Source organism: Beta vulgaris, chromosome 3, assembly GCF_026745355.1.
Source record: "Beta vulgaris subsp. vulgaris cultivar EL10 chromosome 3, EL10.2, whole genome shotgun sequence".
Classification (NCBI taxonomy): Eukaryota; Viridiplantae; Streptophyta; class Magnoliopsida; order Caryophyllales; family Amaranthaceae; genus Beta; species Beta vulgaris.
Genome location: NC_079204.1, coordinates 5268445 through 5329392, shown reverse-complemented (window position 1 = coordinate 5329392; position 60948 = coordinate 5268445). Strand labels below are relative to the sequence as shown.

The window sequence follows — 60948 nt, the reverse complement described above, 5'->3', positions numbered from 1 at the left end:
AATTATTGTATAAATGAAATTGCAAAAGGAATGACAAAACATTTGTATGCACAATGTAGAGTACGTTGAAGAATCACGAAAATTTTGGATAGCTTAGTTGATAAGCTAAGTCTTCTTAGTTCATCCATTCATGGTCTCATGATCAAGCCTCGTTGCTAATTTTTTTTCATGTATGTAACTTTACAGTCTTACACTAGTCTATAAGTGGATGTTGTAGAGGATGATACAAATAAACTTAATTCATAGCATGAGCAAGGTGCCATATGGCAGATATTTTGACATAAGAGATGGAAATGGATTGGGTTCGGGGAGATGGAATTTCACCCACATGACATCCATCCATTACCCGCATAAGCCATCACCCGCATCCATCCATCCATCATCCACCGGGTGAACGAATGGGTAGGGTGGTTAGCGTTACGAAAAATATGCCATAAGATATATATTTATTAAAATTTTCAACTAATTTTTTTAATAAAGCAAGTAAATAAACATGTCTAATTGATAATATGGCTGATGGGTGAGTGTTAAGCGGGTGACGGATGATAAAATAACACCTGCATCCGATCCGCATCCATCACCCGTTTTCACCCGCTGTCTGCTTTTCATCCGTTTATTTTGGGTTTTCACCCGCTTAATAAATCAGGATGAAGCGGATGATGGATATGAATATATGATCCATCGTCCATTTCCATCCCTATCATAAAGTCTATTGATATGTACGTACGTGTAGATCCTAATCTTTGTTTTCTCATGAGATCTGTAGCAAAAGTGCAACACTAGATGAAGTTTTTGTTGAAAAGATCAAATCTTTAGGCCTTGTTATTTTAGACTTATTTCAAGTTAAATTCAATTTCTCCCAATTCAAAAGAATGTGGCCTTACATAAACATGCACATTTGCAAAATCTTCCAAGGTGAAGCTTTCAGCCTTGAAAGAGTTGTGTGCGTTAGACCATCTACATTGACGTGCAAGTCCATTATTTCTCTCTTCTCTCATCCGTCCTCCACCTTACTTTCCACTAATTTTACCCTTACCTCTCCCCCAATATATTTTTACTACCAAATACCCACATTGTAAGGCTCACCCAACAAAATTATCCTACCTTTTTCCTCTATCTCACCATTTTGTCTACCATATAGCCATGTGGCAACCTCTCATTGATTGCTCTTTCGTGGAAGAGCCAAACTTTTAGAGATCTCTATATTTGAGCACCCTATCCAATTTTCGTAAATTCACTCAAATAGAGGCGAGATAATGAATTAAATAGAGGTGTCAGCGTCTCATCAATGTTGATGCTCTTATATTAGAACCTTTTATTAAAACTATACATTATTACAAAAACATACAAACCTATATAAAATTAACCTCAAGCTAAGTTCCTAAATATAAGATAGGAACAAAGGTATTAGTCACTTTATTACTTTTTTTTCCCAAACCCTCCAAAACACACCATATTAATTATTGAGTCTCATTCTCCCTAGACCAATAAAAAGGCTTAAAGATATAGATTATGCAAACAAAATTCCCATAACAAAAGACAATGACTATAGGATGGGGAAAAAATGGAAAACCAGGCTGCTCACATGACATCCATATTAACAAATCAAAATCATGAAAAGACTTTGAAATAAATAACAGAAATTTAGCTGTAAGACCAAAGAATGGTAGTTAATGCAATGCTGATGATGTTGAAGCAAGCAATAAATAGCAATGCAATGAATTCCAATTTCCTTAGTTGTCTCATTTTTGTCCCCACATGCTTCTTCCTCTTCCTACGCACATATCTTTCACATTATTTTAACTAATCATAATTGTAGTTTTATGAACTTACTCAACCAAACGGAAAAAACTTGGTCTATCCACCGGTAGACTACCCACCATTAATAAAAATTTATTAAGGGTCGTGGTAATGAAATACAATTCTACATAATAATTATATTTTGGGTTATGCTATATGTAGGCTGCAGTCATTACGGTTGCATGTAAGACATAAATACACTACTTAAAATGAAAATAAGTTGTAAATTTATGGAATTTTTTTGCATCAACCGATGTAATAAATGATCGATTAATGCAACTTATTTCCATTTTTAGCTTCTTATGGACAGCTCTTAGCGCTGCATGCCTGCATATATTTTTTCCCTTATTTTTCTAATGCTCTATTACTTATTAGTAGTGGATTGTCTACCCAGTGGGTAGGTGTAGCAATATACGAACCAAACCCATATTATTAAACTTATTATAAGAATAAATATGTCATCACATTTAATTAATTACTTTCATAAGTCTTCTTTAAATGATCATCATCAAATTAAGTGTTTTTTTTTTCAATCTTCTCTCTCTATTCATGACTACCCCATTTTGCAAGCAATAAACAAAATTTCTCTTTCATATGCTCTTCTTCCCATCATTCATTTCATTTTTCACTCTCTTTACTTTCTCTCTCTTCTCTGTTTTTTTTTTCTGTTGATGAATTTCAGAGAATTAAGATAGAATCATTGTTGCTGTTGAAATTCTGGTAAATACCCACTTTCTGAAATTGTCAAAAGTTTCAAACTTTGTTGTTTAATTTAATTTTCCTCACTCAAATTTTCACCTACTTTTTAGAGAGAGAAAATGGATGTTCTGTGTTATCAGCCATGTTATCTGACCATCTTCAAGAAGTAAGTTCTTAACTTTCTCTCTCCTTTTTGTATTCTCTGTTTGTTTCCCGGGAAAATTGGAACTTTTTAAGCACTATTTTGTGTAAAAAGATTGGATTTTTTTCTGGATAAAAGCTCTAGTTTCCTGGGAAACCAAACACACCACCTAACTTGTTGATAAAACAAAAAAAAAAAAGTTGGGCAAGAAAAAATGTACTAGAAGTAGTAGTAATTCCGTAACTGAATTTGCTAATATTGCTCTTACATTACACTTGCTGTCAAAAATGACCGTTGAACTTATTACCAATAACGTTATACTATTAAATGCATTGAATACAATTAATAAGTGTTATGTTCTTTTGATGTTTTTCTACTTATATCCTAAATTTTCTTGTCATTTGTAGATTATGACCCAGATTGTCAGAAATCAGTTATAAGTATAGCAAATCTGTTTTTGTGGATTACACAATTGAGAAGAGAGAAGTAAGAATAAATGGGCAATTTTGGAATTACATTTACATCAATTAGTATCTTTTTTGGGTTGTGTTTGGTTCATGTTTATGGTGAGCCATGGCAAGACAAACAAGCCTTGCTTGATTTCATTCAAAATACATCACATTCAAGGTTTCTGAATTGGGATCCAAACAGTCCCTTATGCACTAACTGGACTGGTGTCACTTGTAATGATCGACAAACAAGGGTTATTGCTCTCCGGTTGCCGGGAATCGGAATTCGAGGCTCGATTCCATTAAACACACTTAGCCGTCTTACTGCCCTTCAAATAATTAGTCTTAGGAATAATGGGATTTCAGGTGTTTTTCCATCTGAATTTTCTAAGTTGAGTAATTTGACTTCCCTTTATCTTCAATCCAATAGATTTTTTGGTCCTTTACCTTTGGATTACTCTGTTTGGCCAAACCTTGTAGTACTGAATTTATCCAATAACAATTTCAATGGAAGTATTCCAACTTCACTGTCCAATTTAACCCAACTTACAACACTTGATCTTTCAAGAAACTCACTTTCTGGTGAAATTCCTGACTTGGGTATCACAAGTTTGAGGATTTTGAACTTTTCAAACAATCATTTGAATGGGAGTATTCCTAATTCTCTTATGAGGTTTCCAAGTTCATCCTTTTCCGGCAATAACGTTTCCTCGAGGGAGGTTTCTATTCCTCCAATACCATCATCACTTCCGCCTGACAACTCAACTCATAAGCACAGGAAGATCAGCGAGACTGCGTTGTTGGGGATAATAATCGGTGGTGCTGCTGTTGTGTTTGTTATGATCGTGGTTTGCATGGTTCTTTTGTGGTCGAACAAAAAGAGTAAGGACCAAAGCAATGAAATGGAGGCACAAACGAAGGAGAAGTTCTCTGCCAAGAAGAAAAGAAGGCCTTCAGAAAGCCGAGAAGAGAAGGATTCGAGGATCACTTTTTTTGAGGGCTCTAACATGGCATTTGACTTGGAGGATCTTCTAAGGGCCTCAGCAGAGGTTCTTGGTAAGGGCATGTTTGGTACAACATATAAGGCCGCCCTAGAGGATTCTAGCACGCCTGTAGTGGTGAAGAGGCTCAAGGAAGTTAGTGTAGGAAAACGTGATTTCGAGCAGCAAATGGAGATTGTTGGTAATATTAAGCATGAGAATGTTGCTGCTCTCAGGGCATATTATTATTCCAAAGATGAGAAGCTCATGGTTTATGACTATTTCAGGCAGGGCAGCTTATCAACTATACTACATGGTATGAATTTTGTATTCTGTATTGTTATCTTTGTTTATAAATGGATTGTTTCATTAAGGAAGTTCTTTGTTATGTCATTTTGCAGGAAAAAGAGAAAATCGATCTCCATTGGATTGGGAAACCCGGCTAAGAATCGCCATGGGTGCAGGAAGAGGCCTTGCTCACATTCATTCTCAAAATGGTGGGAAATTAGTCCATGGAAATATTAAATCCTCTAACATTTTCCTCAACCAAGATAACTACGGTTGTGTATCCGACCTTGGTTTAGCAACCATAGTTACACCCTCGGTCCCACCAATCCAACGAATACTAGGGCACCGGGCTCCAGAAGTCTCGGACTCTCGGAAAGCAACACAAGCTTCTGATGTTTATAGCTTCGGAGTGGTATTACTCGAGCTTCTCACAGGGAAATCTCCTCTTGAGGAAGGTAAACCCCTAGTAAAATGGGTGTCTTCTGTTGTTAGAGAAGAGTGGACAGCTGAAGTATTTGATGTAGAGCTCTTAAAATACACTAACATAGAGGAAGAAATGGTGGCAATGCTACAACTAGGAATGACTTGCACCGAGCATGTCCCAGAGAAAAGGCCAAAGATGTCGGAGGTGATCAGAGTGGTGGAGGAACTCCGAGGAGGAAACTCCGGCACTCGCCCATCATCAGAAGTTTCAACTCCAACACCAGCAAGCCTTTCACATACAGTTGAAATAGGATCATCTACCTATGTTACCCCACAAGAATAAGGTTGCTTGTCTTAGTAGTTTAATTTAGTTGTAACAAATATTGTTTGAATTTTCTATTTTTACCCAGAGGCTGGAATGATTTTGCTTATAAAATGAGGCACATGGTTTAGAATTATTTTAGTATTTCTTAGCAGAAAGTAGGATGAAAGTAGTTTACCAACCATAGCCAGCTAATGTCAAGAAATAGTTAGCTAAGAGAGCATTCTTTCCCTCCAAGATTGCCAGCAAATATAACCTGCTTTAGTCAATTTGCCCTCTTTTTACTTGGTGTAAACTCTAAACCTTTTTGCAGCTTCAAGTTTAAGTTTTTGATGTCTAAAGAAAAAGAATAAACGATTCAAAAGTCAAACAAAACCTATTTTTGCAAAGTCAACTAAATTTTTATTTTTCAAGTCTAGTGGGAATATTATCGTAACTTTCACTATATGTACAATACTAATAAACCAGTCAGACCTTTTGTTCTCTATATTTTTCATGGTATCTCTTCATATCTCACACATGGGAGATCAAGGTTCAAATCTTGGTGAAAGCAGAAATTTCAATGTGATGGGGAGGGGGGGGGGGGGTTGAGTGTTTGTTGGATCTTTGAGTGAATGTCATATGCAAGGGCAGCCTAGAGGAAAATTCTTCCTACCATGTAGTTCCCGAAAGGGGGCCGAAAAAATCTTCCACGAACATACACAAGAGACGTATAGTAACTCCGTCAGATTGAACTCAGAAATTTATAGTAGAAACAATTTCCTATACATGAAATTCATCAAATTCGAAAAAAAAAAAAAGTATGTACATCTCATAACCAAATAGGAGTATATGTCATTCATATCTGTTTTCGGTGGCAAAATTCCAAATGCTATGGATCAAGAATGATCATTGATGGTTTTCTGCACTGTTTAAGTAAGCATGTGAGCTGCATTATTATATACGCTCGCAACCCAAAACCAGATCAAATAGTGGGCTAGTAGCATTAAAGTACACAACCGAAGGACAATCTCTTGAATACTGGAAACTTACATAGAATTCTGATGAATTTTGGACTACATCTACACACATTTGGATCATCTAAATTTTTCGCAGAAAAAACAAAAGATTTAAAGAAATTAAAGCTGAAAAAACATCAGAGAAATGCAAAGATTAATGTACATGATTACAAGTTATGTACTATTAAGGTTTCCGTATAGAAGACCTGGATGGTTCATGCAGGACTTGGCATAATACCCGAGAAAAGTTATCATACACGGATACACCAATATATCAGGAACACTGAAAACAGGTCTTACTACGCCAAACTTAATCCTCTTCAGGCTTGCGTAAAATCCGCGTCTTTACACCACCTGGAAAGAATTGAACAGACACAGGAAAACATTCGATATACATGAGCCATATACTAAACACGAGAGTTGACACACCATTACTGTTACAGGCATATGGTTGGCATATTTACAACGATACTGAAAATGATTTCTAATATAATTCTATAAGAAAAGTTTCATGGTAATATCTATGGTAAAAAAATTTCATCTGAAACAGGTATTTTTCTTCTTAAGTTCCCAATAATGATACGACCTTTGAAATTCCAAAGTGGTTTTACTTCCTCCGTTTCATATTACTCGCTACACTTCTCAATTCATGGAATCCTAGGCAATTTTAGGAGAAAAAAGAGGTAGAGAGTAAAAAAAAAAGGGACCCATGTGAGAGGAGAGAGATAGAGAGAGTTTATTGCCCAAAAGGAAGTGTAGCAAGTAATGTGAAACTTCCCACAATGGAAAGTGTAGCGAGTATTATGAAACGGAGGAAGTAACTTTTTTAAAAAAATTATATAAAGAAAAGACATGATTGTTAGGTGGACAAGCACTACTATGGATATGAGCATGGAACTTTTCTTACAAGATCACACTAAGTTTCATCACTATTACCGTCAATTAAAATTGTCTACCAAAGAGGATGTAAGTGCAACCTCAAAGGCAAAACTGATACGAACCTTCAACTTCCTCAAAATGAACCTCCTTCACGAAATCAGCAGCTGGATTATACTCAAACCTAAAGCAGGAAACACAGCAAAAATAAGCATATGAAGGATATCGGATGTGACACATTGATAGAACTAAACCATATGCAATAAGATGAACTGACAAGACACTAGACAATGCCCAAATAAATTGACATAACCCCATCATCTGAGAAAGATGATAGAGGTGTTTGGTTGAGAGTGTGTTGCGGTAAAAAGAGACATTTGAGATGAATAGAGAGGTTTGACTAGTCCAAAAAACTAATTTTGAAAAAGCTACTAGTAGGAGCTTTTTGGAAGAGGGGTTTATGAATTTAGTAATAAGTAATATATCCTAAAGTTGATCAAATTTACTACCCTTTACCAAAAAAAAAAAAACACCAATAAATTATTTCAATAGCCTTATTGGTAATTTCATCCAACAAATTACCAATCAGCTAACAACCATCTAACAAAAGACTAATAGTCTAATACAAACAGCTAATACCATCAGCTAATACAACCAGCTAAAACAGCTAACCTCTAATTGCCAAACACGGCCAATGACAATAAGAAATTAGAAAGATGGACATATGCACGCTAGTGAATAAGCAAGAATTAGTTTTCATCAGCAACATCATGTAACAAAAATATCAATGAATCAACAACTCGGTTCAGCCGAGTTCAGTACAAATCAATAGTAATGTTCCTTGCCATCTTTTGCTCTTTCTAACAGCATCTTGAATCAAATATTCGTGCAACTTATCCCTTATAGAGACATAATAAAAATGGTCAACACTCTTAAAAATTCAGGCATTAAGCCGTTATCATCCAGGCCAAAACGAGACAGATATTTAGTGAGATATAAGAGCTTTAAAGGCTATTGGCAAATGGAAACTGGGAAGTGCTAAGGAAACAGCTATATGTACCAAAACAATTAAATAAGGGACATATTTGACTGATCATCAATATATGCATTTTCACTAAAAATCCCAAAGCTTACAGGAAAAATACAAGGTAAAGCTCAAAGGAATCAAAGGTCAGATTAAGATGGATGTAAAGCACCCCAATTAAGAATATAGGAGGATCAAATAAACATAGTCAATTGACAAATTGAAATCAATCTAAGCATATGCAAAATATCAGTCTAATAAGAGTTTTCACACAGTACATGCTTCAAATTAACCAAATGGGAACCGGAGAGAAACTTTTGGGCCATCAAAAGATTAAAGGCTTACCTGTTCTTGAAAATCACATCAATCTCAAAGTTAGAAGTACTCTTTGAAGCATCCACCAAGATAGTAACAATTTCATTCTTTCTAGTGCTTGCCATCAGGATATCATACTCTGTTGGAATGATGATGGCAAGGAAATTATCACATAATTTGCTCAGATATAGCTTCTCCACTGCTGCAAGGGCTATTCGCCTTTTAAGGGCATAAGTATCAGGATCGATCACATAAAGAGCGAAGTCTGTCACTATCAATATGCGCCTCTTCATCTTTCCAGTACTAGTGAACTTTAAAACTTTATCAGCAAAGAGAACTTGCCTGTCACCTATAAAACATAGAGGTAAATCAATTTTTCAAAAACACAATCAACTGACAGATATGATAGGTCCTCAAAGCTACCACAAAGAGAACAATCACGAAAGTATGCAGCACGTAAGGTTACAAGATGACACACCATTATTGTATCCATTCCCAAGTAGGACCAATTTTTAGCATATATTCTTCAAAAGATTTTTCCTTCCTGCTCAAATTTAGGATGGCAATAACATTCCAAAGGTTTCAGAACCTAACTACTTAAGTATCCACCATAATAAACTAAATGTATTCCAGCCTACTGCATTTTAATTTCTCTAATGTACACCTTTCCATTTCTCAAAAGAGATATCATGAGAAAATTAGAATTAGACTTTGTGTGTAATGTTTTGCTCAGAAATCCATCGTGATACTAAAACCCGTTTGGTTAGTGGTCATAAATAGTGGTAATGGTAATGAAATTTAGTGTAAATTTGTAAAGAAGTTCTCATGTCAATGACCATGGGAATGAAACTTTATCACAAAATATGGTTTCCCTTTATAAATTTCCATTACCATCGAATACCACCTTTTTAAGTGGTAATGGATAGTAATGAGATTTTAGGAAGAAAATTGATATTTCGGGATGAAGTAGCATTACCATAGGTAATGACATTGGATTTCTAGTATAATTTTACACTATAATGCATTACCATTCCCAACATCTATGGCCTCTTACAAACGAGCCGTAAATGCTTCTAAAAACTCCTGATTGCAACCTAAATTCTTAGAAGAGCGAAACCCTTTCAATTGCGGAAAACCAATAACTAGAATAGCATGCACAATTGCGCACTTCTTGTATATACTAGGGAACATATATCACAATTGCAGAAGTCAGCAGAAGAATAAATCCGATCAATAGTTCAATACATCTGATACAATCGAAAATATGGAATGACAACTAAATTTACATGCGAGTTTAGCAGCTGATCAAAATGCATCCTCTAGATTCTTGTAATTATTCAAATGTTCGGAAAAGGCTTCCAAAATAAGTCAAAAGACTAAAGCCAAATTTCTTCCAACTACATAGAAGAACTAGGCCAGCACGCCCATGAAAACCTAGTTATACATCAACTGTTTAACAAAAACAGTCATGTTACTAGTCTGATAAAGTAAAGTACGTTAGTGAGACAGCTACGAGCAGCAGCAACAACAACACGACAATACCAGAAAGTTAATCCTAAAAGATGTGATCAATTGCATGGACCCAAAAATTACATCATTTACTTGTCCTCATAGATCCCCTTCCTCTATTCTTTTCTATCTAGTGCTATATGCTCCCACAAACCTGTATTTTACATATCATTTATAATTCCTTTCATCTAAGTCAAAGTTCTGACCTCCCTTTGTTTAGACAAAATTCCAATGAAAACTCAAGTCTCTATTTTCCTTACTGGCTGCATCTAGACAATGTCTCACGTATACAAACTAAAGCGGTCGGTCTTCCCTCATCTAATCATCACTACGTGCAACTTCAACTTTACTCCGAATATCTTCATCCTGAATTCTATCCTTAAGGGGTTCCCACAGACCGACTTAACATAGGCATTTCTACTACTACACCATATTTTAAAAGAAAAAAAAAATTCCTAGATGCCTAACATTTCAACCTATATAATAGGGTTCTAACAACTCCTCCTATAGTATATTCTCTTTGACCTTAGACTCTTAGAGACACAATATGGTCATATACCAATCGGCAATCGTTGCTTTCATTTAAGCCACCCAGGGACTTAATCATGAGAGCCACATCTTATTTAATATTTCCATACCTCTGAAAGATCGACCCAAGTTACTTAAAATACACTCCACGATACCTTTTTTTATTTAATCTCAATACATTCTCATTTGACTTCTTGTTAGTACCAAATTGACACTTCCATGTACTAAACCTATGACATTTTAACTTTTGTCTCCATAACTCCGACTTGGCATCAACCACAACTCTAGAGTCTAGCCTCGTCCACCAATACAAAATAGTCTGCAAACATAATACATTACAACATCTCATCCTCGGTCTACCGTGTTAATTCATCTATTATTGTTTCAAAGAGAAAAGGACATGATAAAAAAAAATTAGAGTCGTCTGATCATGAAAGGAAAATCCTTTGTTTCTCCATCACATATCATGACATAAGTTTCCACTTCGTCAATGTCATTCGACTTTCCCCCACATGTCCATAGATCTCCATAGACGATTAGTTTCTCTAAAGAGAGATACTTTGTACCATCTCATCATAGCATATAGAGATATTCAACCCAATACCAATAGAGTGGCTGAAAAGCTACCAGAAACACCAAAATCAACCTATACCCTTATAAGTATTTTAGTAGTCTAGACGTCTAGTCTAGCAGATATCGAAGGAGTTATAGGAACCTCAGTTGCTTCACATATTTAATCCAACATGTAACAATTTCTCCCATGCAACAATATATCTACTTCAAATTCGTTCGAATAATCCTGTTATCCTATGAGTTGTTCATAATATCACGTGGAGTTTATCTCCACCTATAATACGGCAACAACATCATAACCAAATAACTTAGACGGACTAGTTCGTGATGTCTGATCAAACTTCAAGCTTTCTTCTAGTACTTTTTTTATTCTATCTCAAATTCTCCACCAATAAAAACATAAAATAGAAAATTAAAAAATTAACTACCAAACCTTCTATCAATATAGATTAAAACTCACAATAAATCTATCACATCTTTAAACTCAAACACTACACTTTATCTGTCGAAAGTTGTGTACACTTTGACCTCCCTGGAAGCCAACCACGCCCATTCACTTCCACAAACGATCCCGTACAAAGTGTAGTACACCCACCAACACCCAATCCAACCAATAACTCACTCCAGAATTTTCATTTTCAAGTGTAAACCCATTGAATTATATATACTAGGGCTTCTTACCCTTCTAATCCAATTCAAACACTATAATTGGTATAATCCTGTAAGAACAACACATTATCATTCCAATACCATCCAGCATTTTATTGAACAAGCAACACAGAAGACACAAAACCCATCTGCTTGCATTTTAGTTCAAACTCGCCTTTCGCTATCTCACACCCACCAGCTCTTGAATCAAATCAACCTCCAACTTATCAAATCCAACCCTCAAAAATTTCACTTATGCTACTTTGCAGCATCCAAATACATCCTAATGAAATTCTTTTTATTATACATAACACAATTCCAATATCACATTAAAACTACTGAGCTACACAATTCCAACCTAGGTTACCTGGACTCGTATACCCATGTCTGACAGGTTCGTGTCCAAGTGTCTGAATCGGCTATTCTAGGAAACATTTCAATGATTTTGGCCCAAAATGAAGTTTTCAAGTGTCCGTGTCCACCTTCGAGTGCCAATGTAATTAAGATTCCAACACATTTTAATCTAACACACCAACAAAACCCAATAATCTACCATTACTTTAGCTTATTTCCTCCACAAATTGAGACCATAATAAGTATGCAACACAACATAATCAAACAAATTCTAACACAATCAATCAATCAAAATCAAAGGACTATAACTTTTTAATTTTTTCAAACAAATAGGAAAATGGGTATTATATTACCTTGTTTATCGAGAATCTTCAAGAGGTAAGGATTTGAGGAAACATCAAGATAATCACCTCGATAATCTCTGTGAAAGGAAGCTAACCTTCGAACTTTGACCCCCATGAAAGGCTCCAGATTCTGCGACGGATTATCATCGGACGGCTGAGGTTCGCTGTCGATGTGGTCGTCGAATCGAGGCTTTGAATCGTTGAGTTGGACTCGCCGGTTATTGAATCGGTTGCTAAATTTGTCCATTTTCTCCGACGATCCAACTGTTGAAGCGTAAAGACCAAGTGTTGGACTAACAAGAAAAGGTAAAGGAAAAGCGGTTTTGATAATCTCTATTCTCTATTACATAAGGGAAGGGGGAGCAGGAGCAACGGTGTCCTTTTTTGAACCGATTATTTTACACCCTTTCCTTTCTAAATTACAAAATACTTGCTTGATTAGCTTCTACTTGATTAGCTTATATGAGGAAAATTAAAGTTTCCTCTTATTATAACTTTATAGAAATAAAATACTGCTTGATTAGCTTCTACTTTCACTGATCAACAAATATGTTTCATGTTATTATCATTGACGACTACACATACATAGCTTTTTATGCACGCGATGCGTGCGATGACATTTTTAGACCTAATTATTACTTAAGTAGTAAACAAAAAGAAAATGCAAGTTAGTATTTAAGTTCACCTCCATTTGTAGAAATAAGATTCTTTGAACTACAATCAAATAGTATTTAAAAACACTTTAATAAATAGTATAAATAATGAACAAATAACGGTATTTATTTCTATAAAATGCTTTGCAAAAACCATTTCATGCGAAATCAGATTGTGTATGAAAAATTTGAAATTTCATTTCACCTATAATTGAAAATCAAAGTGTTCAAATTTAGAAAAGGAGAAAAATTAAAAATGACCATTTCATGCAAAATCAGATTGTGTATGAAAAACTTAAATTTCCTTTCAAATATAATTGAAACTCAAGTGTGAACATTTAGAAAAGGAGAAAAAATTAAAATGATGAAAATTCTTAAATATCTATTGAAATCAGAATTTAGAAGTTAGACAAGGAAAAAAAACTAAAATTGTATTATACTTTTCGGTTACAATTTTGGGATCATAGAGAAATTACTGAAATCCATATAAAAAACTATTATAAATTACAAAAATGAACAAAACCAAAAAAAAAGAATATGACGATATTTGGTAAAGAACATCATACTGATTATAAAAGAACATGCGCATATAAGACTTGAGAAACAAAAAACTATTCAAAATCACAAAAAAGAATGACAACATAAAAAAACATGGAAGAATCTTATTCACAAAATAGAGGTGAACTTACATACTAACTTGCATTTTCAGTTTGTTTACTACTTAGTATTAGGCCTAAAAATATCATTGCACGCATCGCGTGCACAAAAGACTAGTCTCTAACTAGGGGGAGTAGGGGAGTTAACGAGCCGAATCGAGACTAAACTTGGAGTTGCTCGGCTTTGACTCGTTACACTTTTACTGAACTCGAGTCGAGTCTCGAGTTTTTTTTCGAGCTTCAATTTTCTAGTTCAATTTATCTTAAAAATGAATTTGAGTTAAAAAAATTATATTACATACATTTTATAAATCGATTTAGACTTCTTATTTTGAGTTTTTCATATGTATTGTGCATAATTTAAGTATAACTTTTATTTATTTTGTATAATATGAAAGATAATATATTAAAATATTTTTCAAGCGTGTTTACGAACTTTTTGAATCGAACTTTGCTATGCTCGGCTTTAAAAAAAATTGAGTCGAGCTCAAAAAGTTTGCGCAGGCTCATTAACTCCCATATCTGCAATTGTTATTTGTGAAAAAAACAATAAAAAAATAGTATTTCAAGAATAGTTCTACTAATGGATGTCAACTAGCTTATTTGCTTAAAGTCTGGAAGGTGACGCCTAAAATCTATATCTATACTAATATATTAAAAGGCGTGCGTAAACCATGAACAGTGCCACGTGGCGCTCTCCCTAAGGAGTTTTAATTTAGTTCATGTAATCCATGTACAATAAAAAAATTAGAAATTGCATAGTGATCCCGTGACCTCAAGTTCATGTACTAAAGTTTTAACCACTAGACCAAATTGTATTTAGTGCTATCATATCAATGTACAATATTAATAAATGAAAATTTTCTTACCCGGGGTATAGCCCGGGCCTAATAACTAGTTTGTGATCAAATCCCGTCTACATCGATTATTCGATTGTCCTTATGGCTCTATATAAAATAAAAAACTTCTACTTGACTTGGTAACTTGATTTAAGGGGTCCAAACCAAATTATATGGGATACACATATTATAAAGGGTTCGGGTTCGAATCTTATCAAGTTAGCATGTTTCTTTGCAATACGTTCAGCAACTTAACTATGGGTTTGTTCTCTTCATTTTATCTTGAGCTCTTATAAAAAAAATAGATTAATTAAGTTCCGATAAGATCAAATGAATGCAGATAAGTTGGATAGAACATGTCCTCTAAATAAGGTTGGAGTCATTGTTCATATGTTTATGCAAATAAAGTTGTGACTGAGTATGGTATAAATTACAATCTTCGTGGATCAATGGTGGTCTAGTGGATTTGGTTACTAACCTGCGTGCCCCATGTCGACCCACCCCTACTTGCATCCATCTAACTTGCATCAATATAGCTGGTAATTGTAATATGATTATGTAATTGTTGTACTTGATTAATTTAGATCCACTAGCTAGACCAAAAAGTAATAGTTTTTTTTTTTTTTGGCAACAAGAACATACATTAATAAAAACATTAAATTACAAGTTAGCTCGTTTCCCTACCTTCTAAGGATAGGCTGTGGGCTTCGTTTATTTTGGGACTCGATGAACATAGACTTACAAGACTAAACGACATTAGACTAGAACATGAAACAATACTAACCTCTGATTCACTACTAACATCTGATTGCAAACTAGGACTTGGCACATTACTGATATCTAACTTATTGCTAGCAACATAAGAACTTGAAGCATGCTTTTTCCTCGAGCTTTGGGAGGGATCTGCACCGAAACCAACTTTCCTCTTTATTCCAGCACGTAACCTGCCAATAGAATCAAACTTGGGAAGGAAATAGGGGTTTTTATTGTGACAATTCTTTAGGGTTCTCTTGGAGTTCCCTATTCGTGGTTGGGTTTTGCTACGCTTCTTCCGACCTTTAGTTTCCTTAGAATCTAATGCAATACATCCATTAATTAGAAGTCTAGATGGAACAAATGAACAAATAGGTTTATACATGACATTATTGCTGTCGATATTTTAGTAATTCTAATTATCTTATATGTAAATGACGACATGATGTTATAAATAGAGTTTAGAGTTTGCGGTTAGAGTTTTAACTTTTTGTTTAGTAGATTTGATAACTTTTTTTACTTTTTATAAATGTGTTTAGTAACAATTAACAGATTGCTAAAAACTTATTGCAATTTGTTGAATAAAAGGACATTTATAAATATTTTAATACAATGTGTAGTAGTATTACTAGAGGTAAAAAAGTCATGGAATATATTTGTACCTAATCCTCTAAAGAAAAGGTTCCTATTAAGAGCTTTTTCATTTTGATAGTCTTCATTTCAAAACTCTCTCTAAAACTCTATTTTACCAAACGTTCATTTAAAAGTTTATGACTAGTCAAAACTCAAAAAAATGGTCGAAACTCTCTTTTTGCTCCAAAACTCTAATTTCCAAAACCCCAAAAAACCCGAGGGTAGTATTTGGAGAATATTTATAGTACACCTAGGTGTACCATGTTCATGGTACACCCATGACTATTTTCTCCAAATGAGCAAAATGAGCGAATGAGCAAAATGAATAATGAGTAAATGAGCAAACACTTTTATTACAAAATGAGCAAAATGAACAAATGAGTAAATGAGCAAAATGTCCATATGAGCAAATTTAGTGTCAAATGAGCACTTGAAATTCTAATTTATTACAAAAATACCCTTAGGTGTACCATACTCATGGTACACCCGGATGTACTATGACTCATGAGTGAACTCTAGTATTTGGTAATTGTAACTAACATAGGAGGTTCGTCGAGCCAAGATACTAGTAATTTTATTAATAATTGAGCCAAAAAATTTCAAGTGAAATTTCACATCATGACATCATCATCAACATATAAAAAAGAAAGTAGAGAACCAATAAGCTAATGCCACAACCACAAGTACACAATTGCAAAATTTACGCCTAAAAAAGAAAAGAATCATCCAATTTAAAGTAATCCTCCCTCTCTCATCTACCTTTTCTTTTTCTTCCTTCTTCCGGCGGAAATCGAAAAGAAAACCCTCCTTCCTTTCTTTCCTCCTATCGCAAAAAAAAAGCAAAGCGGTGTTTTCTGCAATTTTGCGCGTTTTTCACTGCGAAAAACTAGAGAGAGAAAGAGAATTTCTTCTCTTCTTCTCTGAGGTACGATCTTCTTCATTCCATGTTTTCTCAATCTTGTTTTAGTTTTGAATTTTGATGTTTTTGAGTTGTTCTAGGGATTTGAACCTTTCATTTTCGATTTTTTTGGTTGTTTTTTGTTGGATCTTGAAGATCTGACCTGATCTGATGTAATTTTGATGTTTTTAGGTTTGTTAGGGGGATGGCGTCTAAGAGGATTCTGAAGGAGCTCAAGGATCTGCAGAAGGATCCTCCAACTTCATGCAGCGCGGGTATGAATAATGAATTTCATGATTTGTGTGTTTGATGTGTGTAGTTGCTGTTTAAATGGTTGCGTAAATGGATTTGGTTGATTGCGTAATTTGATTTTGAGATGATGAAATTTTGCGATTGTATGGTGATTTTATGTGAATTTGTGATGCTCAGAGCAGGATGATCATGTAGGTGATGTAATTTAGTAGCGTTTTTATAATTTTTATGCCAAATGATCTTGGCATAGTTTCCGAATTTATTGTCATGTGTAGGTAGGTGATGTCATTTAGTAGCGTTTTTATAATTTTTGTGCTGAATGATTATCACATAGTTTCTGAATTTCTTGTCATGTGTAGGAATAGAACCACAAGGATTAATAGTAATTTATTTGAAATGAATTTTGTGGCGAAAGATTTTTAGATTTGGTTCTTAAGTACTGCCTTTCAGATAAGTGGTGAAAGGCTTATGACCGAGGGTACAAATTTTAGGACTGTGGTGCCAAAATTGTGCTGAGCGGGGGTAAATATTTATCAAAGGAGTTATTATTGGAAGGAACATGTATCGATTATGAGGAGGGAGAGAATAGAAGTAATCATAGAGCATGCTTGAAAGGGTGGTACATGTTCATCCATTACATTTCTGGCATCTTAACTTGGCTTAGGTCAGTTAGGTCTTAGGTGGCTTTAGTTGGTGTACTTAGATGGTTTTCGGCTATGTTACTCCGACACCTTCATTTACCTCAAAAATCGGGTGTTGTGTCCAACATGACACTTCGTTTAGATACTTTATTTTAAACTATAAACTTGTCTTTTTTCTACAAAATAGCCGAGTTGGACACTTGGACACCCGTATTTGAGTAGACACTCAATCTTTGTCTAATCAACATAGGTTTTCGGTAGGTTTGAGTTTTTTTTTTTTATTAATTCTGAATAAGTTTGAAGAGAATATCTTTTTTCTTCAAAGTCTTTTTAGATTTTCCTAAATGACATATGAACTAACTATTGGGATTTTATGAATTTATACATCGTATATCTGGTGTATACTTTCTTGTCACATATATTTAATGCTGATGTACTCCTTTTCTACTCCAACAGCTAATGCAATCCTGTGTTCTTGGAAGTTGTTGTGTCTTTTGCCTTTTTTGCACTCTTCATTTTCAACAAAGTTGTATTGGTTATGAGCGATATTCCTTTTATAGGATTCCAAATTTGGCTTAATTAAATATTTTTTCAAGGCTTCCTTTACTTATTGCCCGGGAGTTCAATAGCAAGTTCAAGCCCTCTTTTGTAATCAAGGCTATGATGGGAGCAACCCCTTTGCTGGTGTACAAATAAAGGTGTAAAAATCTAACTCTACCTATGTTACTCAGACTCTTTTTCTGACCTCAAGCATCCGTGTCGGATCCTTGACAAGCAGACATGGTTAGGACACTTGGACCCTTCATTTTGGGCCAAATTCATGAAAAAGTTTCACATGGAACTCTACTCTAACGTAGGTGGGACCCTTTTTAGTGGCATTGGGCAACAGTGTAGTATGGACTGTAGTATATTCTTTTGTGGCGCTTCTACTTTATCAGATAGTTGTTCAGTATGTCATATGTACCCTCTTATATGAATTAGTAGCCAGTGAAATTGTTAATGTATTCTCTTTCTCTGCATAATTTCCAGCAATTAATAATGGTATTACTCTGCCTGCATGAAACTAAAGTGTTCTAGGATTTCCTCAGCAACTGTCATATGCTTAGAGTTAAAGTATTCTATGCTCTTTTTTCATATTTACTGAAATTTCAACAGTAGTTAATGCTGGGTTCTTTGACCAGGGGGATCATCAACTGTTTGCTAATCCATTTTTTGCTTCATATCGCGGGTAAAGTCTTGTGCCTCATGGAGGCTTGCTATCTGACTAGAGGTCACTTAGATAATTTTTTCACTTTTCTCTCTTTTGACAACTTTTTTTTGGTCAGAGGGCAGTTTCAAGATTTCACCTTAAAAGTTAGATAGGTTGCATTATTACTATTATCGGAAAGTTTAAAAGTCAACATAGTCGCTTCTTGATAATTTTCACAAGTTATAGGATTCTTTTTCCGTTTTTCCTCTACAATGTTAGTTACACATTGTACTTTTATTTTTAGCGTAATGATTTTCATTAAAGTTCAGAGTTAGTTTTTTTTCTTTTTTCTCTGAAAATTTGGATGAATTTTTAAAAGGCACTCTTAATTTCCTAGCCCTATTCCCTTGGCTATCTAAAAAGCTTGAGTTACTCCTGTTTTCGATTATTTTCACCTCTGGTCTCATGTATATATCCCGTGTCGTTGTCGATTGATCCTTCTATTTTCGAGTTTCCTGAATTCAGCCACAAAGTTATACAATGCTATTGGATATATGATTCTCATATCCTGCATAACACGGGGTATAATTTGATTATTCGTGGCTATTTTTGATCTCAAGACGGCTGAGTTAATGGGTGGCGTATGGCAGAATATCGTGGTTTCAAGTGAATGGTGCTTACTTTTCTCTACACTTGATTCTCTATTGAGGAGATGTACATTTTTAGTTTTGAACTATATTTGAAAGGAAAGGTACACGCATGCTTGGTTCCCTTTGTGAAGATGGAAGCGAAATGTGTATGCTTGTATTCTAAATTATAATGCCATAAAAATTTCTAGTAATGATTCTATGCAAATGCTGTTTATTTTCTATAAAATCCTCAGAATCTCACTAGAATCCACCCTGAGATTTTGCATCATATTCTTTCCTACTATTCCCCAAGCTTTTTTGCTGAATCTCTGTTCTTTTTTAGCCATCAAACATGATAATTTTGGAGTCATTGGTGTTCCATAAGAAAATCATCCAGATGCTATAGAACACACTTTGACTGGCTCCATTTTGTGACAATTGTTCCATGGTGGTACATCTTTGACTGGCTCCATTTTGTGACAATTGGTCTCTGGTTGTAGATATATCCATGTAATTCAAGAGAAGTGTTGTTGTCATTTACTGTTTGCGAGTTACCCAATTGAGTTTTGATTGCAAAATTTGGTGAACTACAAATGTGTATTGCTTTATTTAGTCTTATTTGACCGGCTTCAGCATTCTTTCTGTATGTTAATATTTGGATGCTGGGTTTTGAAAAATTTCCTCCCTCAGGTCCTGTAGGTGAAGATATGTTCCATTGGCAAGCTACCATTATGGGTCCTCCCGATAGTCCTTATGCAGGGGGTGTTTTCCTTGTTACAATTCACTTCCCCCCAGACTATCCATTTAAACCACCCAAGGTATTTAGTATTTGTTTTGTGCTGCTAATCTTTCTGCCCTTGTTGCCTTCATTGTGTGTTAGGCCTTTTTTCGCTTAGTTTCTTTATCATTGTTAGCATCTGATATAATTGTTGAATCTTAAACTTTAATATGGATACTGGCTATGGAGACTGTTGTCTCTAATACTTGCCTAAAATTGATCCTGAACTTCCATCTTTGAAGGCTTCTTGTGCTGGTGCCTTCTTTTTTTACTGGGTGCTGGCATTTAGCCTTTTGGTTACTTGGATCTATCCCCCCTGTTCGAATTTAATATTTTGGTGGGCGATAAGCGCAGGTAGCATTTAGGACAAAGGTTTTTCACCCAAATATTAACAGCAATGGAAGCATATGCCTGGATATCTTGAAGGAACAGTGGAGCCCTGCCTTAACCATCTCAAAGGTCTGTACAAACCATGTGTTGAACTTTATTTTTATTTTTTCCCTTACGGACATGCATTCGACATGCAATACTTGGTAGTCCTGCGATGTATGGTTGCACCTAGAATCTATTTTCATGTTATCAACTAAAGCAGTGGACATAGTCCTTGCTTGAGTGTAGAACTAGACTAGAAAAAACGGTCTTGTGGAAAATCGTTGCTGATGTGTTGAACTGGGTGTGAACATTTCTTGTGAGCAGGTCTTGCTTTCCATTTGCTCGCTCTTGACAGACCCAAATCCCGATGATCCCCTTGTGCCAGAAATTGCTCACATGTACAAGACTGATAGGGCGAAATATGAAAGCACCGCAAGGAGCTGGACTCAGAAATATGCTATGGGCTAAAGACTTAACATGTCAGTTGGAGGGGGCAGGAGGCAGCTTAGTCTTTCAAATACTGTCTTCCAAGCTTATTGTAAGTGGGGTTGTAACCTTTTGATCAGTGTGCTCTGCATCCTAAGCTGGACAAAAGGTGTTGTCCAGTATTTCATTATGTTGAAAGAAAGAGAACTTATATGTTGGCCTTCAATGTTTGTATGAACGAAACTTAATCTTCAAGCTGTGATATATGACTGATTTGGTGCCCGTCGTTAACTCTAAATTTACCGTCTGAAATTACAGTTCCCCTTGATTTCAATTTTGCGTTACTAGTTGCCAATAAACATTGCTTTATTCATGACTTTTGAAGCTGGGAAATGGAATTTGTGGATTTTGGCTATGACAAAGAAAAAAAATGCTCGATCACATTATTTTCTTAATATTAAGTTGAAAAATATATGAAAATCTAATGACTGGACTCTTCTTGAGCATATTGCCTTGAAAATTGAAATAGCTCGTAAAGTGGGTTAGAGGGAGTTGTTAATTATCGGGAAGTTTCAGTAGATGTAGGATCCGTCAACATTCTTGGAACAACTTAAAGTCGTTTTCACTTGGGAGACAAAAATTCTCTTCAAGATCGGCGATCTTACACAGAAGAAAATGTGATTTCACGCTAAAAGAAAATCCGCGCTCCACAGTCCGAGCCTGACGATCTTCCTTCAGAACGGTACGATCCGAGGCGGCTTGTTTGACTGCATGGTCTTGTCTTTGGCTATTAATGGGGGTCAGCAACCTCACACACGGCGGGAAGCAAAAGAAACAACCTCCTTTTTCAAGTCTCTCCTTTTTCATTATGAGAGTAAATCTAAGTTTTTCTTCTCATTGATTCCCTTCGGCGACACCACCATTTCTTGCAGGCACTGTTTGGCAATCAAAAACAAGCTTAACTCACCATTGTCACCTTATCGTCACACCATGGATACCTCATACCCGTTGAGTGTATGTTTTAAGTAGTGCTCTAATTGGTAGAGTGCCACTGCATATCCTCCAACATGCAAGTAGTTAATGACGTCCCGCGGTGAAATGTGTCTATAGTTACCGGATTGTGTATTTCTTAGTTGCAACACTTTCTAATATTTAAGTGTTGTAGTTTAGTTGCAACGTTACTTATTTGAGATTTTTTTTTTCTATCCTCCATAAGTCCTTACATGAATTCCCTTTATTTCTTTTTATTTCTCTCCTTAGCTTGATTCATGTGTCTCCTCACCTGTTGCAACTACAAAAGTATAATAGATGACAAGAGTCGAGAATAATAACTTATACGTATTAGTATAAATTTGAAAATTTTCATATTTTTTGTCAGTTTATTCGAACTATAATAAGATAAAAAATACTTTGTACAAGAGATGGTAACAAATGGAGATTATATTCTTTAGAAGAGACATGGATTGTGGAATTTAAATTCTTATTTACTAGGAGTTTTGAATTAATAAGATAATAGATAATAGTGTCATAAAGATGATATCAACAATATTTTGTGGAAGGTGACCTTTCAAGCAACCGTTGGCCTATTAAAAGAAACTTAAGGAAACACTGGGGGGAACCGAGGGTAAATATTTGGAGCACCCATTGGTCAACCCAAATCTAGCCACCAAAAGGCAAAATCAACTTTACTATCTAGATTCCATTATCCAACTTATAATTGTGAAAGTCAAATTAAAACAAAAAGACCTTATAATTACAAAAGTCAGATGCATGCAGAGTGACCTCAAAAATTTGTGAATATATTCGAGGATTACAAATTATGTGTGTGTGTCCTACAAATTCACACAGTTACACCAGCTTATGCAATCTTGTAGATTTGGGAGTATCGTGTATTTGGTAGGCCCAAATCTATTTTCTGCTTAATTGCTGGTTTGGAACTTTTTATCTTGTTAATCTTGAGTCCTTTGAGTAGGATATGTCCTCCATCTTAATAAATAAAAGTCTCAAAAGAAAATAACTTTGGATATATTTCAATAACTTTTGTAAATAATTATATATCTTTTCATAAGTTAAGATAGGTTCAGGTGAAAATACGCGCCTTAGATAAAAAATATAAGCAAAAAAATATTTTGAATGTATATAATAGCTATCCTCAATAGTTGTGCGCTATATAATAGTCCACTTTATGTTAGGACAAACTTAGATGTTTTTTCTTTCGCCACATTTGGTTAAAATTAACCATCGGTATTGTTCATCACGATTATTGTGCTTAGTAATAAGCACTAAACACGCGCGGGGGTGTGTGCACCATCAAGCACTATATGGGGCCCAACAACACCATGCACCTCGCCAACACGATGCACCACCGAGCACAATTCAATACGAAGAATCAAGCTCCCATACGCCACGTTTCATGTACCACAAGGGCGCGGAGTATCGTAAAGCATTATATGGGGCCAAACCACCCCATGCACCTCGCAAGCGTGGTGCACCATCGAACACCATCCAATACGAAGAATCAAGCTACCATGCGCCACCAATAACCAAATGGCACCCAACCGGTTCATGCACCGCAAGGGTGCGGTGCATCGTAAAAGCAACGTGCAAGCACCAAGCAGCCACGACCCATGGACATGCCTAGAGCATCATCAATTACTACCTCCTAATGAGGCTTAAGGGTGAAAAGGCCTATTTTCCCATTGAACACACACTTTTGACACTAGAAGCACAATGACCTTTATTTATGAAAATGATATAGTAGTGCCCAATTTTGTTTTGCTTAAATCCACTCTATATGACATGTAGATAATTTAGGTATTTTTTTCTGGAAAAATTTATTTTTTTTGTGGAAAATGGACTAAATGTGACGAAAATTAGAGAAAATAACGAAAAATAGAGGGAAAATAGGAAAAAATGTGTAAAAATACTTTGCGACGTATACTTAATTTACGTATTTTTTGTTTCTAGAAAGAATCATATTTTTTTTGGAAAATGGGCTAAAATAAGGCGAAAATATAGGGAAATTTGGGAAAAAATTTGGAAAAATATGTTCCGATGTATAATTATTTACGTATTCTTTTTTCAAAAAAGTAATTTATTTTGACGGAAAATGGACAAAAATAGGCGAAAAATAGTGAAAACTTGGGGAAAATACTTGGAAAATATTTCATGCCTCGGAATAACTTTCAAGTACCCCGGGTGCCTGACTGTCCCCCTGGGTTACTCGAACCTTCATTCCTTGTCCACTTTTGCCTTCCGTTAGCTTGCTTGGCACGACCCTAACTAAGCCTAGGTGGGTCTCCGGACGACACCCCATGACCCTTCCACGGCACGAGTGTGCCTTCGAAGGACCTCCAACGGCCTTGGGGTGCACCCTATGGGAACCAGTGCCCGGGCCCTGGGTGGGCCGGATTCGTGGACTATAATCCATGTTTTTTCAGATACTCGCGCCATTTTCCGACTTCTCGGGCCCAGACGATTTTTTTCGTCCCGGACCTCCATAGAGTCCCCGGGGTCCTTGACGATCCCCAGGTAGCCTTAGACCCTCATTTCCTTCCCACTTTTGCCTTCCCTTGGCTCGCTTGGCACGACCCTAGGGCACGAGTTTGCCTTCAGAGGGCCTCCTACGACCCTGAGGTGAACCCCATGGGCACCGGTGTCTGAACCCCGTGGGCGCCCGAATTCGTGGACTATAATCCATGATTTTTCTAGTTTTCGGGCCATTTTCCGACTTCTTGGGGACCGACGAGCTTTTTCGTCCCGGACCTCCATAGGGTCCACGGGATCCTTAAAGATCCCCAGGACGCCTCATTTCCTTCCTACATTTTTGCCTTCCCTGCTCGCTTGGCACGACCCTCAGTAGGCCTACAAGGGCCTCCGACCGGCACCACATGCCCCTTCTAGGCCACGAGTATGCCTTCATAGAGCCTCCCAAAACCCTGGAGTGCACACCATGGGCACCGATGCCCGGGCCCCACGGGCACCCAAATTCTTGGACTATAATCCACGATTTTTCCAGTTTTCGGGCCATTTTCCCACTTCTTAGGGCCCGACAAGTTTTTTCGTCCCGGACCTCCATAGCGTCCCCGGGATCCTTAAAGATCCCACGGGCGCCTCAAACCATCATTTCCTTCCCACTTTTGCCTTCCCTTGGCTCGCTTGGCACGACCCTCGGTAGGCCTACGAGGGCCTCCAATCGGCACTATATGGCTCTTCCAAGGCACGAGTGTGCCTTCAGAGAGCCTCCCATGACCCTGGGGTTCACCCCATGGGCACCGGTTCCCGAACCCCACGGGCGCCCAAATTCGTGGACTATAATCCACGATTTTTCTAGTTTACGGGCCGTTTTCCGATTCTCGAGGCCCGACAAATTTTATCGTCCCGGACCTCCGTAGGGTCCCCGAGATCCTTAAAGATCCCCAGGACGTCTCAGAGTCTCATTTTCTTCCCACGTTTGCCTTTCCTTGGCTCACTTGGCACGACCCTCGATAGACCTACGAAGGCCTCCAATCGGCACCACATGCCCCTTCCAGGGCACGAGTGTGCCTTCAGAGGGCCTCCCACGACCCTGGGGTGCACCCCTTGGGCATCGGTTCCCGAGCCCCGCGGGCACCTTAATTCGTGGACAATAATACACAATTTTTCCAATTTTCGGACCATTTTCCAACTTCTCGTGGCTCGCAAGTTTTTTCGTCTTGGACCTCCATAGGGTCTTCGAAATCCTTGAAGATCCCCAGGACGCCTTAGACCCTCATTTCCTTCCCCCTTTTGCCTTCTGTTGGCTCGTTTGGCACGACCCTCGGTAGGCCTCCGATCGGCACCACATGCCCCTTCTAGGGAATGAGTATGGGTTCAGAGGACCTCGCATGACCATGGGGTGCACCCCATGGGCAATGGTGCCCGGACCCCGCTGGCCCCCGAATTCATGGACTATAATCCACGATTATTCCACTTTTCGGGCCATTTTCCAACTTCTCGAGGCCCGACGAGTTTTTAAGTCTTTAAGGATCCCGGGGACCTCCATAGGGTCCCCGGGATCCTTAAAGATCCCCATGACGTCTCAGACCCTCATTTCCTTCCCACTTTTGCCTTTCCTTGGCTCGCTTGGCACGACCCTCGATAGGCCTACGAGGGCCTCCGATTGGAACCACATGCCCCTTCGAGGTCACGAGTGTGCCTTCATAGGGGCTCACACGGCTCTGGGTGTACCCCATGGGCACCGGTGCCCGAGCCCCGCGGGCACCTGAATTCTTGGACAATAGTCCACGATTTTTTCAGTTTTCGGCCCATTTTTCGACTTTTCGGGGCTCGGCGAGTTTTTTCGTCCCGGACCTCCATAGGGTCCCAGGGATCCTTGAATATCGCTAGGGCGCCTCAGATCCTCATTTCCTTCCCCCTTTTACCTTCTGTTGGCTCGCTTGGCACGACGCTCGGTAAGGGTGTGCAAAAATATCCGATCCGAAATATCTGATCCGAAATATCTGATCCGAAAATCCGCCGATCCGATCTGAAATTTCGGATATCCGATCCGATTTTAAGATTTCGGATATTTCGGATCGGGTATCCGGATCGGATACGGATCAGGATTTTTCAAAAATTTCAACGGACCCGATCCGAAAATCCGGCGATCCGATCCGAAAAGTTCGGATATCCGAATATTTCGTATCGGATCCGGATCGCAATTTTCCCGATCCGAAATTTTCGGATCCGATATCCGACATTGAACACCCCTAACGCTCGATAGGCCTACGAGGGCCTCCATATGGCACCACATGCCCTTCTCAGGGAATTCGTGTGCCTTTAGAGGGCCTCCTACGACATTGGGATGCACCCAATGGGCACTGTTGACCAGGCCCTAGGGTCCAAGGGTGCCTCAGGATCCTCCATGGGGCGTCAGACCTTCATTCCTTCCCACTTTTTCCTTCCCTTGGCTCGCTTGGCACGATCCTCGCTCGTCCTACGAGGGCCTCTTGATGGCTCCTCATGCCCCCCTTTTAAGGAACAGGTGTGCAATTTTTTATATGTATATTGTAATCATGACATATGTGTGTATTGCAATCATTGCCAAGGGGTAAGTTCTAAATATATGGTTGTACATACGATATCATCCAATATCAACTAGCGGTTGAACCCCGCAGGTGCGGTGAATCATCAATTACTTCCCCCTTGTCTTTGCGATAGCCTATGCAAAACGTCCATCATTTTCTTTTGGTGTTAAGTAGTATACTAGCTTCGCCATAGTAACAAAAGTTTGATGCCACAAAGTGTTCAAGTCGAACCTCACCGTCATCTTTAATTACTTAGGATTTGGGGAGGGGGGACGAATCGAAGTGACATAGGGCTGAATCTCAGTATCTTTGCAGTATGACCACTCTGCCACTTACAATACCCCATCGCGTATTTAATTCGTCTGCAAAGGATTGAACCCGACGCTCGGTAGGACTTATACTTCAAGGCGACCCTCACGACGCATCCGTCGCGCTGGCTTAGCCTACGACACGTGCCCTTGGGGGCCGAAGCCCCTACTGTAGGACGACAATTAAGCGACGGGCACATGCATCGCTTCTGGCCCGGATTCTGACTTAGAGGCGTTCAGTCATAATCCAACACACAGTAGCCTCTTACCACTGGCTTTTCAACCGCGTGATTACCAATTGCGCGAATCAACGGTTCCTCTCGTACTAGGTTGAATTACCATCGCGACATTGTCATCAATATGGTAAAAGTAACTTGTCTCACGACGGTCTAAATCCAACTCATGTTCCCTATTGGTGGGTGAAACACTTGGTGAATTATGCTTCACAATGAAAGGAATATATAGCCGACAGCAAAGGATAAAAAAAATGTCGCTATGAAACAATACATAACAACAACAATAATAGTGATGAGCAATACCAATGGTTAATTTTAATCAAATGTGGCGAAAGAAAAAACATCTAAGTTTGTCCTACTCTTACTAATTTAACATAAATTAAAGTGGACTATTATATGGCGCACAACTATGGTTTTTTTTAGGAAAGTTATTATATACATTCAAAATATTTTCGATCGTTATGTAGTATATAACATGATAGCAAATTTGTATAAAGACACAATTTTACGTTAAAATAGTGTTTGATATCTATCTAATTCTTTTCATATTAACATTTGTTACATATAAAATCACAAGGAAATTAAATACTAGCTCATTAAATTACCAAATATCTCCTAAGGATTGTTGAGTCAATTTTAACTATCAAAATTACATACTTTTACCTTCTTTTTGGTGTACCAAAACCAAACATGACCTATCAATCTATTTCTACAATAGTTAAGAAATAATAAGCGAAATTTACTTTGTCTGCGTACATTTTTAAGTACTTCCTTCCACTTCAAAGTATATGAAACGTTTTGACTTGTACACTATTTAGTCACTTTCTTTGATTATGTCCTTTGATCATGTTTTATAAACTTAAGGAAATAAATATAAACATATGAAATCTTATTAGATGACTTACATCCATCTCAACATATAGTTTCAAGATATCAAATTTTAATAAATTTTGTAGAAAATAAGAAATATTAATGATAATGTTATGTATTATTAGCAACCATACCAAGACAAGTATTTCAAGTAGTACGAAATGACGGAATTGCATCATCCGATGTAGGCTATGTTCAGTTCACCTTATTTTTGCTTATTTCAGATCTAATAAGATCAGATCAGATCATAAAAAATAAGTTCAGATCAGATCAGATCAGTTCGGATCATGCTTATATTTAAAAATCATTATATCTTTCATTACATATTAGTAAAATTTATAATAATTGAATATTGATAAAGTACTCATTGAGACGAATTAAACAAAACTCCACATGATTATATTTTTTCTTATATATTGAGAAAAATCTAAAAGATAAGATCTTGTAATCAGATTAGATCAGAAAAAATAAGTTCAGATCAGATTAGATAAGTTCAGATCAGAAAATTTCAGGTGAACTAAACATAGCCGTAGTGATATATGTAAGAAATCATACCCGAAAAAAGATTTAGATAAGAATGATGGGCCATCAAACATTCAAACTAATGGGTAGAGCTATAAAAAATTCAGAATCTTAATTATGTGCATGCATTTCGTTTAAGCTTTGTTTGGGTATAAATAGACAAAAGTTGGAACAACCAACATCAGCATCGCATAATTAAGATGAACAATATCGAATATAATATATGTGGGGCTAATTAACTTCCTTAAATGTTTAGGAAGGGTTTTACATGAAGAGAAATTAAAACTTTTTGGTTGGTTAATAGCCAAGGACGATAACTCCCATTATGTGGAAGAAGTCCACAGCTCCTTACTAGCTGCATATTATTTGTCTCGCTGTGGTGCATGTGTTACTTGCTACAAGTTTATGTTCTGCATTAATATATTTCATACAAATCAGGGTAGGGGTTAGTTCTAAATGAAAATTATCTCTGTTGTCTATTTCTTGCCATTTTCGCAATGGCATCGGCCGCCGAGTTGACATCTCGTTTCTCATGGACCCGGGTGAATTTATCTTCTTTTGTTCTAGATTACTTCCTCTGTCTTTTTTTTTTCCTTCTTTTCTCCTTCATATTATTTTGTTTACCTCGCTAGGTACATATAATTATTTTTTTAATATTTTGGTCGGGATGAGAGAAAGAAAAGTGGTGGGACCAGATGTAGCGGGTGTAAGAAACGTGTAGCCCGTATGGGACAAAAAAATATTACCTAAAAAGAAAATCGGGGAAACATTAAGACACAAAAGGGTTACATATTTCTGATCTGACTGTCTCCATAGAGGCATAGACCATAGATGATATCACGTACGTATGTAACGTACAACATTTCAGCACCATGCACTTTGAGCTCTCTTATCTTGAAACAACCTGCATGATGTCTTAAAACAATCTGAGACATCTGTTTATATGTGAAAAATATATAATACACGTTGAAACATATTACATTTAGTAATATATAATTTGTACAAAGCAAACTTTTTAGCTAAAGAAGTGTTATATATTCAGTCATGCTCATGAACGTTCTAGAGATCTTTTTTATATACTACTATCATGCACGAAGAAAGTACTGAGAGACAAACATATTTTAAGTTGCTACTACACTACTAGTATAACTGTATAAGTAGACAAGCTAGTATATGGAGTAGCTAGCATCTCACATAAGAGCTTATGAAAAAAGAAATAAACCTTGTAACATATGTAAGTACAGGTTTTTCATTTAAGTATCTTCATAAATTCTTTTACAAACAAATGTAACATCCCAGATTTGATTAAAACAACGTAATAACAAAAATAGATTATAAAATGTTTATGTAAACATCAATTATTGCATTAAAAAGAGGGTTGTTGGCACAATTTATAAATATAACAATAAAAGTGACTGACATGCTTTTTAAATTGAAACAGAGGGAGTATAACAAGTTAACGACGCATCGGATGAACCAAGAAGTTAGAAAAGAGCAAGCCTGACATGAAAAAGAAGAGCCAGTCAAGATAGCCAAGGAGACTGCCTGACACCAAATAATTAGGGACCCTTTGATGGCTAAATGCACCTTAATATACTTAAGATTCAATGATGCAACTTTAGATCCCTAAATTAACTCAAGGAGCAGGCAAGTCATCCTTGGCTACCAAACCAAAACACCCTTTTCTTCATGCAAGTAACTTCTCTTTCTGTTATTCAAAATTAATGAAAAAATAGAGTTTTGTGATGCAAATTTCGTATACCAAGCTCATCTATTTATACATACTAATGGCTATAATATTCTGTTAGCCCACCATGCAACTCTGGGTACCATTACATTCACATAATATGGTCAGGCATTTTTCCATTATTAAAGTTGTTTTCAAAGTGTTGACTTAGTTTATTACAAATGATGATGCATGGAATATATTCTTACATGATTAAGAGAACTTAGGGGTCTATGGATCTTAACTTTTGTATTTTTATCCCTATTTAGCTTAATGGATTCTTGGACTAATTTGGCAAAAATTTGCTTTCCTTACCCAAATGTAATTGTTGTAATACCTTTATACTTTTGATCTAATTAAACAAGTTGATTTCACACTTGCTAATACAGAAGTTTGATCATTGTTATTTTTAATTGTAATAAGTAACAAATGAAAGATTTCATAATTCAAAAATATTTATTTACACAAATTTAACAAGCTGATTCAACATGACTATTGTTTTTCTTACCTATTTATTACAACTAGTAGTCAAAACAAGTATGTAAATAGAGGAAAAGTAGAACTGCGTGTTGATTATAAATTGTTGAAACCCATTGAAAGTCCACTTATGAGTGTCCCACATTGAAGAAAGAGGAGAGAATAAAACACTTTATAAGATGAGGAGTTACTCCTCCTATCACCAATTGGTTTTAGGATGGAACCTCCTTGAACTTGTAAGTGGGCTAAATTATTCTCCTCCTTATTAGGTTACCCAGACTCATTTCATATAATCTGAAAATTAACATGGTATCAGGGGCGGATTTAGCTTATAACACGCTGATGCACGTGCACCAGCAATAATAAAAAAAAAAATTCAGAAAATCACGCACGATTATTTTTCCCTCTGTAGACTCAGCAACGTTCTTTTCCTCACCCCACAATCGCGACCTTTCTCTCTCATAAAATCCCCAACTTTCTCGCTGCCTCGCTTCGTCCGGCGGCCTCACCGGCGGCGCCTCGCTGACTAATAGTCTTGGGTGATTCGTGGCTTCGTCACTGCTGGTGGCTTCGTCCTTCTTGGGCGATTCGTGGCTTCGTGCAACCACTGACTGTTCGTCTGTTCCTTGACCATTCGTCGACGTGCAGCCGCAAAAGTGGTCGGAATTCATTCCTTGGTGGACGACGGTGGACGGAAAAATCGTGAATCTGCTCTAGGTATATCTTAATCTACTCAATTTGCTTGATTTTTGTTTTACTTTATAGATTAGGGTTTATCAATTTCATGTGAATTAAAAAATAAATTGCAATTTCAATTGTTATGGGTGTTTATATATCAGATTATGTAATGTAGAATTGTTATAAATGTTGATTTTGTTGTTGTATTTTGATTTGTGTGTTATTGGTGTCTGATAATTGAAATTACATTATATTTGAATGGGGTGTTATCTCTTGGTAACTTGATTTTGTTGATGATAGTTGATGGTCTATGACAAATTGGCATATGTTTCATTTTTTGAGATACATCAAATTTAGTTCAATTGTTACTTGATTTTCAGATTTGATAATGAAGAGAAAACGTACTCCAAACAAAATGCAAAACCTTGCTAGTTATTTCACAAAATGCAAATAAAATCTCCAACTTTCAGATTCTAGTACTATTTGGTTGTATTTTGTATAATAATTGGTTATATATTTATTTTCTTTTCGATTGAAATTTAGTTTGGAGTGTTTTTTATTAAAAATTATTTTGATTTAGTGAACGGTAATTGATGGTGAACCACCATTAGGAAATTCCTGGATCCGCCATTGCATGGTATCAGAGCTCGGGTTACGGGTCTCGTCTAAACTGGGTATTTGATCGCTATCCTCTAACCTTTTCAGTTAGCTCTGAGATAATAAAACACTTTATAAGATGAGGAACTAAACTTTCCTCCTTATTAGGTTACCCAGGTCCATTTCATATAATCTGAAAATTAACATAAACAATATGGAGCGTTAGTTTTAGTTGATTGTTTAATAGATTCTTAAGTCACTTCGATTGAGCATCCAATATGATTAATATTGTACAATTGTCCATCCATTATATACAAAAAGGAAAATTGTCCTTTCCACCACTTGACTGCTTTTAGTGACGTCTCGGATTTGTTTTAATGGAAATACTAATGAAAGTGGAAGTTGTCGAGTTTAAGAATGAATTTGAGCCCAATATTACGTAATAACGTTAATTATGATCGAGAGAAGTTTCAAATAATGCACATTGTTTCTCAACTAAACCCCGTTAAAAGCTGTGTGCTAGTCAAAATTTCTCCTTTTTTATATGTAAAATTATCAAGTTCAGAATAATGTTATTTCAATGGATTTTGCAAATCTACAAGTAATTTAGTTAAGTTATATAGGGAATCTCAAATAACAACTAGCTTTCAGTCATTTCTGATCAACATTTTATGAAATAATTAATAAGAAAAGCTTCGGTTTCTTTTTATATAAAATTGCTACACAAATAAAAAGTGATTGTTTGTATTATAAAAAATAAAAAGAGTGAATATGAAATGGGTCATCATGACTACAGTCAAGAATAATTAAATTTGATTCAGTTTTTCTTCCTTTAGTATGTCTTTTATGAGCATTTCTCCAAGTTGCTATTAATCATATATTGTATGCTTCATTCTTCAATCATTAGTTATTATAAATCTTCAAAAGATCTGCATACACAAATCTTCATGATATAAAGTAGGATTATATATAAGTTTAGCGGATTTTATCAAAAAAATAATTACTATAAGTGAAGTAACCCACTAATTTTACATATGAAGCAGTCATCTTCCCTCTTCTTTTCTAGTATGGATTAGCTAGTCGTTATTTGAGTTTCACTTTAAAAGTTCATCTTATATCAATTATCAAAGCAAAGAAAAAGTGAAATAGGCTCGTAGTACTTTCTAGTGAAAAAGGCTTGTGTAGTACTTTGTTTTTTGTTTACTTTCTATTTGTATCATTGAAAACCTTCATCTAGGCCATGGCCAAAAATGAATACTCTTTGTGATGTTGCGGTCCTGTTTGACAATAGCGTTTTAGGTATTGGGTAGACGTTAGACAAAGTCAAAACGCTACTTAAGAAAATTATGAGTGTTTGGCGAGGTAGTGGTTGTATTAGCGGGTAGCGGTTGCAATAGATTATAGGTAGCGGTTGTAGAACGTTAATACAAGAAACGTTTGAGATATATAGGTAGCGGTTAGCGAATAAACACTATATAATGAATGTCATTTATTGTATTTTACAATCTCAACAGCTACTTCTGCCAAACACTCATAATTAAATAATTACTTTAAACGCTAATCTCTAACAGCTACTAGTTGAGAGCTAGCAGCTACGCCAACAGCTACAACTAATGCAACAACCAACAACTACTAGAACCGCTAGTTTTGACAAACAAGCCCGTAGATTGTCAGGATATATAAATTTAGGTTGTTGCGCGACAAGTATATGCATGACCATAGGAACATGATGACTTCTTCCTCAAGTTTATCGAACTATACCTTTTAATATTACATAAGAATAATGATAGATACGACTTACTCTCATACGGTATATATATATATATATATATATATATATATATATATATATATATATATATATATATATATATATATATATATATATATATATATATATATATATATATATATATATATATATATATATATTATTTCGTTTCGTTTCGTTTCGTTTAGAATTAGTTGCACCATTTGCATAGTTTTGCATAGTATATTACTATTCACATGTTACACTTTGATTGTCTTTGACGATCTAGATTTTAGAAAAAAACATAGTCATAAGGGATCTTATTAAATTCGTCTCAATGTATTTTTTTTAGTATCAACTTTTTATAATTTTACTTATTATTCATTAAAGATATAAATGTTTGAAAACATGCATTGGCAAGCCTGAAACATGAAATGTAGGTGCAAGTATTTTTAAACAGAGAAGTAATTATAGTGTACAATATTACAATTACAAGTATACCCTTAGTATCATTTAATACACCCTCTGAATCTGAGCAGGGTAAACTACGTACAATTGGACCCTAAAAACTCAAAATGTTGCCCGAACAAACCTTTTGTGAAACGTCCATCGGTGTAATGCTCCCTAACAAAATGATAATCAATCTTGATTGATATTTATGCTACGATATCATGTAAGAATAATGATATATATGACTAATTCTAATACGATTATATGAGACTTATATATATAATAACAGTGTATAATAGTACAATTACAAGTATACCTTTACTATCCTCTATTACATACTTCTTTAATATAATTACGAATATATGCTTAACATTTCACGCGACAGATAGTACAAAACCCTCTTATTTCTAAATACTTATTATTATCAAATATGGTTAATCACGTATCAACAAAAATTAGAGATTCTTTTAAGATAGATTAGCCTACATTGACAATTAAAGTTCACTAAGACCATCGGCTCGGACCAAATTAAACCTATAAATTCATATCGGGGTAAGCATAAATGAATGTAGACAAGATTATCTTATTAGGTGGAGATAACATAATTATAGGCTTATAGCCTTGAAGGTAACATACTACTCTAGTAAGTTTCAACTTTCAAGTCATCTAAAACTATTTTTGACCTTATATAGATGTTAATTAGTTTAGTTAGTGAAAGCATGCAGACGTGGTACTGTGTCCACGTACTGACGTACATTAATATTAGGGTAAACGTAAATTAATATTAGGGTAAACGTAAATGATTTTAGTCACGATTACCTTTTTAGGTGAAGATAACATAGTTATTAAAGCACACTACTCTAGTATGTTATTCCAAGTCATCTAAAACTATAATTGACCTTATATCAATGTTAATTAGTGTAGTTAGGGAAATCATGCGGACGTGGTACTGTGCCAACGTAATGACGTAAATTCATATCAAGTAAACGTAAATTAATATCAAGGTAAACGTAAATGATTTTTGTCAAGACTACTTTTTAGGTGAAGATAACATAGTTAAAGCACACTACTCTAGTATGTTCCAAGTGATCATCTAAAACTATTATTGACCTTATGTTAATTAGTTTAGTTAGTGAAATCATGCCATCTTGTTGACATCATTGTTCTTGTGGCATACTGTACACCGAACTAAAATCCATGACTTAAGTTTTTTTTCTTTTTTTATCTTAATACGAGCTTCTTTTAAAATATACTTCCCCCTCTTTTTTTTTTTTTTTCCAACATTCATGACTTTGTTTTTGCATTAAATTTTAGGCTCTCTCCAAGTTTGGAAAACAATCAAGATTATTTCCTTTTCTCGTAGACCATACAATAATCTAGTCTTCCTAAAATGTTGATACTGATGAGCAAGGAAAATAGGAAATCCCCAACTCGACAATTTCTTCTAGGGTAATACCATACATGCATGATGATGATGATGATAATGATGATGATGATGTGAGAGTGAGACCACCTAATGAATGATTAATTAATATCAAGGAATCAGTAAAAACAATGTATCTACTCCTTTCTTACCCAATAGTATCCATTCATCCATACGAGAGGTGGTAGCTCAGTAAAGTATCACCCCGAATTCCAGGACGTTGTCCAGTGTTCGAATCCTCATCCCAACAATATGTTGGGGAATTTACTTTTGGCTGTTTAGCCTTGTACCCAACCTATGAATTGGTGCGCCCTGCAAGCTAGTAGCCTAGCCGGAATCAGTCTTTGGACCAATTATATTTCCTAATTAAAAAAAAAATCCATTCATACATATACAACTTAAGATGGTACATTGTATCATGTACCATGGTTTATGGTTTATGTAATAACTCTTAATTTCTTACCATATACATTGCTTTCCGATGCTATAAAATGAGGAGTTAGTAGTCTTTCCAATTCCTATAACACTCACATGTTATATTTTGTAGGAATATGTTAGAGGTTAAGATCAATCAGTCAGTGAATTACTTGAGAAGTGGATTAAGGAAAAAAAAAAATCCGAATTTCCAAAATTCTCAGGTAATTCACTGATTTGATTGATAATCATCTCTAGACATACATATATATTCACCTTCATAATAATGCATGTACTTGTATCACACAACACACAAAACTGATACAAATAAAGACCGAAACATATATACGTACGTAGATTCGACGGCGTCGTTCCGATCCGTCGATTCGATGAAGATCGAATTAAGAAGATGAAGGAGCTAACATGAGAGAGAAGTGGCGGTCAAGATAGCCAAGGAGACTGCCTATCACCTATTTAAAAAAAGACTTCTTAATTTTTGAGAAGACAAGAAAATTAAGAAGCCTTTTTTTTTTCTTGAAAGGTGCAGGCAAGTCATCCTTGGCTACCAAACAAATCGGCTCTTCTCTTCATGTAAGATCCTCTCTTCAATTTCCAACGTCCACTTTTATGTGCATGAAAAAAATGGGTTTCGAAGGATAATATTTATAGCTAAAACTAACTATAGAGAATAATGCATGATTTTGATTTCATCGAATCTATATATATGCATATATATTAGTCAACTATATGTCTATATGTTGAATATTACGTGTCTTCTTTCTAGGGTTTGCTTTTTTTTATTTTTATGGTGATCATTATGCATATTGACGGTATATATTCTAAATCAACGATATGGAATGCGACATCTCTTTGTATGCGTCATGCCGTCATGTTTGTTGCCTTGTTTTCGAGTCCGAATTCTCGAGAATGGTAATAAAACTCTATAGGGTAGAGTTGTAATGAAACTATATAAGGTAGAGTTGTATATGTTATATTTTAAAATCAAGGATTAATATTGATGGAAAAGGAAAAATCAGGGTGGACTATGATGTTTAAAAATAGGAAGGATTTTGGAGAGAATAATTAATATATGAGTCATTGATTTTTTATTCAATGGTTGATATTAGTCAAACTCTACCTTTTAAAGTTGTTTTGTTAGAGCTCTAGAAGATCCAAACACCTTGTTTTTCAGCTAGTAATAATTCTCGTCGTTTCATTATTAAGTTAGTATTGGTATATCTTTAGTTTGGAACGAGATTAATGAGAGTAAAAAGGTTAAAAAAACCGAGTTGGTATGTGTATGGGTGTGAACTGTTATCTTTATTTTTATTTTAGAGACCGTTATTATTTTAAAGAAATAACACAAATAAGTTTGTCTTGTTTAAAGTAGATATTTACTTAAATTTGAAATATTTCAACCTGAAAGATTATGAGTTATACATGAAATGAACTATGAAGGAGTACAATAAATTAGTCGTAATATTGAAAAAAGGTTTGTGATCTTGGATACTTTGGTATGTGCGTGAAAAATTGACTTGCATGAATGCCACTCAAGAATTGGAATATGGAGCCTAATTGTCAACAATAGACAGATGACAATTCCTAAAGAGGAAATCTGAACGAATTTTTTTGGTTTATTGCTCTTCTATCTTTATGGTCTCGGAGAAGATATCAAAGAAAAAATGTCGGAAAAGATAAATGAACAAGGTGCAAGGAAAATTGTTTACAGCACTAGAGTATTCTTCTGTCTACAACGTCATCGGTTTGGAATATATTTAGTATACTAATTAAATAATGAGGTTGAAGTTGCATTGTTTGTAGTTTGTATTGCCTTCGTGACTCATATGGATTAGACCTAATTAACTTCTGCAGTTGGATTCGGTCCAACTTTTTTGCTTTGAGCCGGGATATGGACAAGCTAAAAATGACTTTTTAGTCTATTAATTTCTTGGCCGGGCCCAATTTTTGTCCCGAAAATAACGGGTTGTGGGCACAAAAAATTAGCCTGAATTTTGGCCCGGTCCAACCAATGGGTATTTTTTTTAAGTCCGGCTCATGATCACATCTAATATGGATAAAAAAATAATGAGGTTGCGGTGGCGGAATAGTGACATAATTTTCCACCTCTTATTCTCGAGGTGTAGGAATCAAATCTCTTGAGATTTATTTGAAAATTTTCCTTTTCTTCCTGCTAAATAAGTCTCTTCCAGCTTACTTTAAGAAAATACTAGCCATTTGTGCACGCGATGCGTGCGATGATATTTTTAGGCCTAATACTAAGTAGTAAACAAACTGAAAATGCAAGTTAGTATTTAAGTTCACCTCCATTTTGTGAATAAGATTCTTCCATGTTCTTTTTATGTTGTTATTCATTTTTGTGATTTTGAATAGTTTTTTGTTTCTCAAGTCTTATATGCGCATGTTCTTTTATAATCAGTATATATGATGTTCTTTACTAAATATCGTCATGTTCTTTTTTTTGGTTTTATTCATTTTTGTAATTTATAATAGTTTTTGATATGGATTTCAGTAATTTCTCTATGATCCCAAAATTGTAACCGAAAAGTATAATACAATTTCTGTCTTTTTTCCTTGTCTAACTTCTAAATTCTGATTTCACAAATTGATATATTTAACAATTTTCATCGTTTTAATTTATTTCTCCTTTTCTAAATGTTCACACTTTGAGTTTCAATTATATTTGAAAGGAATTTTAAGTTTTTCATACACAATCTGATTTCGCATGAAATGGTCATTTTTAATTTTTCTCCTTTTCTAAATTTGAACACTTTGAGTTTCAATAACAGGTGAAATGAAATTTCAAATTTTTTATACACAATCTGATTTCGCATGAAATGGTTCTCTCAAATTAATGTAAATTGTTTTTTCCTGAAAATGGATTTTTGCAAACTTTGTGCGCAAAAAGGTTTGATATTGTTTTTTTTTTCAAAATTTATTTTTGAACATTGATATTCTGCAAAAGTTTTGGGCAAAAATTTTATATTGGAATTTTAAAAAAAAGAACTAAATTTGTAACTTTTTCATCAGTGTCATAAATGAATCAAATTTCATACACATCTTGTTTTCTGATTTTATATGAAAATGAATCAAATTTAAGTCTAATTATATTAAAGCCATTTTCAACTAATTACTATTATCTCCATTTTTTCAACTACATAACAGTCGACTAATGTGAAATAACTTTGAAGATTAAAAGAATTATGTACCTATTTGAAAGTTCGCAAACCGCCGATGGACGAATGTGTGATATCATTGTCAAAATCTTATGTTTTTCTCAAATTTGTATTTATAGGTAATTTTTGTGAGTATGTAATTGTGAATGGTTATTAAGAACAATGATTTGTAAGTGAATTTTGTGAATGTTTTTGTATGTATTGACGTCCTAGTGTATTAGTTTTAGTTTGTAAGTAAATTTTTAGTTTTTGTAAAGTTTCCTGATCATTTGAGTAATTTGCGTGATTTTTACAACGTGATTTTCTCAATTCTATGAGTATGAGTGATTTGTAAAGTTTTCTCATATAAGTGAATTATGAGTGGTTGTTGAAAATTAATTTCCGGTGGCTTTGTTTGACCCCCCATTTTTGGTATTGAGATTTCTTTTGTAATTTAGAAATGGAAGGGGGGCAAAATAGTCAGTTCAAAAGAGGACACCATTGCTCTCCCCTTCCCTTATGTAATAGAGATTCAACTTAAATAATTGTGAATTTTTCTTTTGATAGGAGAATATATAAATTAATGACTGCACTGTGAATAATGTGATATTGGCTCATAAAGGAACTATACCTTTTCTCTTCTTTTTGAGCTATCTAGCTAGTAGCAAATCTTGATATACTTGAAGCACAAAAATACTTATGATCTAAAAAAATTGGTAAATTTTCATTCTTTCTATCATTTCCTCTCCATCAACTTGGAAAAGTGTATCGGCTAAAATATATTTTTAAGACCTATACTAGTATATATGAAAATAAATCTTTTTCTAAAGGAAATATTAAGAAGAATTAGGCTAGTGATCTCTTTAAAATTGTACTCAAATTTATCTTAAAAAAATGTAGAAAGCAAAATTACTATTCAAATATGGGTCGATATCTTGATGTGCAAGGTACAGTGTTAAATACGTTCAGCGTACAGTTGGATGTATATTTGGCTTCTCTATAGACGAGGGATGATAAACATTTAACATGTAGATGTGTTACATACAAGTTTTTACAAAAAACAAACAATTTTTTTTACATACACAAACAATATCTGTTACATGAAAACTCGTGTTAGATATATTCAACTGTTAATTAGATATTTATCAAACCTTCTCTAGACATGCGAGGATCCGTATGAATAATGGGAAAAGAGATGGATTATCCCAGTGGGTGGATCCGTATGAGTTTTTATATTTTAGTGTTCCGCATAGTTGCCTTATAAATTACGTGGAGCGGTGGTGATTAGTGAATTCTTTCAATCTAATTTTAGAATTAATACTTGGGGGGATCAACGCTCAATTATGTCCTTTAGAGCTTGTTTGGTTAACCTTCAAATATATGGGAAATTAGAATTCCTAGAAAGTAGGTATATGTATTGTTGTTTGGTTGGCAAAAACATGGGAAGTAGAACTTCCTAGGAAGTTCTATTTCCTACAAAATGGAGAATAACTTACCTAGGCCTCCCTAGGTAAGTAGAAATTCCCATGTTCAACCAAATAAAAAAATGTACTTCTTAGAAAATGAAATTTCATGGGCAATGCAAATTCAAGAAAAGTTATACTTCCCAACTTTAACCAAACGATACGATCCCTTAATTTGTTCTTTCTTACTTGTCAAAAAATATTGTCATTCATATCAAGTATCAACTAGTTTATATTGTCCACTAACTGAAATAGTCCCAACTTTAAAAGTTTCTTGTCAAAACAGCTGTTAAATGTCTTATAATTTATCAGACCATGTAAAAAAGGTTTCTATTGTTTTGATGATAATTGATTTTCTGATTTCTCTCACATTTCACTTTTTAGTAGATCAATTATTTGAGAATGCTGTTGGATGATATTACTGAATTACTCCAAATTATTTAATAGTTGAGCTTGTTTTGGAGGGGGGGAGTTGAAATTGTTGATGTAAATATTTGCCATTAATTTTACCAATTTAGTACTTCCTCCATCTAAAAATAGTTATATCATTTTATATTTTCACACTTATCGATACATGTTTTCAAACATTAAAATCTTTAATTATCAATAAGTAAAAATTGTAAAAAGTTGATTTACAAAAGATATACATTGAGACATAACAAAATCTCATATGATTATGTTTTTCCTAAAATATAAATCACCAAAGATAATCAAAGTATAAGATGTGAATAATATATACACACTACAATCCGTCTTGTGTCACTCCCGCTTTCCAAAATCCGCGCGATTTTTTCTCTCTCTTCAATAAGATTCTCTCGCCCTAAATTTTTTAACAAAAACAGTTGTTCAGAACAAACATACACTATATCATGTCAAGATACACTATCATATCAAACACTATAACGATCGATTATGATAATTTTGTGTAATATACAAATAAACTACACTATAACATTTCAAAATACACTATATTATGTCAAAACACACTATATCATGCAACACTATCATGTCAAAAAACATGGCAAAATATTATCATGTCAAAATACACTATATCATGTCAATATACACTATAACATGCAACACTGTCATGTCAAATACGCTACATTATTTTAAAAAGGGATATTCTATTTGGTACCATTGTACTTTTGGCTTTTCCATTTGGTACCACTATTTTTCAGATATTCTACATGGTACCATTATAATTTGAATTTATTCTCTATTGTAGCATTCAACTAAGTAAAGTGTTAATTTAAGTTAGAATAGGCTAGAGTTTTACTTCGATTTACATGTTTTAATTTGCGTTAAGGTTTTAGTAATTGTTTTAGTCGTTAAGGTCAAAGTTGAGGTCATATTTGACAATAAAAAGACATAGAATATTATGATCATTTTTATGAAAATTTTGACTGAAAAATAGAGCTTTAAGGGTTAAAACGACACCCTAAAATCTTAATTTATTGAATTTTTTCAACTGCAAATATAAACATGCAAACTCAAACAAAATCGTGTTCTTATTCAACCATTAACTAACAATTTCCTTAAAAAAATGGTATGATAAAGATTAATATTAAATTAGAGTGGTATCATGTGGAAGTTTAAAATAAAAGTGGTACCAAATGGAAAAGCCAAAAATTCAATGGTACCAAACGGAATATTCCTTTTAAAAATAAACTATGAGGAGAGTGAAGTTATCGGGAGAGAGAAAAGAGCGGAAGACTGAACGCGGCAAAAACGGAAAGTTGTAATTATTAAAACTCACGAGAGATGGATAAGGTGTACACTAAGTTAGTGTGCACCAAATTCATATTAATTTTTTTCTACACACTATGCAAATGGTACAACTATTTCTAAATGGAGAAAGTATATAAAAAGTGTTGGTTAGTACACTATCCTTTAAGGCTTTGACCTCCAAGAAAAACTTTGGCAATTTATTTTTATACTAGTACTCAAGGCCGTTTTGAAGATTTGGAATCCCGGTTCTTACATGAAAATTGGACCCCTAAATTTATAGCAAATAAAGATGAAAACTTAGAGTTCTAAATACGAAAAGTTGAAAAATCTAAAGATAGATCACTGACAAATTTTTATGGGTGGGGTTTGGAAAACAAGTGTGATATCTTGAAATATGAAGTCATTTCAAAAGTATATATTTTCTGACCCTATACTATTAGGCTCTTTGCACATTCTCATCTATCCTCGGACGTTGATCCTAGTAGTATTTTTGTGGGCTGACAAAAGAAAATGATCTGATCATGATTAAGGAGTACTTGGAAATTCTGTATTCGTATGGGTTATGACTTATGAGGCCTGTTGGATAACATAGCATGGGCTTTTTATAGGTCGAATGAGCATAGCTATCACAGGATCAAGTCTCTAGCCCATTGATCTATTTATATTCAAGTTTGCGTCAATACTCCATCATAGGTCAGACCTCATCGAACTTTTTGGGCCAAAAGTTTACATCATGGATCCTGCGAAATAGTAGTAGTGATCACTACTACTCCTGGTGTCCTTAAAAATTTAACTTTACAACTTTCTACATCTTTACTACTTATGTTAACTTGCTTTATAGGTAAATTAGAGGTGATATTTTTTCTTAACATATAGAGGCAAAATGCCAAAAGAACTACAAAAAGTATACATGGGACTTTTTAAAGAGATACGACAAAGAGACATTCAAAGACAAAATCCATACACAAGAAAAATAAATCAAACTCAAAGTGATACATAAGACTTGAAATTGAATCTTCTCCCTATTAAGAAATGACTATTTGCCTTGTCTTTTATATGGTCACTATTCTAATACGTGTGAGAGTGAGGGATAATTTAGTGGTTAGAGCTTTCTTCTCGGTTTCAGGGAAGGTACTGGGATCGATTCTCACCCTTGACAAGTTGGGATCTCAAGAGGTGAAGGATAAAGACTGAGGTTTCATTTTCATTCCGATTTTTTCTAATAGTTAAGGAATGTAATTTATTAAATAGCGAATAAAAAGTACTCCATTTTGTTTGTCTTCCTAATTCCCCTATGTCACATATCCATGGAAAACAAATCCCCCATATTCTCTTTCCCTTCCAAATTAAATCTTCCTAACAAAGCATAGCGTGTTAAGTTTGAAACAAATTTTATGTCTCGTTCTACTTTTAGTTAAATGGAATTTTTACTCCATGTGAAGATTGTGAACTATTTTGCATGGAATAAAAGAGAAGGGAGGGGGATAACTAACACATATGGAATAAGTTGGCTACTCAATTTGTAACTCGTAAGAGATAAAATGTTAGAAAAATCCACCCAGTAGTAGTTAGGCTCTATTCTTTTGGACTGTGATGAACTGAACTGTACTGATTTGGAAGAACATTGAACATGAAATAATGTCTGAACTGAATTGCGAGAAATCGAATTAAGTTGAACTGAAAATAAGTCCAAAAGAACAGGGCCTTATCCTTCATATCTATCGTCATCAATTGTTAGAAAAATTCACATGGTAGTTATTCTTCATATTAATCTTCGATTGGTTTTAGAATGAAGCTATTCAAAAAAATTCCTATTAGAAGATACCATTCAAGTTCATTTGACGAACTATACAATAATAGAATCGACACTCTTCACATTGTATTTTCGTAGGCCTCAGATCACAGATCAATATCATGTACCAAGGATGTCTTGACCTAGTGATTAAGATTGAGGTGATGTGGACGATAAGTCACATGTTCAAATCTCCCCTCCCCTTTTTTATACTTTGTACCGCCTTCATGACTCATACGGATAAAAAAAGAAACAGATCAGTATCATGTGCCATTCACATTCCCTAGCTTACATTGTAACCTTCTCTCAACAAAGAAAAAAAAAGGGCGCCAACTTCAAAGTGTGGTCCAAACAACAAAATCATACATTCTTAGAATCAAATTGAATGAAGCACAGAAATTTCAACAGCTATAAAGGTCGTGCTAAAGCACGTCCTTTTAAAAAAAAAATTAGCACTCTGCTACTTACCCTAAAAATAGTTTTCACCCCCCAAAAAGTCAAAAAAATCAGCTGCATGCATTTATAACAAAGCTGATAATACTGAAGAAATCTAGAAAAATACAATTTTATACTATTTTATAAAGCCACTGAATGTTCTGAAAAATATATAAATAGATTACTTACAAGTTATTTTAAATGAAAATGGCGGCAGGTTAAGTTTAGTAATTAATACTACTGTATACTGTCGTATTTGTTTTGTTATTAACAAAAATAATAAGGCAAACAAATTGCGACTTTTCTAGTTTATAGTTGGTATACTTAGACACGTAAAGAATTTTTCTGTTGTATTTAACAGATTATATTACGTGCACAAATTCAGTATCTTTGAGAATATTCAAGTTGTAATTCTGTAAATGGAATATATAAATTTGCTCGTTTTTGCATGTTCTTTGTGGTCCATGCATGATTTTGGTAATTAAGGTGATTATCTAATCATTGTGATTTGGCTGTGAGGTTTGCTTCTTATATGACAGTTTCTATTTTTAGGAAATCAATGTCTTCTTAAATCTTGATACAAGTATTAAGTATACAAAAAAAAAAAACCTGTCTGTTAGGTCATTACTAGGTGCGTTTTACAATTGAAGTATTCCATCCCTTGGCTTTTTTTATGCCTATTCTACTTTGATTTTTCAACTTTGAGAATGTTCAATTTTGAATTTTGATATAGTTAAACTGCTATTAGTAATAATAATTAGATATTTTGAAACTATATAATATGACAAATCCTATAATTATAGGCAAAATTGGTTTCAACACCCTGAAATATAGCTCGAGTGCACCCCAACACCACCAACTATGCGGTGGGGTGCATTCCATACCATAAATGAGTACGGAAGCCTAAGATGTTGTCGAAGATGCTGGGTTTTTAGGTTACAGACTGCACCCCACCCCGTAGTCAGTGGTACAAACCGTACCCTCCCCCGTAGTTGGAGGTGTTTAGGCTACTAGTCATAATTGGTGGTGTTGCATGCACCCGAACTATAATATAGGGTGTTGAGTCCAATTTTGCCTAATATTTAATGTATTAATTAGTAAAAATACATGGCCAAAGTATAATATCTGAATACTATAAAAGTCAAAATAAAACAATTAGCAAGTTAATCGGTTATTTCCTAAAAGATAAAATTTGTAGTTCGTTGTCAACTATTGAATTAGGCATTTACAGATTTTTACGGGTACGCATATATAGTAGTTATTATGAAAAATATGTATACCAGGAAAATGATGCATTTCAAGCATTTTTGAATATCTTGTGTGTCACATAGGGATGGCAATCTAGTCCGTATCCGACCCTAGTCCGCTCCGATCCGAAGAAAAACATCCGAGTTGACTCTGACAAAAAAGTAATCCGACTCCAACTCCGTTTAAAAAATCCGACTCCGAGTCGGAGGAGGGTCGGAGTCGGATCTCATAAAATAATCCGACATCCGAATCCGACTCCGACTTTGAGTCAATCAACCCTTTTTTCTTCTTTATGTAATGTATTATTTATGTATAATCGGACTTCGACTTTCAGCCAATTATATTATATAGGATTTTCCCATAGAAAAATGATTGTTAAAAATAATAGTAATAATTAGATTATTTGTACTATATAAGATTTCCATATGATGACTAGAATAAATTGTAATGATTAAATTATTGTATTATAGAAGACTATTCTATTATAAAACATTGGAAGAAAAATAAGTCGGATCAGGTTCGGAGTCGGATTTTCGGATTTTAAGTTGGATAATGTCGGAATTTTAAGTCGGGTCGGATCTCAAAGTCGGATGTTCGGATTTTAAGTCGGGTCGGATTCGGATTTTCAAAGTCGGATGTCGGAGTCGGACTCAGATTTAAAATCCGACTTTCTGTAGGGTCGGAGACGGATTATGCATAATCCGGTCCAAGTCCGACCCGTTGCTATACCTAGTGTCACATCTACAATCATGCATGATTTGCACCTACACCCCAGTGTAATGAAAAGGCGCTGTACGAGCATAAGTGTTTTTTATGAAATTTGTAAGATTCATATATTGATGTGTATTTTTAAAATTTTAAGTTTTTATTCATTTATATTTATTATATGTTATAAAATATATTAACTATTTAAGATAGTCAAAAGCAAATGATAGAAGTAACTAAGATGCATATAAGGAGTTAACTTAGGTATTACCAAATAGTTTTATGCATTTCGTTGCAATTAATTTAGATTTTTACCTACCTAACAAGTTATGTAATGTTGATGGTTATTAATCTAATTGATAATAGTTAAGATTATAATTAGTTTAAGTTAGTTTTAATTTTATAGAGTTGGCATTAGTTTGCTAGAGTTAGTTTTAGCTGCACTTTAAATTATCTCTTTTGCTGTAATAATACCCATACTTATGATTAATTGAATTATTCTTCTTACATTCTTTCTCTCTAATCTTTTCTTCTTTCTCTCTCTAGTTCAGCATCATCAGATGATGAAACTTATCGTGGTATCAGAGCTCGTGAAAATTTTACTTCCTTTTTTTATTCATACTATTAATGGCAATTCATCAGAGATGTATCCCTAGTAATTCATCAACATATACATCTTTTAGAAACTACTAGGGCTCTCTAGTCTCATGCTCACATTACAACCAAATTTAATTTGGGAGATTGCTTACTTGCTACTACATACTTGATTAATCTAGCTTACTTATTGCAAGATCTTCAAGTTCATGTTCCACTACTATTACATCGTACTATGATAATTAGTCAGCTTTGTATACAGCTAAAAACTACAGTTTTTCACGAAAGAACAAAACACATCAAGTTAGATTGTCACTAGACTCACTACATTAAAAAAATATGCGGATTCTAAGTTTATTTATTTGAGCCGATAACAAACTTTATCTACAGGAATGGCCATTATTGATTGGCTATATCTATAAACCACAGACTAATACTCATAAATTAAACCAGTATATCTTAACATATTTCATGTGAACATTCATTAGTTATAGTTATGAAATAAAGTTTATATAAATATACTTCATAAATTCAAATAATCACGAAAGCAAATTACTTTTTGACATAATAAAACAGTGTACTGATATATAATAACGAGCACTTTCCTTTATAAACTGTATATGTCAATCATGCGCCACGATCAAGTACACAAAAAATCAAAGTTTTTACGTGGACCATAAATTTGCTCACTGTATATATTATGAATAATTTTGAACAAATGATTCGATTGTATTAAAATTTGAACGATGTAGCTAGATTTTCGAATAGCTACGCGTCAAGATTACAACAAGTCGACAACAATATTATGTCAAAGGTTTAATCTTGGAGTTCAAGATATACTAGAATATGTAGAAGATTTGCCTAGGTTGAGGTTTTATCATAGTTCTTACTCTAATTTAATTTATTAATAATACACAACCGACCTCTTCTTTCTTAGTTCATTATAAGAAATTCTTGGCGTCTCACTGTTGGTCAATCTATATTATTGAGAACGCTCATAAATTAATAAGCTTAATTGAATTGTTATTGGCTCGGTTTGGGCAATACTAAATAAAAATAAACTGAAACTGATAAGTTAACTGAGACTGATAAGATAAAGTTGAAACTAATTAGTTTAACTATATGGCAAAATTAGTTGATTAACTTGATAAATTATTTTGCAAAATTAGTTGTTGTCAAAATTTTGAAAGATTTTTCAAAATTTCAGTCACAAAATTGTTTATCATTTAAGTCATTTTAACCACCTGAAATTTTTATTTTAGGTGCTCCCCAAATACTATTAATTATTTTAGCACCTAAAATATGTTAGCACCCTATCATATAAAATAGATAAAATATTTCCCCAAGAACCAATATCTACAACTAAATTAAAATGATTAACATGTTATTATTGAGATGACTAGATGAAAGTAATAAATTTACACATTCTCATAGCTTTATCTTTGAAGAGTCTTTATAATTTACATTATTATCAGAGTTAATAAGAAATGGAGTATATTAGACTCATCACTACTTTTATGAAAAGGATAGACTAACTAATTTGTTATATACTCCCTCCGTTTCCTAAAGATCTTCCCTATTTCCGTTTAAGTGCGTTTCCAAAAGATCTTTCCTCTTTTACTTTATCCCTTATTTGGAATTTTTTTCCCTTTTTACCCTCTCATGTCTCTATCATATCCATATGGTCCATCATTACCTTATTAATTTAATTTTAGTTCCTTTCTCTCTCCTACTTTAACCTCTTTTTATTTGTTTATTTATCTTAACCCCTTTCTCTCTCCTACTTTACCCACCCCATACCCCACACAATTAATTCTCATTGGTATCTGTAGTAACGGTAACAAGGAAGATCTTTAGGAAATGAATGTAGTATATAGAGAAATCACTAAACAGAAATTATTTTTCATTTTCCTTAAAAGAAGGACTTCCAAACAGAAATTATTAGTCAAATTATTTGTAAAGTGCGATCAAGAAAATAAATGATTAAAAGATATAATAATTTATCATAATAGATAATACGTTCTCCATTATACACATAAACATACCACTAACTCAATTGTACATACATAGAACTATCACAGTCATTAATTTGTTATTTTCTTTCTTAATTATAAGCAAATAATTAAAAAGATCAACTCCTAGGAATCTTCATAACATAGATTTAATATTCATATATTACTACTTGCCCATGAAACAATTAAAAAAATACAATTGATTACACTCCCAACTTCACTTTCACTGTATCTCAGTAGTACTTTCAAGTTACAACTAATTAATTAATTAAAGACAGCAGTGACGACCCATGTCGTTAATCTAGCATGTAACTATATATTATAACTTTATACACATTATTTATGCACGTCGTATCTACTCATATAATTATAATGTATTTGTATAATTAAAATTCAAACTCTAAATTTTTTTAACTAAAAAATAGAATCTCCCGGCAATAGGTCGTGTCCACGAGTGGAGGAAAGTATGGTATTCCAGAAAATCAGGTTCCATTAAAGTATAATCTTCAACTAAATCACTCAAATTAATTAAGTTTAATTAATTCATTAATATAATAATAATAATTTGACTAATAATTTGGAGTTGTAATTTGTCTCTACCGAAGACAATGAGTTATAATTTAATGTACAAGCTGACTTCCACTAAATATTTCTGGCCTTTTGGGTGCATGTACGTGCATGTTTTATGTGGCGAATTGTGCGAAAATTTTGTCATTCTATATATAATATATGCTGAGTTGGACTTCAAAATTGTATAGGTACGTTATTATTCTCTAATCAATGTTAAATGATAGTTTGAGCTAATCTTTCTTCAGTAATTATTGTCTCATGATCATCATAGTTTAGTGGTTTTCATGTTAGATATATATGTGATTCTTTTTTGACGAATGATTTTATGACTTGCTAGTTATATAAGACTAAATAATTAGAAGTTTCTTTTTGATTATTAGAAGTTTGGTTGGTAAGAAGATACTTAATAAATTATTTTTGCATTGTTGTCAAAACTTGTATAATTAAGCTTCAGATAAGAATTTATGCATACCTAAAGATTGGACATAGTAAAGTTACATGTCATTCTAAAGCCGGAAATATTGACATTAGGTAGATGAAGTTTTTGTTTTTTGAAACAAAATATACCAAATCCTTTTCTACTACTTTATTAATATAGGATGGAAAGAAATATATGGGAGGTGATATGAGGGAAAAATAAAGAATTAAAAAACAATGGACACACGAATTTAACGTGTTTTACTAACAATGTGTTAACGTACAGAAGCAAAGGACAATTACATAATATGATAATAATTGAAGATAGAAGTGAATTAGAAATTATTATATAGTACCCTTGACCCTTGTAATTAACCTAAACAGATTGGACTTAGAACCGAAAATAGCTTACCAAACCTCATATACCCCTAGACCCTGACTCACTGACTAATCAACGAGGGTTCGTACTTGGTTAAATCTAACATCATGTAATTCAAGACATATTTCAACAGAAGGGAAAAAATGAAAGAGGGAAGATTGTGCTTCATTTTCCTTCCGAATTGTCTCGCTCGAATAAGGAATTGGGGAAGGATAGAAGGAAAGGGAGAAGAACTAATCAATTTTTCCTCAATCCTCCCATAATAAACATCAGTCCTTCTATTTAAAATTAAACATATGCGACTAGCACTCTTTTTTCCTTTTTGCTAGACTCTTTCCATGTGATGGAGTCACTTCATTTTATCACATTTTAGGAATTGGGAAATCCAAAATGCTGAAATAGGTACAAATTAACCTAGTTTAAGCTAAAATGGTAGTTTAGGTTAGACAAAATGCCATAGCTACCTAGCTTTTTTCTTACCTAGTTTGTTATGCCATAGCTACCTATAATGTTACTTTGATAATTTCAAGTCATGAATATGAATTAATTATGAACTAATGAATGTCATAGACTTTCAGCAATCTATAGCTGATGCTTGTCATCTGCTAAAGTGTTTCTTTACCCGCTGATTGATCTTTACCATCAACATCCAAAAAAGAATCACATAAACAAAGGACAACTCTTTATTAATCAACTCGAATCTTAAAAAAGGTGTCGAAACAAAGATGTATGTGAGCAATATTTTCATATATAAAGTGTAAGTACAATGACGGTCATGTATCTCATTTACATTTTAAGTTTCGGACCACATCTCGAATGTCATCTCTTGACTATCTCCAAAAGCTAAATTAGTTAATGTTCGATCATTCACCGTATTATGGAAAGGACATCATTATTGTCTGAGTGTTATTATCTATTAGTACTCGCAGATTTAGAGCAATATATTAATGGATGCAAAATAAATACTACATAATTTAGTTGATCGATAATGTTAAAGTTTTTCTTATATTATCGAATTTTAAATGAAGTAAACTGACTCCGCGCTTGATAGTGTAGCGTGCTCCGCCCCATCTACTATCTCAACTCTAGTTATGACTTGATATTTCCCTTTCATTTGTATATTTTTATTAAAAACTTTTTGGCCTACTAAGAATAATAATATTATTACAACTTATTGCAACAAAGCTTGTTTAGTGATTCCACGAGGAGTTGGTAAAATTGTCAAAGAGCACAATAGAGAAGTAGAGAAGTGTTAGACCAAGACCCCTGATTTTAGGCACTTGTTATTACCCCTGTTTCCAAAGCTTAAAACTCCCCAAAATACAAGTTGGATTAGAAACCATACAACTTAGATAAAGCCAAAAACAACCCTCCAATGTTGCTAATTCCAATTTACTATATGCTATAACACCGTTGCAGAAAAAGTGGATGTTAACTGCAAACAATATCAAACCCACCTATTATGATTATATATACATTTTTTTATTTTTTTTAAATAAGTACTCCTTTATGCAACGCTTTTACTTTTATGTTTGACAAAATAAATTTTTCGATATGTTTTATCTTTAATTTTTTTGGACCCCTTTCGAAAACCCGTGGTAAGATGAATTTCCTCTGAACTGCTCTAAACACAGGGAAACTCACCCAAAGGCGCAATAAGTCCCATCCCAGTTAATTGTTCTCCTATTTCCTTAATTATATTAGCAATCAATTGGCAACTGATGTATTGTACTAGTTGCTCCCTAATTGACATGAAACTCTAATTATAAAAAAAATAGATAGGAGCATAAAATGAAATATTCTGGAGCTACAAAATTAGTTACTTCATCCGTTCTGTTTTAAATGAAACATTGGGTGAAATGACATTATTCATTGGTCAATTTTGACTCCATTTATCGTCATTATATAAATAAAAACATAGTCAAGTGGGATCTCATTAGATTCATCTCGATGCATACTATCAAATTATAACTTTTTTATGTTTTTAACGGGTGCACAACTAAAAATATTAATGATTAAAGAAGCGCGTCGAGTTGCGTGAAAAAAACAAACGTTTCATTTAAAACAGACCGGATAAAGTATTAAACCGTTAGCACCACATATAATACAAATAACAGAAAAAGTATTGCGAATTCAAATGATTGTAACCAAGAAACAAAGAAATACTACATCTTTTAAGAAAACAATATTTCTTTCAAGAAACATACTGTTATATATATATTGTTACTTTTGTACTAGTGTTATTATGGTAATAGTTATTCTGCAAAAAGATTAGCCAAAGTGTGGCCGAGTCACCCCCACATGGAGAAGTACACGTGCCGACTGCCAAGGAGCTAAATTGACTGTAACCGTGAACGTCGCCGGTCACCGGTTTACTGCAAACCGGGTTTTGTCATTTGTCATTAGTTACAAAAAAAGCCGGTCATACAGCTATGTCATCGAGTCACAGGACAAAACCCTTTTGCTTCGGTTTTGTCATTAGTATTTAATTTATCTTTGTTCTTATTAGCTTCAATGTGCATAAATATACTAGTAACAAGTAGGAGTAGCCTTTTGTTTTAGCACATAACATACCATAAAAGGACAGCAACAAATATAAAAATTTTGTCGCCTAGGAAATACCTACTTCTGAATGATGCATGTATAGCCTTTGATTAATGTGTTGTAGGCTAGTTAGCTATAATTTTTATGTTTAAAGGCTAAGGTTTCTTTGACCACCCTAGATTTTGTAGACTACTATTAGTATTAATGTTGATTAAATTTTGATAACATAACTACTTAACTAATTCTTGTCACGAGCGATACGTCTCGAATTATTTGCCAACGTATATTTGAAGTTTTCAAAAATAGAAATAGTATTTTGTCTTTAAATGATTGTTTCCCTTACAAAGACCAACATGAGTAAAATGAGAGGTTACGATTTCGAGTTTTGAAACAAATACTTTTATTGCTTAATGTCTCATTTGATTGTGTGAAAGAGGACATAGTTGCCAGAGTACGTGTGGCAACATGACAGTTGTTTGTCTTGGGCTTTAGATATATATATATAGATTGGTATAAAATTGTATATGTGTCTCATATGCACTTTGATAATAAGATATTGGCCCTCAAAAAAAGAAAAAACAATTAAAAATGAGGTTATTAATTTAATAAATCTTGAATCAATTATTGACAAAACAAGCGTGCATAAACTAACTTAACCTTCCAAGGACACATAATATAATGTTATAACTAGTTATTAGTCCCGGGCTATGCCCCGGGTAAGAAAAATTTCATTTATTAATATTGTACTTTGATATGATAGCACTAAATACAACTTGGTCTAGTGGTTAAAACTTTAGTACATGAACTTGAGGTCATGAGATCAAAACCTATACTATGCAATTTCTAATTTTTTATTGTACATGGATTACATGAACTAAAACTCCATAGGGAGAGCGCCACGTGGCACCGTTCCTGGTTTACGCACGCCTTTTAATATATTAGTATAGATGACTTGACCATTCTTGATTATAACATACTTTTTAGTTCTTTCAGCGAAAAACAAAAGTTACAAGAAAAGAGAATGATTTTAAGTCAGTAATATGGTGTCGTGGTGTAGTTGGTTATCACGTCAGTCTAACACACTGAAGGTCTCCGGTTCGAGTCCGGGCGACGCCATAAAATATTTTTGCAGGCATTAAATCTCCAATTTATGCAGCATTTCGAGTTTTGAAGCATAAAGATGCAGGAAAGAGAGGTTGTTATTTCATTAAAAAAAAGTATTATATCAGGTGTAAACCAAAATTACATTAAACAATTTTTCTTCACAAAAATGTATTTTTTTTCACAAAATTTCTAGAATTTATCTTCTAAAAATATTCAAGACATTATCTAATTATCTTATACTATAATATTTGTTTTAAAATATTATTAAGAATATAACTAAAATTAGATATACAAATAGTGTAAAAACTAATAATTAATGGAAAATTTTACTTTAAAGCGAGATTATACTGATAAGTGATATGTCCGTATCTGTTGTGTATTTTGCAACATGCTTTTCCCAAAACCAATCAAAAGGGACGACCTTGCTTTTATTTATTATCTTTTTTATATTGGTAAGGAGGAGTGTCCTACTTGATCGAAACTTTGCATAGGTAATACTGACCAATCCAACTACACAGGCAAGACCCTTTGAAAGTGGGGGAGGTAAGGTAAGGGAATCCCACTCCAAAGAAGTTGTGGTATATACATAACGGTTATGGGCTCCCCCCCTCCCTCCTATGGATCCTCTTTATCTCTCTTGCTTATATAAGCAAATTTTCTTGTACTATTTTACTAAATTTATTTTAAATAAAATTTTAGAGTATTAAAAAATTGTAAATTATAAGCAAATTATTATTTTTTATATTTTTATTTGGAATCTAGTTGATATATTAGATGACTAGTATATCATATCTTGACACCATTTTATCATATCAATTGACTATTATATTGTATCTTGGCTGCATGTTATCACATCAAGTGAATGTTATATTATATTACTCTCTTAAAAATAAATTCAGTAAAATAGGTTCAATAAAATTAGCTTTTTTTTCTTCAAAAAATGGCGTATATTATATCAACAAATAGAAGGAACCTTTTTTTTGAGGGGAACAAATAGAAGGAACCTAGGAAAGAGAGAAGAGACATAGGAGATAGAGGGTTTGCATTTTCTGTTTTTTAATTAAGTTAAACTATACTTTCACCCTTACTATTTCATACAATAACAAAAATACCCCGATTATGGATCACTGTTTGCCCATAACGATTATGTATTTATACTTTGTTTCTCCCCCTCAAATGCTTCTAGTGGGGTGACGACCTCCCTTTTATTGGAATAGGAGTATTTACTTGTAGCTTTTCTTTTACATGAATTTTCTTGTAATTGTAGTTTATATAGTATTTAATTAATTTTTCAGTAACTAAATTACATATGTAGCTTGTAAGGAGAAGTTAAAATTGAAATGATCCTTTTCCTATCAGAACTTTTCATATCGGAGTTCTTGTTAATATACTCCTTCCGTCCCTAAATAGAGTATCCATTTTTACATTTATATTTGTTCGAAATAGATTTTCCATTTCCTTATTTGGTATGAGTCCACCAATTAAAATATTATTTTGCTTTCAATTTTTAAATTATCACCCACTTTTTTCATATGGCCCACGTTTTCTCTTTTTAATAAAAAATTCATAAAAAGTTTACCAACTTCTATATTCAATTACAAAAATTATAAAAAGAGGTTGTCTAATTTTAATATAAAACTAGACATAGTCACTAAATGGAGTAAATTAGTCACCTAAAGAAATTAACTTAATCAGTATTGGACTAATTTTTTTTTTAATATTGGGCTTACCATTGCCTAATTTTAATTTAAAAGTAGGCGGTCCCCTTACTAGACAAATTCTTTTAATTAGGATTTAATACAACTAACGTCACATATACATGATTTCTTCTTACTACTTGTGTTCAAAAGAAATAGACACTTTATTTAGAGACGGATGGAGTATTTGTTAATGAAATTATCTCGATATGTTTTCAACCATAAAGAAAGTCACCGTCATCTATAATTTGTAAAAATAAATAATCTGTAAGATAATTGATTAGAAGTTATAAAAGAAAGGAGAAGAAAATTCCTCTTTTAATTCCTTTCTGGTGATGTATGACAAAGGAATTCCAAAGTGTAGAGAAAAGAACTTAAAAGGCCGCAATTAGCAAAGTTCTGATGCTTATAATACTTGTTTATTTCATAAAATTAAACAATCAAAATGTTACATACTTTATATGGTCAAAAGAATATGAAAATTTGACTGAGAAACACCCAAAAAAAAAGATGAGAGTGTGCATGTGATGTTGTACAGTGTCTTCACTCGATTGACTAAAAAAAAGTTATCTTTCATATGCTGAGCGTGAAAATTTGCCGACTTAACTCCGAGCATAGTTTTCTTAAGTAGTTAAACTTGAGAGATAAGTTTCTGTTTCAACCATAATTTACTACACTCTCTTAATATGGGTTTAATCATTTGACTTGAAGTGTGAAATTTAATCGTATCATTGCGATGAAATGTTAGATTTATAATATATCAATAGATTATAGATTATCGCTCCGACTTAGTAATGATGCAGTGAAAAACTATGGGCCGCATTTGTTATAAAGGTAAGATAGTCTAATTCACAGGACAAAAAAGGTTCCACCTTAAGACGATAAGGGGAGTAGCCTATTTGCCTTATTAATTTAATCCATCTTTTTTTCTCTTATCAATATGAGTCACTCACATGCGTTAAGTGCTATAATATATACATTATAATTTTAACAAATAGCCTAAAAACTCAAATGCCAATAAGGGGGAGTAGCCCACTTGCCTTATAAAGTGAACTCATCTATCTTCTTTTATCAATATGCACTAGTACAAAAATGACGATTTGCGTTCCTCAAGTGCGTCGCACAGACACGGAAAAGACGCACAATTCAAATTTGCGTCGAATGTGGGAAGCTGTGCGACGCAAATCACAACAATATCTCCAGCAGGTGCGTGTTATGTGCGTCGCACCCTCCTCTCATGCAACGCAAATTAACAATGTGCGTCGCATGAGGCGAAGGTGCGACGCATATAACGCACACCAGCTGGAGAGTTTATAGGACCAATGTGTGTCGCACTATAGGAGCATGCGACGCACATTGCTAATTTCTAACCTAGAGCCTTCTAACTATTGTGTCTCTCTCTCACCCTTAAACTCAAACCCTAAAAATGCAAGAGCAGCGTCTCTCTCACCCTCTCTCTAAACTCCGCTCTTCCTCTCCCTCTTTCTCTCTCCCTCTCTCTCTCTAACGCCTCCATCAATCCATCTCCTTCACTCGCGAATTAACTTCTTCAAACTTCTTCTGCAAAGGAATAACACTTTCTCCGGCGAAGGAATAACACTCTTTCCGGCAAAGTTGTCGATGTTTTCAAGAAACACTCGGCGCGCACAACCTCTCTCTGTCCGATGCAGGAATGCAACCTCACTAGGGAGTCGATTCAGATTTGAAGTTCAACAAAAAACGCGCGGACATCTTTGTTCATCTCTAGATCTGCTCCATCTTCGTTCAAAGAAACGCGCTGACATCCATGGCGAAGCGAAATACGAATGGTTAGGGTTTTGATTTCAATTTTTTCTCGATTTTCGTAAGAATAATAATAAGTCTCTACTAATTTCGTTTCGTCGTAAGCATAGTCAATGAATTACATCAGTTTAGTGCTCATCTTGAATTAGGATTTTGATTTTTTTTATCTTTTCTCATTTCAGAGATTTCGGTATTGTGCTCGAGTATGAGACACGAGCAGCAATTGATAGCCCAAACAGGAAGAAGATATTATATCAGTTTGTTGATTTCACCAATTGCTGCATTGTTTGTAATTTTCTTTTTTAATTTTCAGTAAATTTCTCGTCTTAAGTTTCTGTAAATCATGTATTGTTTTGAGTTTTTTTTTTCTGTAAACGGATGATTTGGATTTTAGTTTGGACACAACGCAGATTAATTTTTGCAATACTATTAAGATTTTCATACTGTTTTAGATCCTGATGTTTGAAGGATGCAAAAAAAAAATTTAATAAAAAAGACCTGATTTGCGTTGCACATAGTGATTCATGCGACGCAAATCACTTAAAAATGGCTTTGTTTCACGGGTCATGTTCGTCGGACGACGCGTAAGTCCGACTCAAAAAGCCCTTCATCTACGTCGTTTCTTCATCCGACGCAAATCATGTCTCTCGATTTGCGTCGAGACCTGTGTCGTCGGACCATTGTCCGATGCAAATGATGGTTTCAGGTTCGACGCAAATCGATGATTCTGTACTAGTGATGAATGACTCACATGCATTATGCGCTATACATCATAATTTTAACTAATAGCCTAAAAGATCAAATAACCAGCAAATCTGATCCTACCCCCATGAAAAGTTCAATAGGTGAGATTAGATCCTTTTTCTTATGCTTAAATGATAAAAGTCATTTGTAATGTATAAACTATGAAAATGGATTCTAAGATTAATGCGAATCTAAAATGTATTTAACAAAGCCTTCATAGTGCTCCCTATCATATTTTTTTAAAATATTTTTATAGATATGTATTTTACATTTTACTCATATTAGCAAAATATATGTCAAATGTGTAAAAAAAAAACGTGCTTGCGAGCACATAATTCTACTTGCTTATGGAAGAACCTAAGAATTTGCGAATTATTTAACATCAAATATGTATTTAAAGCAATATATATACTCCATATATTACATATTCGAGACTAATAAGCTAAGCTTGACCTACTGGTAAGGAAATGATCTTCCAACCTTAAGGTTGGGGGTTCTATCCCCGTTAGGAGCACTTTGCGAGAGGTTTTCCCTTACCATCCCCCCAATCTCAAGTTGTCTGTCCGCAAATTCAAGTTGGGTTAACCTACGAGAGGTGTCGGTCTGGTAGGGGCCTTCATCTTGTTTGATCCCCACTTGGGCACTTTGGAAGACGATTTCCCCTTACCCCCCCCCCAATCTCAAATTGTTTGTCTGTAGACCCAGGCCGAGTTAACATGCGAGAGGTGTCGGTTTGGCAGGGGCCTTTATCTTACCATAGGAACCCCAAAAAAAAATTCATATTCGAGCACAACTAAACTTCTTTAAAAAATAACTAGTATAATCGGCAAAATTCAGTTGTAATTGCTGAACCGTATAAGAGAAAACACTAGAGATCAACAAAAATTAATTTCAATTTTTCAGGGTTTAACAGGATCACAAACCAATAATTCTCTTATATTCAGTCCAAACATATAGGAGATAAGATTAGGAGAAATATCATTTTCCTAAAAGAAAATCATTTTTGAGAAAATAAATACAGTACACTCCTGTTATATAGGAAATTACTATTAAAGGTAATTCACAGCAAGAATTACCAATTTAGGTAAGTTTCTATGAAATTATGAGTGCTAAAATGTGGGCATCTTATGATCTCAGCTACTACTATAAATTCTGATGCCATTTTACTTGGAAAAGGTAAAATTTTATGCTCCGCATAAAAGTCCGAGCTAATATCAAATGCAGCACTCCCAATATATAAACGTTTAAATAAGGTTTCAAAAAAAATTTACCGCATCTGTGGCCCTTCTTTTTATAACAGATCTTGTTCGTTATGCTAGTTTTTGTTTGCTAATTAAATTTGTTTTCCTTTGGGATTATATATTGTCTATTGATGGAGGAAACATAGGGATTATTTCTTGGTTTTCTTCCACAATTATATATGCACAATTATCAGTAAGAAATTGTTAAACTATTACTTTCTTTTATTTTCTGTAGTTCCATTAGTCTGCATTATAAGCCATCTGCATAACGAATTTGTTTTGAAGGGGATCTGCGTAACAAAATTAAAGTAAACATACACATTGCTATTTTGGTTTTTTGAAAAGTATTAATTGGAAATAATGCTCCTATGTTATGATTTTTCTTATCTTGCTTCGGTTTGGATTCTCGTCCCTAAACTATTTTTTGTGTTTACCTTGAATCTTTAGCAAGTATATGATAATATTAAAAATCACAATAATATATTGGTTTTTATTATTCACTCGTCGAATATCTCTGTGCCCCCAACCAAACCTTAACTCAACCCCGCAGGCTCGCTGGTGGTCGCAGGGTAGCTGACGAGCCAACATTTGGTCTTTGGCGTGGTATGTCAAATAGTTTTGTTCGCTGATGGTCTACTTTTTTTGCGTCGTATTTCACCCCCCTTTTTAGTCGGTTTTGCCCTTCCCTGTGGTGGTATTGGCGTCCCTCCCCTCCCCCGTTGTCGCGTCCGGGTGTTCGTCCCTTTCCAGTTCCCTTCCTCGGATGTGTGTCGGTCCATTTCCCTTGTCTATGCCGGGCACCCCTTTCCCATCCCCTCCCCTGTTTGTGTC

General features: G+C 34.3%; 3 protein-coding genes and 1 non-coding gene across 4 annotated transcripts; 3 read left to right on the top strand and 1 right to left on the bottom strand.

Annotated features, from left to right (window-relative positions):
• The first annotated feature begins 2320 nt into the window (after nucleotides 1-2320).
• LOC104888306 (probable inactive receptor kinase At4g23740) lies at nucleotides 2321-5372 on the top strand. The gene is made up of 4 exons (XM_010673234.4): nucleotides 2321-2520; nucleotides 2610-2665; nucleotides 3049-4386; nucleotides 4472-5372. The coding sequence occupies exons 3-4, from the start codon at nucleotides 3138-3140 to the stop codon at nucleotides 5122-5124; spliced, it is 1902 nt and encodes a 633-aa protein (XP_010671536.2). The 5' UTR covers nucleotides 2321-2520; nucleotides 2610-2665; nucleotides 3049-3137; the 3' UTR covers nucleotides 5125-5372.
• A 716-nt stretch (nucleotides 5373-6088) lies between these two features.
• Nucleotides 6089-12612, bottom strand: LOC104888304 (uncharacterized). Its single transcript, XM_010673232.4, has 4 exons — nucleotides 12282-12612; nucleotides 8347-8665; nucleotides 7103-7161; nucleotides 6089-6455 (listed from the first exon to the last, which is right to left on the bottom strand). Exons 1-4 carry the CDS (start codon nucleotides 12517-12519, stop codon nucleotides 6412-6414), a joined length of 660 nt encoding a protein of 219 aa, XP_010671534.2. The 5' UTR covers nucleotides 12520-12612; the 3' UTR covers nucleotides 6089-6411.
• Nucleotides 12613-16546: 3934 nt separating this feature from the next.
• LOC104888303 (ubiquitin-conjugating enzyme E2 28) lies at nucleotides 16547-21273 on the top strand. The gene is made up of 5 exons (XM_010673231.4): nucleotides 16547-16731; nucleotides 16897-16979; nucleotides 20106-20233; nucleotides 20548-20652; nucleotides 20890-21273. Exons 2-5 carry the CDS (start codon nucleotides 16910-16912, stop codon nucleotides 21031-21033), a joined length of 447 nt encoding a protein of 148 aa, XP_010671533.1. The 5' UTR covers nucleotides 16547-16731; nucleotides 16897-16909; the 3' UTR covers nucleotides 21034-21273.
• A 33318-nt stretch (nucleotides 21274-54591) lies between these two features.
• TRNAV-AAC (transfer RNA valine (anticodon AAC)) lies at nucleotides 54592-54665 on the top strand. The gene has a single exon. It is a non-coding gene; the product is annotated as a tRNA-Val (tRNA).
• The last annotated feature ends 6283 nt before the right edge of the window (nucleotides 54666-60948 follow it).

What these genes read in the sequence shown, in the direction of transcription:
- LOC104888304 (XM_010673232.4), bottom strand. Translation starts at nt 12,519, where the DNA reads ATGGACAAATTTAGCAACCGATTCAATAACCGGCGAGTCCAACTCAAC. An exon ending in GAAGATTCTCGATAAACAAG is followed by an intron (nt 8,666 to 12,281) that starts GTAATATAATAC and finishes TATGTTTTATAG; the next exon opens with GTGACAGGCAAGTTCTCTTT. An exon ending in GATGTGATTTTCAAGAACAG is followed by an intron (nt 7,162 to 8,346) that starts GTAAGCCTTTAA and finishes TTCCTGCTTTAG; the next exon opens with GTTTGAGTATAATCCAGCTG.
- LOC104888306 (XM_010673234.4), top strand. Translation starts at nt 3,138, where the DNA reads ATGGGCAATTTTGGAATTACATTTACATCAATTAGTATCTTTTTTGGG. An exon ending in CTTATCAACTATACTACATG is followed by an intron (nt 4,387 to 4,471) that starts GTATGAATTTTG and finishes GTCATTTTGCAG; the next exon opens with GAAAAAGAGAAAATCGATCT.
- LOC104888303 (XM_010673231.4), top strand. Translation starts at nt 16,910, where the DNA reads ATGGCGTCTAAGAGGATTCTGAAGGAGCTCAAGGATCTGCAGAAGGAT. An exon ending in TCCAACTTCATGCAGCGCGG is followed by an intron (nt 16,980 to 20,105) that starts GTATGAATAATG and finishes TTCCTCCCTCAG; the next exon opens with GTCCTGTAGGTGAAGATATG. An exon ending in CTGCCTTAACCATCTCAAAG is followed by an intron (nt 20,653 to 20,889) that starts GTCTGTACAAAC and finishes TCTTGTGAGCAG; the next exon opens with GTCTTGCTTTCCATTTGCTC.